General features: G+C 34.6%; 2 protein-coding genes, 1 long non-coding RNA gene and 1 pseudogene across 4 annotated transcripts; 1 reads left to right on the top strand and 3 right to left on the bottom strand.

The window, feature by feature from the left end:
• Positions 1-33,594: 33,594 nt before the first annotated feature.
• Positions 33,595-45,405, bottom strand: LOC120165300. 2 transcript variants are annotated; one of them, XR_005519798.1, is made up of 5 exons: positions 45,326-45,405; positions 45,168-45,238; positions 44,993-45,088; positions 34,048-34,055; positions 33,596-33,608 (listed from the first exon to the last, which is right to left on the bottom strand). It is a non-coding gene; the product is annotated as an uncharacterized LOC120165300 (long non-coding RNA). The 2 variants fall into 2 exon arrangements; XR_005519797.1 differs by having other exon boundaries at positions 33,595-33,608; positions 44,993-45,238.
• Positions 45,406-46,275: 870 nt separating this feature from the next.
• LOC120165399 lies at positions 46,276-47,194 on the bottom strand. The gene is made up of 3 exons (XM_039174929.1): positions 47,077-47,194; positions 46,907-46,962; positions 46,276-46,590 (listed from the first exon to the last, which is right to left on the bottom strand). Exons 1-3 carry the CDS (start codon positions 47,192-47,194, stop codon positions 46,438-46,440), a joined length of 327 nt encoding a protein of 108 aa, XP_039030860.1. The 3' UTR covers positions 46,276-46,437.
• A 965-nt stretch (positions 47,195-48,159) lies between these two features.
• LOC120165398 lies at positions 48,160-55,759 on the top strand (annotated as a pseudogene).
• Positions 55,760-58,254: 2,495 nt separating this feature from the next.
• LOC120165329 (probable galacturonosyltransferase-like 7) lies at positions 58,255-59,425 on the bottom strand. Its single transcript, XM_039174877.1, has one exon. The coding sequence runs from the start codon at positions 59,217-59,219 to the stop codon at positions 58,257-58,259; it is 963 nt and encodes a 320-aa protein (XP_039030808.1). The 5' UTR covers positions 59,220-59,425; the 3' UTR covers positions 58,255-58,256.
• Positions 59,426-72,089: the final 12,664 nt, after the last annotated feature.

Genomic DNA, 72,089 nt, shown 5'->3' with positions numbered 1-72,089 from the left:
TATGTTGAACTATATTTTGATATAACAATTTATGGCAAAATGTTTTTGGACTTGAATTGAATTTATTCAAAGTTTTCAAAAATAATTCAAAGTCCATTTAATTTGGAATTGAGCACAAAATGTTTTTATGAATAATATCGATACTATGTGAACATTAATGAACAATATCGATGCTCAAAAACATCAAATGCAAAATGGGTATCGATACATCTATAGTGTATCGATACACTGCTACAGTAAAATCAGCCCAACGGTAAAAAATTTCAAATACTATGAAGGGGTACCGATACACCTTGATAGTGTACCGATACACCTTGTTATGGGTAGCCTATTTTTTTAGAAAAATCATCCCCAAACGGATCCAAAACATCCCCAACGGCTAGATACGACTTCAAACACTTTCCAAGCTATAAATACAAGCTGAGGACACTTGAAGAAATAAGAGAACAACTATCCAAGCAATCAAACACAAGAGAAGAGTTTTTCATTATTATTTTTCTATTCTCTTGTAAATATTTGTTATTGTGAGCTTAATTCTTGTAAACACCTACCTTAGAGAGGTTTTCTTGTTTACATTTCCTTTCATTGTAAAGGGGTTTTGGTTCTAGCTTAGCTCGTGAAAAGCTAGGGGAAAGGTTCTAGTTTAGCCCGTGAAAAACTTGGGAGTTGTAAAGGTTATCTCTTTGTCCTGTAAAAAGAAAGAACAAATTAGTGAGTTTGTTGGAAAATCCTTGGTGAGGAGCTAAGGTAGTGGATATAGACTTGGTTAAGAAGTCGAACCACTATAAATCGATGTGAAATTCTCTATCTTTCAATCTCTTTACTTCCTAAACACAAAAAATATTTCGATCCCTCTTGGCAAACCCCTTCGGTTGTCGGTTTAAGCTTCCGCAAATCCCAACATATTCACATGAAAATAATGTAATTAATGCATGATACAATTTCAAATTTTCCTTTTTCTTTCTTTCTTATCTTTTTTTTTTCTTTTTCTACTTCTCGCTTCTAACACGCCTCCATTATTTAGGCTTATCTTCAAAAATTTGATCTGAGATGCCCAATTTACTTCTAATGCAGAAAGATTACTATACCAATGAACATCTTGTACTTGATGTCTTTGGGGTTTTATTGTGGAGAAAGAAAATTGACTTTATGACTAAAAAGATGATGGTGTGACTTTATTGCCTTATAAAGAGGTAATGTCAAGATTTGATTTTTATTATTGACCATGAATGATTTTGGGTAAAGAATTGAGTGATTTTATTTTGGCTTCAGATAGGATACAAAAGGTCTAATCTTGTCACATGTCAAATGTCTATAACCTCGATCCTCAAAAGAGCTTTTAATCTATTTGATATTCAAAGAATTACAAGATTCAAACTTGCTTTATTTGCTCATAACCTTAAAAGGTAGCATTTCATTTACAAGTTTAAACATCAAATGATTTACAAATATTTAAGAAAATAAGAATAAAAAACAAGTTCAAACAAAACATATCTTTCTATGCAAGTGCAATAAGTCTCTATGATGGATGAACGACAATCTCCTTCAGATTTGCCCCATCAATCTTCGAATGATAAAGTACCCGACTCAATCAAATTTTGGACCTTACGCTTCAATGCCCCACAATTCTCAGTAGTATGCCTTGAGTTTCCTATATGATAACTACAAACTACATTAGCATTATAACCTTTAGGATATGGGGTTTTTTTGGGCTTTGACTAAACTGGAATCACAAGGTTATTTTCAATAATTCTTGGAAGCAATTTCTCATATGTCATTGGAATTGAATCGATTGATGCCTTTTTCGAATCAATCTTTGAAACTTGGTTTGATGACCAGTTGAACGAGATCCCACCATATCAATTCTAACATTATTCTTAGTGTTCGTGCTTTTAGTGGCCCCTGTCTTGTCATATTTGATAGCCTTTTCAATCATTTTCCCAGACATTACTAGATTAGCAAAGCTTTTGAAAGCATTCCTTATTAGATACCCTATGAAATGAGCTTTTAGGGTATTAAGAAAAAAATATTGTTATCTATTCTTTAGTAATGGGAGGTGAATCTGCATCACCATATCTCTCCATATTTGAGTATATTTTCTAAAGCTTTCATTGCACTTCTTTTATATTCCTTGCAACATGGATCGAGTGGGTCTTGTATGCTTCACGTGTTTATATTTCTCTAGGAAACACTTGGCTAAATCTTTCCATGTTTTGATGTAGGTATAACTTAACTGATTGTACCATTTGGAAGTAGATTAAATCAGACTATCTTAAAAGCAGTGAATCAACATTTTATCATTGTTAGTATACCCAGACATCCTTTGACAAATCATCGTGCAATGATCGATAGGACAATTGGTTCCACTTTATTTTTCAAAATCATGCATTTTGAACTTAGGTTGGAGCACCAGGTCAAGGACCAAACTTTGCTCTCTTGCATCTACACCAAGGAAATTATCAACTCCTTTCAACATTTGAACCATTTCTTCAATCTCTTTTAACTATTTTTATTCGGTCATTTCAACTCTAGTTGCTCTGTCAAAGTGAGAGGTATTATTGACATGATCTAATCTTATAGGGGTATGAGTAGAGGCCCTAGCCTGATGAATATGTACTTTTGAGCAAGTCGGAGTGGCTGCAGATAAGCAGACAAGATTCTTAGCCACAGGATTGACAACAGGGTCAACATATTTTGCACTCAATAATTGAGTAAATTTTCCCACCATCTCATTATGGGACTTCATGAACGAACCTATCATTTCTTTTTGAGACATAGCCAACTACTCTAGTAAATCTTTCTGATCTTGCTCAATCTTAGCTAATCTTTTGTCCATGGTTTTCGTCATTCTCGATGTATGATAGGATATCTGCTATAGAAACCTCCACGGATCATTCTCATGTTTTCATGATTGAATGCATATAAAAATGCTTAAATAAGTTAATGTAATACAAAATGCAAAAAGATGTTAATTGCCACTATTAGAAAGGTCTTCATCAGAACACAAGTTCCTTTTATACCATTTAGTTAAATTTTACACGCCTTAATTGCTTCATGTTTATAAGCTAGGTCATTTTCACAAGTTGATGTCGTCTTCAAGGTCATTGTTGGATTGATCGAGATGTTGAATCACTTCTCCCATTTGTTGATGTTCACAATCTTCTTTTCAAATCAACAATTATGATTGTCGTGCCTTTATAACTTCATTTTTATGAGATTTTCCAGGGAGAATGGTCTTCATATCTCGTAGAGGTCTTATTGTTCTTGATCCAGCTAGCATCCAGTTCTTTGATATCATCTCAATCTTTATTCATTCGACGAGATTCTTCGATCAACTTTGAACTTGCCTTTCGGCGATTAACTCCTCATCTAGATCATTGACCATCCGGATTTTACTACCTAATTATGGAGCCCTTGTATCGATATGAAAATCTTCTACTTTCGGTAACCACCTTTGTGAACCAACACCTCTATGTCATAATGATGCAAATACAAGAAAGAAAAAGAAAAAAAGAAAACCAAAACTGGAAATAAGTTAGTATCAATGAAATAATCAATAAAATAGTAAGAACTATTTTTAACGAATAAAATCTACCCTCACATGTTGTCTACCCAAACATGATTTAATAGGTTTTACCCATACATAATTTCTATCCACATGCTTTGGTTTGACAAATAAGTCCTAGTCGCATACTTTTCTAGTTCTCATGCTTTTTACAAAAGGTAAATCTAAGTAAAATTTAGAGCATGTTTTCCCTTTGTAACTTTTTGAATAACCACGGACAAAGTTCTAGCAAAAACTGGCACAGTTTTGATACTACTAAAAGGGTCATCGAATTATACTTTATTGGTACCCCTTGGTCCTACCAGACCCTCGATCCTCACCCATTATAGGCTTAAACGAACCAAGTTCAATTCGACAGGATGCATTTCCCTATGTCCATGCAAGGAAACTCAATGTTTCACTCGTAAATGTAAGGCATATGAACCCCAGAGATTACTTACTAAAGGTCATGCAGAGAAAAATAATTTTTCTCACGTAAGCGTAGCGTTTACCCCTTCCTAAAGGGACAGAGCACAGTTAGAAGGCTCTAGATATCATGACGTATGTGAGGGGAAACTCAGAATCCTTTGCTTCGATCCCAAAACAAACAAATTTGAAATAAGGTCAAAAATCTGAAACAAGTTGAAATCACACACTAGTACAACTATTTATTAATAATGATAAAAAATGATGTATAACATGATGAAATGGAAAACAAAATTAAAAGGATCAAAATTTAACTATCACTTGAATTTACTATTTTCTAATTTAAAGATGATGTATAGTATATTATTGACTAACTCTCTAAATTCTCCAACGGAGTCGCCAAGTTGTCAGAATGGTTCTTAAGCTTTTTTAGGGGCTAGGCAGGGAGCGATCCAACTTAATTTTGAAAAGGATCAAGGTTTGAAGAGACAAATAAATTTGGAGTCGTATAAACCTGGGTTATGTAAGTCGAACACCTAAAAATATCTTTTAAAAGAATTTTAAGAAAAAAATTAAAAGATAAAAATAACCTGCGTTTAATAGAAATTCATTTTGAATAGTGTTTGGGAGTCGATTACACGTAGGGAATAGTGAGAACTCTCACATCACCGAAAATTGGTATCTAAGCGATTATATGTCTTTTGAGTAATGAAAAATACAAATTCGAACATGCATTTAAATTATGATCCTTTTTTAAAAAGAAAGAAAAATTTAAATGGGTATACTTTCATATGAACAATCCTCGAAAACACTCCTAGTTAGTTAAAGACATTTTCATGGATTGCCTACGAAATAATAATACTTTAATTTTTTAATATAAAATACATACATTTTACAAAACTCAAATACAAAGAGAATTATTTTTTATTAACAATCCTCGAAAACACATTCCATATCAATCGAGGCATGTTTCTATGGATTACCCTTACAAAATAACATCACTTTAATAAATAATTATATATACATAATAGACAATTATAGAAATCAAATAAAAATATTGATAAATTAATAATACATGCACAAATAAATTATAATGGTCTATAATGAAAATGTAAAAAATATGGCAAGCCAAAATACAATTAACTAAGACTAAACCTACTTAGTAAATAAGAGACTAAATAATAAAAATGAAAACTTTAGTAGTACAACAATCGACAAAACAAAATTTATGGAATCAAACAGAAATATCATACAATTCAGGCACAGGAAATGCAATTAATCCCTGAATACTATAGAGGACTAAAATGAAATTATTTAAAATAAAGCATCAAGTTTAAAAATATATAAAACAAAAGAAAATCAACATCAGTGAATAAAATGTAAAGAGGGAAAACAAAAGGACAAACATAAAATAGAGCAGAAAGTAAGATGCAAAAATTAAATGACGGAAATGCAATTGCTGGAAAGTAAATGCTTAAATTAAAAGGACAAAAATTTAAAAGGAAAAAATGTAAAAGCATAAATGTAAAATTGAATAGAATTAAAGTTAGCGTTTAAAATTTTACCTAGACTATAAATAACGAGAGTCACTGCCCAGGACGGGTGGTTGCAAGGTCTTAAATTGATTCAAATATAGTTTTGAGAGTTAGTAATTAGAAGTAAGTTAGTAAATAAAAAATGTTAGAATTTTATACAAGCCATAATAATACAGATGGTATCCCAAGACGGATCACCGCAAGGTAGTATTAAATACTTAATGGTAATAAATTAATAATACTGACTGAAATATAACAAAATAAAAATGACAGAGACAATTCGAAATAAATAAAATAACATGAAAGTGACCAAATTAAAATAAAATAAAATAAGGAGTCAGAATTAGAAATATATAAAATGAGTCACCCAGTGACTAAAATAGAAAAAAAACGGCAAACTTGTGGAGACTTAAATGGTGATTTACCCAAAATTCTAACTATAAAGCTCATCCTTTTTTATTTTTGATTCACTTTTAACTCTAACACTTAAAAAAAACTCCTCTCATCTCAAGTTCATGGCCGAAGCTCAAAGCACCAAAGCCCCAATGCTGGTACCGGCCACCGTAAATCAATGCCCACCTTCACTCCGACCGCCACCTACTCTGACCAAGGGAAGCTCAACCGACCCCTAAATGAACCAAGATGCATATTCTTCTTCTCCTAACCACTCTCCTCCCAAACCAAATTAAAGAAAACCATAGAAACGACCCTAAACGGCTAAAAGACCTTCGACGCCCCCTTCCCGACCACGATGGTGACTTCGATGAGGACTCACCTAAGGTAAACAACCGAAACCTTCTTCACTTCTTCCTCTATTTCACGAAAGAACAGGAAAAAAGAAAGAGGCTGCCCCCAAAATGCAAATTAAAAAAATACCTTTTAAAAAGTTTCGATTTTTTGGTATTGCTTGCTCAATATTCAGATTGCTAACCCCCAAAAGGCTGAAGGTTTTGGGGTTTTTATAACCCATTTACAGATTTTACAAAATGAAAAATAGAAATCTCATTTTTTTGCTTTCGTTTCTATGTGCACGATGGATGCTGATGGAGTGAGGAGGGGCTCGAGTTGCTGACAGCTGTCGTGGAGCGGGGAACCACTGGTCAGGGCTGTTGCTGCTGACGTGGAGGACTCCACCACTGGTAATGCTTCTGGCGGCGGCAGCAATGGAGAAAACCCTAGGGTTTCTCCAATTAATTTAGAATGTGGGCTTAGTTGGGTTGTTGGCTAAACGAGCTTGGGGTTGAATACAAATGAAATTGGGTTTTGGAGTGTAATGGGTATGGAGTTTAGTTTGGTTATGTAAAAATCAGTATGTATTTATTTAATGGATGATTGTAAGCAGACATTGTAAAGGTGGGCATTTGGTTTTTATATATATATATATATATATATATATATATATATATATATATATTGGGTTTTAATTATAAAAAGGATATAATTTAATTTGGTCTTTAAAATTTAAAATGAGCACATATGGTCACCAAATCTCAATAAGTAAATGTTCGAAATTTCACAAAGGCCCGAACTATTTTCCATCTATGCCACCGAAGTCACTTGAAGCAAATTGATTACCAACCCACGATCAACTCACTCGGACAAAATTAGGGTATTGCAGGCCCTTCATCAAATTATAAATACAATTTAGGTATCTACACTTTAATTTAATGACACATTAATACTTATGACACATGTAATATAATTGATCACTTAATTTGTTTTCATACTTTATAATAACATTATACGTTATAGATATGTGACAACAATTATATATTTCATATTATGACAAATATTGAAGAGGCAACAACAACCATAGGGTCAATTGCTACAACTCGGAGTGGGTCTCAAATAAGGAAATTACCTTTAAAGGTTACATTAACATTATAACCACCTGGGAGGTCTATTTTATACGTAGTATCATTGATCCTCTTAATCACTTGAAAATGACAATCTCTTCGAGGCATCAATTTTGACTTGCGTTGAGCCGAGAATCTTTTTTTCCCATGTGCAGTCAAACCCAATCGCTCATATCAAAGGTGACTCATTTGCGAACCTTATTAGCTTGATGCTTGTGTTATCTTGTTTTTCTTTCAATATTCTCCCGCACTTGTTGATGAAGTTTCTTAAAAAATTCAGCTTTTTTGTGTCCATCTTTGTTCATGATTTGATCAGCGGGCAACAGTAATAAATCCAATGGTGTCAAGCGATTAAATCCATATACTACTTCAAAGGGTGAACATTTTGTGGTAATATGTATGGATTAGTTGTAAGCAAATTCGATATGGGGTATACTTTTCTCCCATGTCCTTAGATTCTTCCGAATAATTGTCCACAACAACATGGATAAATTCTATTCACCACTTCAAATTGACCATCCATTTGTGGATGACAAGTAGTCAAAAATAGTAGCTGTAATACTCCAAATAGTAGGTCAGTGACTAATTTGAAAGGAATTAAAGTTTGGAGGATTAATTGAGTAATTGGTAAAGAATAAGAAATGACTTAAGTAAGACCAAATTGTAAGAGATAGTTTATTGAAAGGGCATTTTGGTCTTTTAGGTGAAATGAAATTAAAACCCATTTAAATTAGGGATTTAAGAAAAAGAGGAAAATGAAAAACACTTATTTCTCTTATTCTTCTTCTTTATGTGGTTTTCTCTCCTCCATAGCTCCACAAGGTAAACTTCAATTAATCAGTTTTTCCTTTCAATTTTGGGTTGTTATTGCAACCTTAGGTGATATGTAAGCTTAAGGAAAAGTTATATGAGATTAAAACTATAAAATGGAGGAAATATTAGAGATTTAAGAAAATAGGTTTTTACATGATATGTTGATATTTGAGTGTTTATTGATGTTTATTGATAGAATTGACTTGTCAAAGTAGTAAATAAGAGATTAGAAGCATTAGATGAGTTTGAAAACAAGTTAGAAAATGTGATGTGATTTTTAGAATCAAATGATATTTAAGGATGCTATAAGTTTTAAGTAGCTAAATGAAGGAAAATTAGTATGGATATTTAATGAAGAGTTTAATAGTATTGTATGAGGTAAAAATAACAAGAATTGACTACATTGGAATAAAAATCGAGTTGAAAATTGGAAATTCTGGCAAGGATATCGGTACTGCTAAGAACAATACCGATACTATAGGCTAAAATTTGATAAATTAGATGAGTAGTACCGACATTGATTCAATCAGTATCGATACCATTGAGGTAGTATCGATACCATGATAAGGGTATCAATACCAAGAAACATCGAATCTATTTTTGGTATAGATACCGGTAAGGGGTATCGATACCCTAATAGGGTAGTATCGATACCATAGTAAGGGTATCGATACTAGGCAACATCGAACTTATTTTTGGCATCGATACCCGAAAAGGGTATCGATACCATAATATATAAATATTGGTACTATAGTAGTAGTATCGATACTATGGAGCCATAAATGTTAAAATAGGCTGATATTGGTATAGAAAGTTATTGATATGTTCTTTTGAGTATTGTTTAAGTATAATGGTTAGAAAGTATTCTAACATTTAGTATGGAACATGTTTTATGGATGCTTGAGTGGATCGGAACCAAGCTCCCGAAACAAGCAAAACTAAGGGCAAAGGCAAAGTACCAAAGTAATCAGCCTTATATTTGGGATACATAGCGAGGAAAGTCAGGTGAGTGAATTTAATTATGTACGTACATGCTACAATAGTTATAGTTATAGAAATTATTAATTTAAGCATGGTGATTACCAAATGGCACTTCGTGTGAAAAATGTTAAGGAATTCATACTAATTGTATGAATTTCCGTAAAGGATACTTCGTGTGCTAACATGATAAGAAATTCATTCTAAGTGTATGAATTTTTGCATTGGGCACCTTGTGTGCTAAAGGATAAGGAATTCATACTAAGTGTATGAATTTCCGTATGGGTATAAATATAAGAACTACATAATAAGGACATGAGTATTTATATTAGTATTGAGTAGGCAAACCACACAGATTTTAGAAATGGTTGATAAATGATGGTATCAGCATTAAGGATGTAAATCATGGAATACGAATTGAATTGAAAGATTCCATGAGAAATGAAATTGTCAGAAGTTCATAATAGAAGGTGAATTATCGTAATTGTATTGGATGAATAATCCATGTAAATTATAGTAAAATTGAGGTATTAGTGCACTGGCAGTATGAGAATAAATCATAGAATGTATAATGATGGAAAGGGTTAATTGATATGATGAATGATTATTATAGTAAAGACTGCTCTAAAATAAAAGATCAAGAGGCCTAACTGTGCATATGACAGAAATGTGTCATTTATGCCAGTTAGATGAAAGACTAAGTGTCTTTGAGGCCTAACTGTGCATATGACAGAAAGGTGTCATTTATGCCAGTTAGATGAAAGACTAAGTGTCTTTGAGGCCTAACTGTGCATTTGACAGAAAGGTGTCATTTATGCCAGTTAGATGAAAGACTAAGTGTCTTTGAGGCCTAACTGTGTAATTGGTAGAAAGGTACCAATTATGCCAGTTAGATGAACATTTTAATACCGTTGACAAAGAGAATAATGGCCTAACTGTGCAATTGGTAGAAATGTACCAATTATGCCAGTTAGATGAATGGTTTAATACCATTAGTAAAGGAATAATGGCCTAACTATGCAATTGGTAGAAATGTATCAATTATGCCAGTTAGATGAACGATTTAATACTGTTGAGTAAAAGAATAATATCCTAACTGTGCAATTGGTAGAAAGGTACCAATTATGCTAGTTAGATTAACAGTTTAATACTGTTGAGTAAAGGAATAATGGCCTAACTGTGCAATTGGTAGAAAGGTACCAATTATGCCAGTTAGATGAACTGTTTAATACCGTTGAGTAAAGGAATAATGGCCTAACTGTGCAATTGGTAGAAAGGTGCCAATTATGCTAGTTAGATGAATGGTTAAACACTGTTGAATAAAAGCGACTGGTTAAACACTGTTGAATGAAAGAATGATGGATTAGCTATGTATTTGACAGAAAAGTGTCAAATATGCAAGTTAAATGTAAAGCCAAATACTTTGGGGTAGAAGAATAAAGAAATTGAAATGTGATATGAAGGACATATAAGTGATATGAAGGGATGATATATATATATAAGGTACAACAATGCATAACTAGTATGAAGGGATGTTATAAAGGAAAGCATAAATAGAACATAATGGGCATGAAAGGAAAAGTGAGATATGTATAATATGAATAATTTCCATGATGGTATGAAAGAATTATGGTTGAACTGAGAATTGCTTAACTGGTCTTTATAAATGACGAAATTAAATTCTTTATTCAACATTCATAAGAGACTGCTGTATAAGTTGTAATATTATTGCAGTATTATGTCTCACTAAAAGTAATTACTTAGCATGTGTTTATTTCACGCGTATGTAAAGGCAAGGATTAGTTGCGTTAGTTGCGTAAGGAGTATAGCAGTAGCAGCAACTTTCATCAATTAAAGGTTGACTCATCAGTAATATTATGACAATCTTATTCAATTTAAGAACTTAGTTGGCATGTAATTAAACTATGGCAAATATTTTGAAATGTAATGAAATGATAGTTTTAGTATGTTGCTTTCAGAAATATCATATTTTGTAGTTGATCAAATTGAAACAAATTTTTACGGGTTTTAAAATGAAAATGTGACCTCTCTATATAGTATACAAAAAGGTATACGTGATATGGGTGTTACAGTAGCTTCATTCCAATCTTCCTCCATAGTCCTTGGCAAGCCATGTAGTCTCATGATTTCCCTAAAAAACAAATTAGCAACATGTGAAGCATCATTAGTCTTTGTAATACCCCAAATATTAGGTCAATGATATTTTGAAAGGATTTAAAAATTTGGAGGATTAAATTGAATAAATGGTAAAGTATAAGAAATGATTTAATTAAGACCAATTAGTAAGAATAGAAGAATGAAAGGGCATTTTGGTCCTTTAGAGTGAAATAAATTTAAAATTCATTTTATTAGGGATTTAAGAAAAGGAAAAAGGGAAAAGTTGAAAACTAAGCTAAGTCATCTACTCTTCTTATTCCCCCATGTCCGTGCTCTCCTCCATAGCCAAAGGTAAGGCTTCATCTAGCTAGTTTTTCCTTTCGTTTTTGGTTTGTTCTTGAAACCTTAATTTATTTGGAAGCTTAAGGAAGGGTTATAGAGGATTAAAACTAAGAAATTGATGATTTATTTGAGATTGAAGAAAATGGGTTTTTGAATGGTATGTTGAAATATGAGTTTTTATTGAGGTTTATTAGTAGATTTGACTTGTCAAAGAAGTAAATAAGAGATTAGAAGCATCGGATGTGATTAAATACATGTTAGAAAAAGTAGTATGATTCTTAGTTTGAGATGTTCTTTGAAGAATTTATGTGTTATAAGAAGCTAAATGGAGGAAAGTTAGTTGGGTTAAGTGATGTTAAGTTTAAAGGTATTGTTTGAGGTAAAAGTAAGAGATTTAAATGAAAATTTGGTAAAAATCGAGCTGAAAAATGAAAAATCGAGCTGAAAAATGGAAAATCTGGGTAGGGGTATCATACTGGAAGAACATTACCGATACTATAGGTTTAAATTTGAAGAATTACGATGAACAATATCGATACTGATGCAATTAGTATCGATACTGATGTGGATATCGATACTAAGAGAAAGGTATTGATACCATGGATTCCAGAATACAAAAATGGTATCGATACTGAAAGGGAGTATCGATACCATTGTACAGAAGTATTGATACCATGGTAGGGGTATCAATACTATTCAGCCTGGAATTGTAAGATAGGCTGAATTTGTAATAGAAATTGAAAAGAATAGTACTTTTGAGTATGATTAAAGCATAAGTGTTAAGGAATATAATAACATTGGTATGGTATGTGTCTTTAATGGATGCTTGTGTAGATCATAACCAAGCTCCTGAGTCAAGAAAGAAAAAGGGCAAAGATAAAGTTGTCGAATAGCCGTACATCATTACAGCTTATTAGCGAGGCTTATTAGGTGAGTGTATTTATAGTACTTGTATGAAAGGAGGAAGACTCGCGATGAGTCAATCTCGAATGTTTTGTTAAATGTATATTTTACATCATTTTGTTATATTTTCATAATGTATATAGAAATGATATTATGAATAAGTTTTAGAGTATGAACTGCTCTAAAATGAATGGATGAATGCTAATGTTGTGTTATGGTTATTGATGTTACCGAAATAAATGAAAATGCATAACAGTGCATTATTGGCAGAAATGTGCCATAAATGAAAATGCATAATGGTACATTATTGGCAGAAATGTGCCATAAATGAAAATGCATAACAGTGCATTATTGGTAGAAATATGCCATAAATGAAAATGCATAATGATGAATTATTGGCAAAAAGATGCCACTCATGGTATTCATAAAAGGTGAATGACCATTTCGGCACTTCGGTGTAATGTATGTACCTTAAATTCTTATTTAACATATATTGGGAACAAAATACATAAAAATAAGTATCATGGGCATACTAAGAATGGTTTTGATGACTATATAAAAGAAACATGGGCTTAAATGAGATGATTAACTGATTTTTATGAAGTATACGATTTAATTCTTATTCCAATAACTATAATATGATTATGTATGAATTTTTAGTTCAATTACATTATTATGCCTCACTAAGTAAATACTTAACGTGTGTTGATTTCGCGCGTAGGTAAAATCAAAGACTCAGCAGAGTAAGGAGTGCAGCAAAGAACATCAATCCAAGGTTGATTAATCAGTAACTATAGGACAATCAGGTTTTCTTTGGATAATTAGATGGAATGTATATGAATCTAAGAAAAATGCTCTGTAATGTATTTAAGTTATAACTTTGTAATAGTTTACAACGAATGTTTTACCTTATATTAAAAAAGTTTTGTTTTATATTTCGAAACAAATTTTACAGGTTTATGAATAAGAAAATGTTTTTAAAAGTCATGTGACATTTGTGACTTGTGTACGAGAACTTATACGGGAAATGAGTGTTACATTTATTGGTATCAAAGCTACATGTTTAGTCGATTCTGAGCCGAAATCGGGTTTATTTGAATTTAGAAAAAGGGATTCCATGCCATTAAGATTGTTAAGGTTACTGATAGGGTGTCATTAGAGTGTGATTGATGTCACTCCTTACTAACTTTTAGTACTATTATGTATGTTCTAGAAGATGTCGAAATCTTCGAACTCGCAAAGAGCGGCTGATCGAGAAAATAAAGAAGGATTTGGAAACGAAAGCTATGAGAAGAATAATAAGCATCTGATTCCATCAGAGAATGCTAGCGCACCGATACATCAGGGTATGCCCGTGCCAGAGTTTGGAGCTTTTATGCAAGCTCTCATTGCCATATTGACCCGATTCCAACCTCCTCCGCCTCCCCCTGCTTTTCCAGTACCGAGGATATTAATTCAAAAAGAATTGAAGAGTTTAGGAGCTCCTGAGTTCCGGGGAGAAGAGGATGAAGGTCCTATAGAGGTTGACTTATGGATAAATTATGTAATGGTAATGCTTGAAAGTCTCCACTGCTTGGATTCGGAAAAGTTGGGTGGAGTTGTATATTTACTTAGGAGATCAGCTCTAGTATGGTGGTTGTTGCGTGTTGTGAGTACTATAAAATTATACGCAAATAATGTGCAAGTATACAGAATCACTCAAGTAATAAAGTGATGAGTGAGTATCGTCTCCACAGGGATTGGTTGAAATTACAAAAGTTTAACCAAAGCAAAGCACTACTCTACCTAAGTATAGTTAATGTTGATATGTACTAAATTAAAATGTCACGTTAATGGAAAGTAGATATGGGTGAATATGGATTGATATTCTGATGAGGTAGCAAATGGAAATGTAGTGGCAAAACAGATTTTAATATTGAAAATGGTTGAAATGTTGAGGTAAAGAAAAACATTAAAAACAACAAATAAATGATAAGTTGATAATCCTCACACAGCAAACTTCTACTGGATTAAATGACAGGGATTGAGTTAAGGATTCTATAACTTATTTCGCAAGCAGATTTAATCTATTTAAACTTTACTTGCTCGACAGGGTTTCCTAAAAATTCTCCCACTATCTCTAGTCAAAGGAACCTAACAAAAAGAATGCCACAACATCTCCTCTCAGTCTCAGCTATGGCAGCCTACACTATTGATAAAACTACCCTATTTAGTCGTTGAAATCCTATCTTAGTCTCTCTCAAGTACTAAGGGATTATGATATAGTATTACTAGGCCGGTTCAAAGCTTAAGAAAATACTATAGCCCATTTCTTATGTGGATCTTTCTTGTGTTTCTCTCGAATACTACAAGTATTATTAGCTAAGTTTCTCTCAAACACCTAGGCTTCATCTAAGAAATGGACACTATCATGCCTCCTACAAGCTTAGATAATGAATCATTCATAAGAAAAGCAAGTGAATATAAAAGATAAATATTAATTTACCATTAAAATAAAGTTAAACATCCATAAAACAACCCCACCAAATAAAGTTAGTTCATGGTGGGGTTCGAATCATCCATGAAACAAGCCATGAAATATTTTCATTCCAAACAACCCAATAATAAATGGAAAATAACAGCAAAGGGAAGGGAGAAGAAGCCTTTGATGTGCACAGTCGGAGTTCTCCTCAACTACCAAGACTCGCCTTAGCTCACTAGCTCCTCTCGGACGTCAAGATCGCCACTCCTTGGAGCTTATCAATGGAGGAACACCACTAGAGGAAGAAAAAAGGGACACGGTGAAGAAGGTAAGAAAATGTTGTTGAAAATCTCCTCATCTCTTTTCTCTCTCATGTGAGGTGTAATATATAATAAAAAATATCTAAGGGTAATGATGAGTTTGTTGCACTCAAAATACCCCTCATATCCTTAGAGTCACTCATTAGGCGTGAGTCTTATCCTTCCAGGTGGCAGTAATCCCCAGAAGGCGGTTATAACCATCTTTCACGTGCTGTGCCAGCTGTCTTTTTACAGAAATATCTTTTTGTCCTTTTCTGCACCAGAAATGCCAAGGTATTTCAATCTGCTTTAGCAGCGTGTGATGTCACGATATTCCTTCCCATTGTGACATTTTGCTTGTTATTTCCTGCACACCATAAGCAACAACACCTTTCTCTCATACAACATCCTTAAAAGATAAAATAACAATACCACCACAAATGCAACTATATACAACTTCATGATCCTAAAATGACTAAAATGAGCTTTTAAACAGACAATAACTTAAGTGAAAAATGGCCTTAAAATAGCCTTTTTAGGAAGTTATTACACCCCAAACTTAAGCTATTTCTTGTCCTCAATCAATAGATAGCAATTAACATAAGCAGTATGTCATGAAATTTTCAACAATAGGACAGCAGGGCAAAAATTTAATTTCAACCATCAGAAAAATTGGCTTCAACATGCTAGACATATCAAGAATTCAAGTACTTTTCCCTAGGTCAAGATTCTTTATGGTAATGTGTGTACGTGATTGTATCCAATCTATACTTAACAAATTTAGACAATTTCTAATCAAGTCCTCTAGTTTTTGCCAAGGCATTTACTCATTCATTAAGCATATTTTACTCCCTTTTTTATATATATTACTGCTATGAAGGGAGTCAACTCATCACACCTACCTTCCCACACTCTAGGTGAAAGGGAGCATACCTTCCACCCCCAAGCTAGTTAAGTAGACTCATCTCGTGACTACTTTCATTCACTCATATGCGAATGACTGCCATTTATGAAAGAGAGTTCCAGGCAATGCCACGGCAAAGCGGAGTCTCCTTCTACAGCTATGCCTAAGCATTTATTCATAGTCTCAAATATAAAAGAGTTATTTTTTATTTATCTTTCAAGCACAATACTAAATTTCAATGCCAAAACTAACTAGAGTTCCTTCATAATTTTTTTTTTAAATTTCCTAAGTATAGAGAACATACATATCGTGTAAAGATAATTCACAAAGCATCAAGCCTAGAGTCATTTATATCATTCTCAATAGTTATTTATATTCAATTTCTAGCCTAACAAGTTCATCATCATCGGGTATCATCAAGACATTTTATCTAAATATCATACCACTTACTGATGCCATGACATAATGTTACGCTAATGCTATCATGCATATGTTCTACCGAGAACACTATCTCCTCCAAACTTAAGGGAAGCATTGTCCTCAATGCTTAAAGAGAACTAAAAGAAATAAAATTATATGCCATGAAATGAAATGCAAAATGAATGCAAATGGATGCAAGTAGAGGTACCTCATGTTTTATGTGGTGGTGTTGCCTTGGAGGTGCTGACAGCTCCTCGTCTAGTGCACTTTTGTAATGGTACAGGGCTGGACTCTGAAGAACTAGAGTGGTACTGCGCTATATTGAAGCGTCCAACCAATGTTTTGGTACGTCGGCCACTACGTTATGCAGGAGAGGGGTCAGGCACAGGAATTGGACCGGGTGGTTTTTCAGCAGGAAGAACATGTGAGTCATGGGTCTCAGAACATTTAGGGTCTAGAGTTGGTTTTCCAAATAGAGGATCAGTGTCATCGTGCTTTGGATCGAGAGATGCCTCAGCATTGAATGCATATAAAATTTCATCCAGAAAGCCTAGAAAATTCTGTTGGACGTGGTGAAAGATTTCTTGAAACATCGTTTCCACCACAACATCTCTCTGTTTAACATACCAAAGAAATTTTGAATATCACCGTGTAAAGTGTGTAAATGAGTTGAGTTTGCATAACAGCTTCTTCGAGAGCAATCATCCTTGCCTCAGTATTAGATTGTGCATCCTCTTCAAACTTCTCATGAATAGGGGCCTTAGATTTTGGGTTTTCAGGACCCAATAATAATGGTAATCTAGCCCTAGTAATTCCTGAAACTCTAGATAAAATCTCATCAAAGGAATTTTCACTTACATTTTTCTTTCGACACAAAGCAGTAATCAAATTTGGAAAAACTAAAGCACTTGCCTTTTTCCCTAAACATTCATGCACTTGTAGAACAATGATCCTACCCACATAAAAAGAATGGGTTTCCATAATCGAATGTAAAAGTAGTAAATGGGGAAGATATACCGTCGTATTATGGAATGTAGGCATTAGCTTGTGCTTCAGAAAATGATTCTGCAGTTTGGCATGCGGTTGGAGATGTTCACAGTTAACCGAGTAGCGGCTTGTTTGGTGACCATTCCAGGAGGTATTTGCAAAGCATAAGTCCTCCAAAACTCCATCATAAGTGGCACTGTCAACATCATTTTCAAACTTTTCATGTTGGTCTTCAAAACCCTGCAAATGAATGTATCGATTAATATCATTTGGTGTAAACTGAATATACTACTCGTACAAAATATCATGTTGGTTCAGTTTGGAGATGTTAGCATAAAACTCTTTCACCAATGATGCATTCATTGAACCAGGGTGCCTTGTAAACTTGTGCCATTTGTTTGGAACAACTATATCCATCACATCTGGTCCAAAACCGTCATCCACTTCATCGATAAAAATGAACCCCAACTTAAAGAAAAACTTCCTATTTTTGAATTTTTGAAACCTTGCTTTGGCTTCATCATTTTTGAACTGCTGAGCAATTAGAGCTTCAGCTTCGGTGGGTCTCGTACACACCATTTTGTTCTTAGTGTTGTGTAGAAAGAAAAAAGAAAAAGGAAAAAAGCTTTGTTCACTTGAAAAACTTGAGAAATTTCGTTTATGGGGAAAAATGTGGGAAGAAGAAGAAGAAGTGAGGAAAGATAAAATGAAAAAGTAAAAAATAATAATTTAGTGATAGGACGATTGAAAAAAATGAGTGGATGGGGGGTAAATGGGTAGGTGGGAAAAGAAAAAGTAAACTGTAAAAGTAATGGTGATGGGACAAAACAGTGGAAAGAGAAAAGTTAAAATAAGAAATAAAAGAAAAGAAAAAGCAATAAATAAAAAAGAATATTTTCCCCAATTGATTGATTTTCCTTTTCTCTCTTGGTAATCGCTCCTTGCACGGCTGCAGTACTGTGGTCCCCTACAAAACAAATCAAAATTATCTACAAAATAAAATAAAAATAAAAGTAAAGGAATTTTTTTTTATTTATGCACAGTCAACGGAATTCAAAGCCGTGGCATCAAAATTTGGTTCTCAGTTGGGCACACTTCAGCATCGTACAGATACAACACTACCTTGTTGTGCAGTGGTGGAACTCCATTTTAAGCTTTCAAACGCTGGCCATTGACTTTGAAAATCATCATATCATCTATATTCTTGATGTTAATGGCTCCATGGGGATAAACGTAATGCACCTCAAATGGCCCTGACCATCGAGATTTAAGCTTCCCAGGAAAAAGTCTAAGTCTGGAATTATAAAGCAATACTTGCTGGCCAATATGAAAATGCAGTGACATCAGTTTTTGGTCATGCCACTTCTTGGTTTTTTTCCTTATATATTCTTGCATTTTCATATGTTTGTGCTCTAAACTCTTCCATTTCATTAAGCTCAAGTAATCTCTTCTCCCCAACTAATTGAACATCAAAATTCAATTGCTTAATGGCCCAGTACGCCTTATGTTCAAGTTCAACCGAGAGATGACAAGCCTTCTCATATACCAGCTTGAATGGTGACATGCCCAAAGGAGTTTTTAACGATGTTCTATACACCCAAAGTACTTCATCTAACTTTAGCGACCAATCCTTCCGCCTTGGGTTCACCACTTTTTCTAAAATCTGATTGATCTCTCGATTGGATATCTCTACTTGGCCATTTATCTGCGGATGATATGACGTGGCAATCTTATGACGAACTCCATATCTCCTTAATGCCTTGGAAGTCAACTTGTTATCGAAATGGGTTCCTTCATCACTTATGATAGCTTGAGGTACTCCAAACCGAGTGAAAATATGCTTGTACAAAAACTTGAATACAATTTTAGAGTTATTCCTTGATGTTACTATTTCTTCTACCCACTTTGATACATAATCCACAGCAAGAAAGATATATAGATCTGCTCCGAAAGATGTGAATGGTCCTATGAAATCGATGCCTCAAACATCAAACAACTCTATTTCCAAAATATTTTGCAGTGGCATTTCGTGTCGTCTGGATATGTTTCCAGTATGTTGGCATCGATTACAGGATTTATAAAATGCCTGAGCATCTCTAAACAGAGTTAGCTAGTAAAAGCCTGATTATAAGACCTTAGCAGTAGTCATTGCTCCTCCAAAATGGCCTCCACTTGGGGCTGAATGAAAATGGTATAGACTATCGCGTTGTTCTTCTTCAGGTACACATCGTCTAATGAGCTAATCGACACAATGCTTAAACAAATATGGCTCGTCCAAAAAATAACACATTGGATCGTGCTTGAACTTATTTTTACCCTTGCTATTAAAATCAAAAGCCAGTATTCCACTAACAAGAAAATTAACAAGGTCAACGTACCAAAGGATTGCCGTGGCATATAAAATTTTCTCATCAGGAAATTCCTCTTGAATGTCTATAATGTCATGGCATTCATAATTGTTCTCTAGCCTAGATAAATGATCAACAACTTAGTTTTCAGTACCTTTTCTATCTACCACCTCAAAGTTGAATTCTTGCAAAAGTAAGATTCACCTAATAAGTCTAGGCTTTGCATCTTTTTTGTTCACTAAGTATTTTTTAGCCGAATGATCAGTGTGAACAATAACTTTAGTGCCTATTAAGTATGGTTTAAATTTATCAAAAGCAAATACCACGGTAAGTAATTCTTTATCAGTGGTAGTGTAGTTCAATTGTGCTTCATTTAATGTGTGGCTAGAGTAATATATAACATGAAAAAGTTTACCTCGGAGTTTCCCCAAAACAACTCCTATGACATAATCACTTGCATCACACATCCGCTCAAATGGTGACTTCCAATCAGAAGGAAATACAATAGGTGCCGAGATCAATCATTGTTTCAGCTCAGTGAATACGCCGAGGCATAACTCATCAAACACAAAGTGTTGGTTTTGTTGAAGCAATGTTCACAAGGGCTTAGAAATCTTGGAGAAATCTTTGATAAATCTTCTATAAAATCCAGCATGTCCAAGAAAACTCCTAATACCCTTGACTGAAGTTGGCGGTAGTAATTTTTCAATTACTTCAATCTTCGCCTTATCAACCTTAATGCCCTTATGAGATATTTTGTGGCCTAACACAATGCCTTCAGTCACCGTGAAGTGACATTTTTTCCAATTCAAGACCAAATCAGTTTCCTCGCATCTTTTGAGAACTTTTGCCAAATTGTCGAGTCATCGTTCAAAATCGTCTCCAGAAACAGAAAAGTCATCCATGAAAATCTATACTGCAAATATAGCTTGCATACAATGCTAAAATGTTGTTTGTGCATTACAGAGTCCAAAAGGCATCCTTCTAAAGGAAAAAGTGCCATAGGGACAAGTAAATGTATTCTTTTCCTAGTCCTTTGGTGCGATGGCAATTTGATTATACCCTGAGTACCCATCCAAAAAGCAATAGAATACTTTGCCTACTAATCGATCCAACATTTGGTCGATGAAAGGTAAAGGAAAATGGTCATTCTTTGTAGCTTTATTGAGTTTATGATAATCCATACATATCCTCCATCCAGTAACAGTGCGAGTGGGTAATAGCTCATTATCCTCATTAGTAACCATCTTAGTGCCTCATTTCTTCGGAATACATTGTACAGGGCTCACCCATGAGCTATTTAGTATAGGGTAAATTATTCCAGCATCAAACTATTTCAGAATTTCTTTCATTCCACCTTTTTTATAACAAGATTGAGTCTTCTTTGTGGTTTTATCGAATTTACATGGCAATCTTCGAGCAAAATCTTGGGCGTGCAAATCGTAGGACTAATTCCTTTCAAGTCATCCATAGTCCAACCAAGTGCTTTCTTATACTGCATCAAAACACTTAACAAACTTTTCTCTTGTTTAGCAGTAAGGTTAGCGAAAATAATCACTGGTAAACATTTATCGCTACCCAAGTAAACATATTTAAGATGCCCTGGTAAAGTCTTTAGCTCTAGAGTAGGTGCATGCAATAATGAAGGCTTGGGAGGAATAAATTCATTAAAATTCAAAGGTTCAAAATGCATACCTGATCTAACTTATAGTAACCTAGATTGTTCGTCCAAAATTGGGAAGTTTTCGTACTCCACTGAGCTTTCATCATCCATCCAATAGTCCTTTTCTGCTAGCTGAATAAAATTGTTCTGGCAAAGCTGTTCAGTTTCTTCTTCAATTATTGAGTTCAATTTATAGATGCCTTGGTATTCTTCAGTGTCATCGATATACTTGAGAGTTTGAAATACATTGACAGTTACACACTGATCAGCCACTCTCATGGTGATTTCATCTTTTTCACAATCTATCAAAATATGACCAGTGGCTAGGAAAGGTCTTCCCAGAATAATAGGTGCCTTGGCATCAAGTTCGCAATCAAGAATTAAGAATTCGACTGGAAACACAAACTTATCCACCCTTACTATGACATCCTCGACTCTCCCTTCAGGTTTAACATGGGATATATTGGCAAGTTGTAAAAAAACGATGTGAGTATTGCATTTCCTATGCCAAGATTCAAGAATATAGATTTCGACATTAAGTTTACACTTGAACCAAGATGACATAATGTCTTTCCAATTAATTAGCTCCTATAGAACAAGGAATAATGAAGCTTCCCAGATCATTTTCCTTTGGTGGCAACTTACTCAATGAATAAAAAAATTCTGTTACCGTGGCAATTATCTCATAAGTCTCTATTTTCCTCTTCTTGGTACAAATTTCCTTAAGAAATTTGGCATATGTTGGCATCTGTTCAATAGTTTCCAAGAGAGGTACATTAATATGGAGCTGATCAAGAATGTCCACAAACTTATTGAATTGAACTTCATCATTATGTTTCTTTAATCTTTGTGGGAAGGGTGGTAGGGGTCTAGTTTCCTTAATTGCAGGAATATGAATTGCTTTTGCCTTGGCATTAGAGTTTTGTACCTTGGTAGGATCATTAGTAGAACCCTTCTCCTTGTCCTTCTCGAAAATGATATCATCATGTAATTCAGCTTCACCCATATCAGTAGCGGGAGTAGAGTCATCATGTTGTGTCCCACTAACCTTGACTTGTTGGTTGATTTGTGTGCCACTCCTAAGAGTTAACACGTTGCAATGCTCTTTTCCATGTGCTTTAGTGACTTCAGTGTCACTTGGAAAATGTCCTTACTGACGCTCTTGTAATGTCGTAACAATCAGACCAACTTAAACTTCCAAAGCTCTCAAAGACGAGCTATAGCTTTTAAGTAAGGCGCCTTGACTATGAAGTAAAGCTCCTTGATTCTTAATTGAAGTAGAATGGTCTTGTAACATTATCTTCGTAGTAGATATGAACTCTTGAATTGTATCTTCTAATGAACTTATGCTCGCTGAAGATGAAGCTTCTTTGTTGGTTTTATGCCACGACATAACATTTTGGTAACTTTGAGGTTCATTGTGATTTTTTTGCCGAGTGGGCTGACTAGTATTGTGGCCTCCTTGATTTCCCAATGAGAAATTTGGATGCTAACGCCATCCAACATTATAAGTGTAGAGTGAGGATTATTATTGCCTCGATTGAAATTACCTACAAAGTTGATGGACTCATGGTTGGTCGGGCATTCACTCTCGTGATGATTGTCTTAGCATAACAGACATGTCAAGCTAGCTGCTTTCACTTCTTTCACATCAGTGGAATGCTATAAAATTTTCAGCATATTAGTAATAGCTGAGAGTTAAGCGAAAACTGAATCCTTAGTATCTAACTCAAATGATTTAGGTACTTTCCTCTCACTCCCAAGCCTTGAAGAAGGAAATTGATAGTCATTATTAGCAATTCTATCCAAAATAACAAATACCTCAGTAGGTGATTTATCCAGCAATGTCCCATTTGCCGAGGCATCCATCATCATCCTCGTGGGTGCATTGACTCCATTATAATACATAACTACTTGAGTTCAATCGTGAAAACCATGATTTGAACACTTTCAAAGCAAACTCTTGTATCGATCCCAACACTCATACATAGATTCGTCGTCGCCCTAACGAAAGGATGCTATGTCATTCCTTAGTTGGGTATTCATGTTTGGTGGGTTATATCGTAATAAGAAACTCTTGCAAAGATCGGCCCATGATTCCATCGAACCGAATGGGACATCACTCAACCAAGCCCTTGCTCGGTCACACAATGAATATGGAAACAACTTTAATTTCAAAACATCTTCATGCACTGCTTCTTGGCAGAAAGAATCACAAACTTCCAGAAAATTTCGATTATGTTTCCTGCATCTTCAGTTGGCATGCCCCCAAACTACCCTATAGAATTCAACATGTTAAACATAACTGGTTTAAGCTCGAAATGTGCAGCTTAAATTTGGGGTGCCACAATTTCAGGATTCAGGTCATCTAGCATCAGATTTTAATGATTACGAATAACACGAGGCCTATCAGCAGGTTCATCATTTTGTAATGCCTCAGCATTCAGAATTCTATCATCCTGACCAATGCCCTGATTTCCAATTTGATACATATTTCCTCTAGCACGTTGAGCATGTCACCATTGTCTAAAGAGTCTTTCAATATCATGTTATGTCGGTTCCAATAGCTCTTCAGAATGTCTTCTAGACATATACTAAATAAACATGAAAAAAAAAATATCAAGTAAACAATACACAAATAAAAATGAGAAAATAAAATGCTATAGCAAAACTAATTAACTTCATGCTGACAATCCCCGGTAACAGCGCCAAAAACTTGTTGCATGTTGTGAGTACTATAAAATTATACACAAATAATGTGCAAGTATACACAATCGCTCAAGTAATAAAGTGACGAGTGAGTATCATCTCCACAGGGATTGCTTGACATTACAAAAGTTTAACAAAAGCAAAGCACTACTCTATCTAAGTATAGTTAGTGTTGATATGTACAAAATTAAAATGTCACGACAATGGAAAGTAGATGTGAGTGGATATGGATTTATATTCTGATGAGGTAGCAAATGGAAATGTAGTGGCAAAACAGATTTTAATATTAAAAATGGTTGAAATTTTGAGGTAATGAAAAACATTAAAAACAACAAATAAATGATAAGTTGATAATCTTCACACAAAAAACTTCCACTGGAATGAATGGTAGGGATTGAGTTAAGGATGCTATAGCTTATCTCTCAGGAAAATTTAATCTATCTAAACTTCACTTGCTCAACGGTGTTTGTTGAAAATGCTCTCGCTATCTCTAGTAAAAGGAACCTAACAGAAGAGAATGTCACGACATCTCCTCTCAGTCTCAGCTATGGCAGCCTACACTATTGATAAAAACTACCCTTTTTATTTGTTGAAATCTTATCTTAGTCTCTCTCAAGTACTAAGGGATTAGGATATAGTATTACTAGGCCGGTTCAAAGCTTAAGAAAATACTATAGCCCTTGCTTATGTGGATCTTTCTTGTGTTTCTCTCGAATACTACAAGTATTATTAGCTAAGTTTCTCTCAAACATCTAGCCTTTATCTAAGAAATGGACACTCTCATGCCTCCAACAAGATTAGATGATGAAGCATTCATAAGCAAAGCAAGCGAATATAAAAGATAAATATTAATCTACCATTAAAATAAAGTTAAACATCCATAAAACAACCCCAACAAATAAAGTTAGTTCATGGTGGGGTTTGAATCATCCATGAAACAAGCCATGAAATATTTTTGTTCCAAACAACCCAATAATAAATGGAAAAATAGAAGCAAAGGGAAGAGAGAAGAAGCCTTCGACGCTCGCAAATGGAGTTCTCCTCAACCACCAAGACTCGCCTTAGCTCACTAACTCCTATCAGACGTCTAACTCACCACTACTTGGAGCTTATCAATGGAGGAACACCACTAGAGGAAGAAGAAAGGGATACAGTGAAGAAGGTAAGAAAATGTTGTTGAAAATCTCCTCCTCTCTTTTTTTCTCTCATGTGAGGTGTAATATATAATAAAAAATATATAAGGGTAATGATAAGTTTTTTGCGCTCAAAATACCCCTCATACCCTTAGAGTCACTCATTAGGCATGAGTATTATCCTTCCAGGTCGCAGTGGTCTCCAGTAGGAGTTACATCCATTATTTACATGTTATGCCACCTATCCTTTTACAGAAATATCTTTTTGTCCTTTTCTGCATTAGAAATGCCAAATCATTTTAATCTGCTTCAGCAGTGTGTGATATCACGACATTCCTTCCCAATGCGACCTTCTGCCTGCTATTTCCTGCACACCATAAGCAACTACACCTTTCTCTCATACAACATTCTTAAAAGATAAAATAGCAATACCACCACAAATGCAACTATATGCAACTACATGATCCTAAAATGACTAAAATGAGCTTTTAAACAGACAATAACTTAAGTGAAAAAGGCATGAAAATAGCCTTTTTAGGAATTTATCAGTGGTCAAATACTATGATGTATGCACCACCGGAACAAGTGACCTGATAGTTCTTCCTGGAGGAATTTAAGAACAAGTATGTAAGTGAGCAGTTTAGACGGGCGATGCTGCTAAATTTCCTTAATTTGAAACAAGGTGATCGAGCCGTACATGAGTTCAAGGATGAGTACAATAAGCTGAGCCGTTTTGCTACTGAAGTAGTTCCCAATGAAAATGCTCGACGTGATTGGTTCATGGAAGGTTTGAAGCCAAAGTTGAAAGAGATGATGTTGGCTTTGAACTTTCCTAACTTACAATAAGTCATAAACCAAGCCAAGGCTATTGAAAGAGCTCAAGAAGAGACTCTAGCAGTTGAACAAAGTATGTAGATGGAGAAAAGAGTTAGAATGCCTTCAACTCCCCATCATGCTAAGAGAGGTAAGGGCTCGAGTTCCAGATATACTGATAGAGATGGTTTTGCTACAGCTTGATAGAAAACTAAATAATCCTAGTCTTTTCCTGCTAGATATAGTAGAGCATTTGTAGAAAACTTCATGTTAGACATGTGGTAAATTACACCGTGGAGTATGTAGACTTCTCGGTGGAGCTTGTTTCCAATATGGCAAGACTAGTCGCATTGCTTGAAACTGTCCTAAGAAATCTAGGGATAATTTGGTGTAATCTAAAAGATCTGTGGCAACCTCTAATAGAAGCATAGGAAGGGGTAGATCCAGGGGACAATCTGAAACAATGCAGTGACAATAGACTCGGGGAGTCGCCAGAATTTACAATATTAAGACCAATGAGGATCAGGATGACCCAGAGATAATAACAGTTACCAATCGAGTATTAAAATGGCCCCGTATAAAGCTTTGTAGGGAGGAAGTGTAGAACATCATTAAATTGGTTTGAACTAAAAGATCGAGACCTAGTTGGCCCAGATTTGATGAAAGAAATGGAGGAGAAAGTGAAAGTTATCTAAGATAATCTAAGATAGCCTCCGATCAAAAAAAGTCTTATGTTGATTTGAAAAGAAAAGAAATTGAATTTCAAATGGGAGATAAGGTATTTCTGAAAGTGTCGCATTGGAAGAAAGTATTACAGTTTGGACATAAAGGAAAGTTGAGTCCAAGATTCATTGGACCTTAAGAGATTTTGAAAAGGGCTAGACCAGTAGCTTATCAATTATATTTGCCTCTAGATATAGAAAAGATCCATAATGTTTTCCACGTGTTGATGCTCAGAAGGTACCGATCAGATCCATCCCATGTTATCATACGAGAGAAAATAGAGATCCGACCAGATTTAACTTACGAGGAAGAACCAGTGTGGATCTTGGCTAGAGAAAACAAGGAACTATGTAACAAGAATATTACTTTAGTTAAAGATCTCTGGCATAACCATAAGGTAGAATAAGCTACTTGGGAAAGAGAGGATGACATGAGGAAGCATTTTCCACACCTCTTCGTTTCAGGTACTTCTTTAAATTCGATGATGAATTTTCTTTAGGGGGAGAATTGTAATATCCAAAATATTAGGTAAGTGAATATTTTAAAAGGATTTAAAAATTTAGAGGATTAAATTAAATAAATGGTAAAGTATGAGAAATGATTTAATTAAGACCAGTTAGTAAGAATAGAAGAATGAAAGGGCATTTTGGTCCTTTAGAGTGAAATGAATTTAAAATTCATTTTATTAGGGATTTAAGAAAGGGAAAAATGGAAAGTTAAAAACTAAACTAAGTGATCTACTCTTCTTCTTCCCCCGTGATCGTGCTCTCCTCTATAGCCAAAGGTAAGGCTTCAGCTAACTAGTTTTTCCTTTCATTTTTGGTTTGTTCTTGAAACCTTAAGTGATGTGGAAGCTTAAGGAAGGGTTATAGAGGATTAAAACTAATAAATAGATGATTTATTTGAGATTGAAGAAAATGGATTTTTGAATGGTATGTTGAAATATGAGTTTTTATTGAGGTTTATTAGTAGATTTGACTAGTTAAATAAGTAAAAAAAAGATTAGAAGCCTTGGATGTGATTAAAAACATGTTAGAAAAGTAGTATGATTCTTAGTTTGATATGTTCTTTGGAGAATTTAGATGTTATAAGAAGCTAAATGGAGAAAGTTAGTTGGGTTAAGTGATGTTAAGTTTAAAGGTATTGTTTGAGGTAAAAGTAAGAGATTTAAACGAAAATTTGGTAAAAATCGAGCTGAAAAATGGAAAATTTGGGTAGAGGTATCGGTACTAGAAGAATAATACCAATAATATAGGTTTAAATTTAAAGAATTACGATAAACAATATCGATATTGATGCAATTAGTATCGATACTGATGTGAGTATCGATACCATGGATTCCAGAATATAGAAATGTTATTGATACTGAAAGGGAGTATCGGTACCATAGTATAGAAGTATAGATACCATGGTAGGGGGTACCGATACTATTGAGCCTGGAATTGTAAGATATGCTAAAATTGTAATAGAAATTGAAAATAATAGTACTTTTGAGTATTATTAAAGTATAAATGTTAAGGAATATACTAACATTGGTATGGTATGTGTCTTTAATGGATGCTTATGTAGATCATAACCAAGCTCCTGAGTCAACCAAGAAAAAGGCAAAGATAAAGTTGTCGAATAGTCGAACATCATTACAACTTATTAACGAGGCTTATCAGGTGAGTGCATTTATAGTACTTGTATGAAATGAGGAAGAATAGCGACGAGTCAATATCAAATGTTTTATTAAATGTATATTTTACAGCATTTTGGTATATTTTCATAATATATATAGAAATTATATTATGAATAAGTTTTAGAGTATGAACTGCTCTAAAATGAATAAATGAATGTTAATGTATTGATATGGTTATTGATGTTAGTGAAATAAATGAAAATTCATAACGGTACATTATTGGCAGTAAGGTGCCATAAATGAAAATGCATAATGGTGCATTATTGGCAAAAAGGTGCCATAAATGAAAATACATAACGGTGCATTATTGGCAAAAAGGAGCCACTCATGGTATTCATAAAAGGTGAATGACCATTTCGGCACTTCGGTGTAATGTATATACCTTAAATTCTTATTTAACATAAATTAGGCAAAATAAAGTATAATTGGAAACAAAATATAGAAAAATAAGTATGATGGGCATACTAAGAATGGTTTTGATGACTACATGAAAGAAACCTGGGTTTAATTGAGATGATTAACTAATTTTTATGAAGTATACGATTTAGTTCGTATTTCAATATCTATAATATGATTATGTAAGAATTTTTAGTTCAATTACATTATTATGCCTCACTAAGTAAATACTTAACGTGTGTTGATTTCACGCGTAGGTAAAAGTAAAGACTTAGCAGAGTAAGGAGTGTAACAGAGAACATTAATCCAAGGTTAACTAATCAGTAACTATAGGACAATCAGGTCTTCTTTGGATAATTAGATGGCATGTATATGAATCTAAGAAAAATGCTTTGTAATGTATTTAAGTTATAACTTTGTAATAGTTTACAACGAATGTTTTACCTTATATTAAAAATGTCTTGTTTTAAATTTCGATACAAAATTTTACATGTTTATGAATGATAAAATGTTTTTAAAAGTCATGTGACACTTGTGACTTGTGTACGGGAACGTATACGGGAAATGGGTGTTACAGTCTTGTTGCAAGGAATAAAATGAGCCATCTTAGAAAACATGTCCATTATTAAAAAATAGAGTTTTTATTATTGTTTATATAAGGAAGTCCTAATACAATGTTCATGGAAATGTCCAATCAAGGTATTTCTAGAATGGTTAGTGGAGCACAAAGTCCTTGTGGAATGACTTCCGACTTAGCCTTTCTGCAAGTGGTGTAGTATTCACAAATATTTCCCCAATCTTGCTTTATCTTGGTCTAATACAAGTGTTCTTGGAGTATGCCCAACGTTTTAGCTATCCCAAAGTGTCCCATCAATCCTTCCCCATGGGCTTCCTTAATGAGAAACTCTCGTATAAAACCTTGTGGACTACATAGTTTTCTTTCCTTGAATAGATGCCAATCGTCCCTAAAAAACTTATCATGTGCACCCTTCTCACATGCTTTATAAATAATCCGAAAATCAATATCAGATTCAAAGGAATCTTTGATGAAAGCAAAACCCAATAATTTAGAATCTAAGTTATTAAGAAGAATGTACCTCTATGAAAATGCATCGGCAACAATGTTCTCCTTATTTTTTTTATACATAATCATATGAGGAAAAGCTTCAGGGAACTCTACTATTTGGCATGTCTCTTGTTGAGCTTATGTTGTCCTTTAATATGTTTCAATGCCTCATGATCCGTGAGGATTTGGGCCAAATGTAATGTTGCCATGTTTTTAAATCCCAAATGAGAACATACATTTCCTTATCATAGGTTGGATAGTTAAGTGTAGCTCCACTCAAATTCTCACTAAAGTAGGCCATGGGGCATCCCTCTTGTGACAAAACTGCTCCAATTCCAAACATGATGCATCACATTCAACTTCAAATGTTTTATTAAAATCAAGTAGGGTAAGTAAAGGGGCATAAGTTAAACAATCTTTAATAGAATTAAAGGACTTCTCTTATTCTCACCTAATAAAAGTTAGAGTTATTCTTGATGATTCCAGTCAAAGGGACAATTAAAGTGTTGAAGTTTGGCACAAGTGGACGATAAAAACTGGCGAGTCCATGGAAACTCCTCACTTGACTAATACTTGTGGGTTGTGACCATTATTGAATCGCCTTGACCTTATTTTGATTCACTTCTAATCATTCACAACTCACGACAAAACCTAAGAAAACAACCTTGTTAGTACAAAATATACACTTTTGCAAATTGGGAAAAAGCTTATCTTTCCTTAAAACATTAAAAACTGACATGAGATGTTGAACATGCTCATCAATGGATTTTTTATATATAAGGATGTCATCAAAATATACCACACAAAGCTTACCCAAGAATAGTTTATGAACATGATTCATTAACCTCATAAAATGTGCTTGGTGCATTAGTTAAAGCAAAAGGCATAACCAACCACTCATAAAGTCCTTGCTTGGTTTTGAATTTTGTTTCCACCCATCACCTTCTCTAACTCATATTTGATAGTAACCACTCCTGAGATCAATCTTAGAAAAGATGTTAGATCCATTAAGTTTATCCAATATGTCATCTGATCGTGGAATAGGATGACGATACTTTACTGTGATTATGTTCACTGCGCGACAGTCCACACATATGTGCCATGTTCCATCTTTCTTTGGCACAAGTAATATCGGCACGACACAAGGACTAAGGCTTTCCCTTACATAGCCCTTTTTTTATTAATTCTAAAATTTGTCTTTGTAACTCCTTAGTCTCCTCGGGGTTACTTCGATAAGTTGCTCGGTTCGAGATGGTAGTTCTGAGAACAAAATCAATTTGATGCTCAATACCTCAAATCGATGGCCACCCACTAGGAATCTTATCTGGAAATAAATCTTCAAATTCTTACAATAGTGAAACGGAAAAAAAGGAAAATATGGATTAAGGTCATTAGTGTTTAAATAATTATCCTTGTACATAACTACAAGTAGCATATTTTCCAACAATAAACACTTTCTTATTTCCTTTTCCCTTGCAAAAATGATGATTTTCTTCCCCTCTTCTTTGTTACTCTCTTTTCTTTTCCTTCGATTTTCCCTCAATTTTAATCTCTTTCTCTTTGGCTTTTTTCAAAACTCTGTCTCAAATGGATTTGATCTTTATGCACTTGTTTCGGTGATAGTGGGGCTAAAGTAATCTTATTTTCTCCATGTGTGAAGGTATATGTTGCGTTGTGCAATGTACTATAATTTGATACGCAAACTGTACAAGTATACACGTCAAACAAGTAATAAAGTATTGAGTGAGATTGTCTCCACAGGGATTAGAGGTAAATTAAGTAAAGAAAGTGAACACAATATAAAGATAAAAAGTATAGTTTGTATGAAATGGTATCAACAAGTAAAAAATGTTGTAGCAAAAACGATACTAAAATTAGAATTGTAAGATAAGATAATGAAACATCCTCACACGTGTGAAACTCTCAATAAGGGTTAAAGTATAGGTATATTATGGATTCCTATGTCTTGTTTTCATAACTTTCTAACACTCTCTAAACCATCTCTAGCAAGAAAATAATAGTAAAAATGCTAAGGCAATACCTTTTATCGTAAACCCTAGCAAGTTACTACCCCATAAGTTATACTTCTTTTAGTCGTTGAAACTCAATCCTTATCTCTAAGGTGAATTAGGGATTTACCTCTCATTGTTCACTTCGATCTAAGCTTAAATCTCTCGACCATTAAGCATAAAATAAAGGTTAGGGGTATCTCTTGAAAACTCTTACTAACCTAAGTAATAACACGGTGAACAAAGCATGCATAACTAGATAATTCCTTGATATTCATTAAAAAACATAATCATCCAAAAATAAACCCAAGCCAAATAAGTTAGTTCATGGATGGGAAAAAATCATCCATAATCATTTATTTAATACAATAGATTTCCAGAAAATAAATTGAAGTAAAGAGCGCTAAGGAAAAAGAAAACTCCCAAGCTACCTTGGACTGTCATGAACCACCACGAGTGATGTTGCTTCTCTCAAATGTCAGCAAAGCTCGTCCCTTTTGAAGCTCCAACAATGAAGAAACCATGAAATGGAGAAAACATTTAGTGGCCACCTCCCACTTTTTTTCTCTTTTTTAGCTCGGTCGAATTTCCCCTTTTAAATATGAGTGTCCTATTTTTTATATTGTTGAGGTGCCTATGGTTTTGCGCCCTCATTTTTAGATGCTCTAAGGAAAAGATTCCTTACATGTGGGATACACCTGGTAGGTGGATTCACGTATGGGCTACAAAATATATTCCATTGTTGTCTTCTTGTGCGCCCAAAAAATACCATCCAAATGTTGCAACAAAATTCCTTCTCTCAGCAATCCTTCTCAGTTACCCTGCACATCACCATACCAAAACAAACATTTATCCCATAGCAGCACTGAAATCATAAATAAATAAATAAAATAAAGTACTTGAACACCACTACATGCAATGAAATGAACTAAATGCAGTTATATGCAATTAAATGGGCTTGAGAACGAATAATAACTTAAGTAAAAAGGGCATAAAATATGACATTTTGACAAGGTTAATGTTTTACCGGTTAATATAGCCATCATGAATCACACGCTTATCAAATTTACATAGCCTTTCAAGTAGTAGATGACCATCATGCATCGGAACAACATTAGACAACACCTCATCTTTGTATCTTTCAATGGAGAAAAAAATGAGAACATGATTGGTGACCTTGAGTTCCCTTCCAACATTAAGCCATTGTAGCTTGTATGGATGTGGATGCTTTTTTGTTGCTAGGCCAAGTTTATCTACCATCAAAGTACTAGAAATATTAGTACAAATGCCTCCATAAATTATGACAAAACATACATTTCCATCAACGTTGTAGTAAGTATGAAAGATATTCTCGTGTTGTTTATCCACTTTAGTGGCTTGCACACTAAGAATGTTTTTAACTATAAATGTCTCTCCTTCAACAACATGATCTAACTCCTCTTCTTCTTCTTGGATGGGAATGTTATCTTCTTCATCTTCCTCTTGGTCTATTTTAATTTCCCCATCATCTCGTAGGAGCATTGTATTGCATTTTGGATATTGACTAGTAATGTGTCCTCTCCCCAAGCACTTAAAGCATTGTACATATGGGGAACGAACAAGAATAAATGTACTCTTTCCTTTATTGGTTTTGGTAATATGCTTGCTATGTTTGGGTGTTCCACCTCTTTCATTGGTTAGAAATGGATAACTCATTTTGTAAGAGCTTTGACCCCACTTTGTTGTATAACTTCTATAGGTGCGTGAAGTCTCCTTTCTTTTGAGTTGCTTTTACACCTTCATGGCCATATGCACCATGTCATCGATCTCCGCATAATGTTGTAACTCCACAACATTGGTAATATTAGGATCAAGGCCCGCTAGGAACATTGCCATCATGGCTTCTCGATCCTTGTCTATGTTGGCACGAATCATGGCCACCTTCATCTCTTTGTAACAGTCTTCCACGCTATGATTTTCTTGCAAGATTTTGAAGCCTATTAAACAACTCTTGATGGTAGTGGGTTAGAATGAATCGTCTCTACATCACTGCTTTCATTTCATTCCTAGTAGAGATAGGACATTCACCATTTCTCCTTATGCTAGAAGTCATTTGATCCCACTATATTAGTGCATAATCCATAAATTCAATGGCGACTAGTTTTACCTTCTTAAGCTCAATTTAGTTGTGGCAATAAAAGATGTGTTGTACTTTCTTTTCCCATGCAAGGTAAGCGTCAGGATTCATCTTACCTTTAAATGGTGGAATGGAGATCTTGATGTTGCTAAGATTGTCATCGATTCGTGGACGAAACCTCTAATGTCTCACGCCTTGATTTTTCGAGTCATGTTATGAGACGTGATCATCTCCTTGCCTAACTTCTTCCCCTTCTTCAAATTCTTCTTGGTAGGCTTTATCTCCTTGATCTTGCCTTTGCCTTATTTAAATTAGATCATCTGGAATGCGGTTTATTCATTCATAGATTGGTTCCAATTCTTCCCTAAACATCATTGCCAACTCACTAACCATTGCTTGAATTTGCAAGTTTGGTGCACCACCTTCATTTGGGTTGTCACCTTCTCATGAAATATGAGAATTGTCTCTACAATTATGAAACATGATTAGTAATAAAAAAAATTAAATCTTACCAACACAAAATCTCACCAATTTCACTCCAAAGGAAAGCCACTCCATTCGTGTTTCACTCGGGATAGCTTTTACCCTTGATGTACTCTCTTGTCTTTTATTACTCTTGCTTGTTTTTTCAAGCCTTGTAGAACTTCCTTAAGGCTTAAAGGAATTCTTGTGGAATTCGGCTGAAACAAATGTTTAAGAATATATATAGATGTGTAGGAAATAAGGTGGCTATAAGAAATAAAGGAAATTGTGAGAATGAGTAATATTAAATGAAAATGATGAAAGAAATGGAGAATCAAATTCAAGCTTCCTTTTGTGTGTGTTAAATATGAAATAATGTTTCCCTCTCTCTTTAAGATATTTTTATATTTTTTTAAATTTTTACTACACTAGGAGAGACAAAACTAAAACTTACTGATCAACTGTAGCTCTGATACCAAATGATATGAATCCAGTTGTGATATTACCGAATCATATGTGATGTGTGCCCGATCATGATTCTAGTAAGTATTAGGAATTGTTTGCTTTGAATCCTGTAATGAAACTTGTAATGATAATGAGATAGAATTAAAAATGGTGTTATGATTGAAATAAAATTGATGTTGTAGGATTGATGAAAGGATGATGATAAAGTTGTAGTTTAAAGGAAATTAAATATGTTGAAGGTTATGGTGATATTGGCGTAAAACATGTATGAATAAAGGAAGATGGATTATGACCCTATAGTTATAAGGAACTAGAAACCAACAACATAATAAGATGGATTAAAGGGGTAGGGGATGGAACGTGACCCTCTAGCTATATGGAGCTAGGAACTAGCGCTATAAAACATTGAAATGGATGAATACCACAAGAACAAACTTGAAGCCGATAAAGTTCTCAATAGAACTATAAAAAAATAACTCACGAAGAGGTTTATAATTCAAAGGTTGTGTGATTACAATGAAAGGAAAAGTGCTTATTTATAGTATTCATAGGCTTAATATGAAAAGTCTTAAAAAAAGAGATAATTGCTTCATCTTAATGATAATGAAAGCTCATGAATGCATTGTTCTTTTCTTCTCTCAAGTGGAAGAAAGTTCCAAGAGTCTAGGATGAATTTGGACATTCTCTAGGCTGAATCTAAACTCATGCATCCAATGGAGAAGACTATTGCACTTCCATGGCTTGCTCTCTCATGTAGAATGCCTGAAGACAACTTAGGATGTATGTGGACATCCTATACGTCCAAAGGGGAGGTGTTTCTTGACATTTCATGCTCATCTTCATGTAATTATCCTTCTTGAATGCCTTTATGATGAGAATAAAATAGGCGTTCAATGCATGTCCCTTTGTAGAATTCGAATGGTCTCTTGCAAAGATGATAAAGAATATGATTAAGGATGAATTGAAGGCTTGTCTCCCTTGTAGAATTTGAAAGGTCTCTCTTTAGTTCAAACATATCCATAGCCGGCCATGTACCTAGACACAATCATTCAAGCTTTAAAACAAATTAAGAAAAACATGTCATGCAAACATTTAAAGAGCTAGTTTAATTTATGAACTAGTTTAAATTAATGAACTAGTTTAATTAATGAACTTGCTTTATTGAATGAAACAACATACTTAAATGAAGTAGCTTTCATAAAGACCTACATGATTTAATGAATTCAAGCTTAAATGAAGTAACATGCTTATTTATTTATTCAAATTAATGTCATGCAAATTATGCACAAGTAAAAGATGGAAGTCCTCCCTCAAACTTGTTATCTCCTTCTTCATGTCCCAATCTTAACAAAACAAGTTTTCCATGGCTTCTTGGAATTACCTTGCCCTAGCACGTGTCATTAGTCCACTAGGGAATACTTTCGGGTCCTTGTCAACGGTGACCAGTAGGTATGTTTAATGAGATGGCATCGAGAGATTCATTTCTCTATATAGTTTTTTGAGATCATTGGTTTTGTGGATTTTGTATTTCCAAGTCTTTAGTTGTTGTGAGTAATAAATTAGGTACTGAAATCCTGTTATCTTTTGATTTCCATTTACTTATTTGTTCGTTACATAGAATTTATCTCGATTTATTGATTTTACTATTGCAAAGGCAGATCCGGTATAATACTTTTATTCTCTGTGTGATACGATACTTGATACACATATGTATATATACTTTATTATTTTAGCACAATAATGTATGCTTTCACTTTTGTCGATACATTTCCATCACATCATTAATCCAAGAGAGTCATTCAGATTTTAGAAGATATACTCCAGTGTTGCATCATTGATTTTGAGGGTAGTTGGGAAGATAATCTTTCACATATGAAGTTTGCCTACCATAATAACTATCAGTCAAGCATCTAGATAGTCCTGTTCAAGGTGTTGTATGGACGCAAATGAAGGACTTTTTTTTTGTTGGACTGAACTTAGTGAGGTTAAGCTTTTTGGATTGCCTTGATCAGTGAAAACGAGGAGACAATTCATTTTATTCAAGATAGACTCAAGGAAACTTTTGATAGTCAAATGACTTACACGAATTTGAAACATGAGGATATTAAGTTCTCTATGAGAGATAAAGTCTTCCTAAAGGTGTCACCTTGAAAAAATGTTGTGTTTCAGGCGCAAGAGAAAGTTAAGTCCGAGGTTTATTGGGCTGTATGAGATTCTTAAGAGAGTTGGACTCGTAGCTTATCAGTTGAGACTAATACTATCATTAATTCCTAGAGTTAAAGCCCCCGCATTATATGCCATCAATTTTCCAATGAAAACCCCCCAATTGTTTGACCATCTGTTCTAAAATAAATTCTATCAACAATTCATTGACTAAGACCTAAAAATCAATTGTATGTAGCACCACCAACATTGGATCTTCTCCCTCCTCTAAACAGTGTATAACCAATAAATGTGAGCGGATATACCATGGTGCATCTATTTCAATTCGATTTGTGTCGATCTCATGATACAACCTAAAAAGGAAACGACCCTATCGTAATTCTGATATCGCTATGCCACCGCAGGATGCTATACGTTTGCAAGTGAAGTACACATTGTTTGGACAATAACGCTTGACATTAGGAAACTCCCTACAAATTAGTTCGTAAAAGTTATAATGGGACCACTCGCAACCTGATCAATTAACAACGCCTTCTCCTTCTCTTCCCCTAAATTCAGACCTTCCAAATCATTTTTCAGATCACCCATTGATAAAAAAAAGAAAAAAGAGGAGAATATCAGTCGGGAAACCTTCCGCTTCAAATCAAGTAAATACAATAAAAATCAACAACTTCCTACGGAACAGACAATGAAGAAAAACTAATAAACCTGAGACTATCTAGGAGACATGCCACAAAAAACAGAGATATAGTGTGCCAATCGACAAAGAAAATGCGTGCTAGACGATAGAGAAAACTCTATTTTGATTATTATATTAAAATTCAAATGCTACTGAAAATTTTTATTCTCTAAAACCCTGTCTTAAATATGTTTAACTGATACAATAATAATTTATAAAATTTTCCCATTATAAACTAATGGTTGGAATATATATCTCAATTGACCAAGATAATATTCATTTAATTATTCAAACAAAAAAATAATTTAATAGAAATAAATAGGATAGTAAACATAACGAAACTGTCATATTTAAAACTTGTCCTGCATCACAAATTTATTCCTTTTAGGAATACAATTCGTCTTCCCTTATTATGGCGTTTTTACCTACATATCACCCTCAGACCCATTAATTATCTATCATGCACCATCTCTCCTAATATTACTAATCTAGCATACTTTCTAACAAGGCGCAGATCACTATCCACGCCTTCGCGAGGTTCTATCCGAACTGGTGTCACGTAAGGGAAGGCGTGGATCGCCATCCGCATCTTTATTAAACCTCTAACATATATGGAAGGTGTGGATCATGAAACACGCCTTCCATGGGAAATGTTAACGTGGCACCACTTGAGAAGGTACGTTTCAAGGAGCATGCCTTCGAAGGTCCACATCATTCCTCAAAACATTTTAAAAGAATATGCTTTAAAAAATTAAAAAAAATAAAATATAGGGACTAATATCATAATTTAATACATATTAGTTCCATGAGTTGAAGAGCTTAATGGGGTTAGCTTATATAGGCATATTAGAGTGTCTAGGTTATGTTTCTTGAAAATGTGGGATAAAAGTTAAAATGTGCATTCTTTAACTTTTTTTATCTCTATATCTAATGAATCTACTCATACACTATTGTTAACTCTTTAAGGATCTCCCCTTTAAAATTGTTGAAGATCATATACCTAATCAATCTTTTGGTTAGTAGGAAGAAACAATCTTAATTATCATAACGTGAAAAAAATACTTTCATGTGCTTCTTACATATGTGTTAGACTCTTAAGCTCGCCAATTTCTAAAGGAAGATCATCTTGTAGCTTATTCCATCTCAAATTACTACAGCAAAAAACATATAATTAAATAAATTACATGAAAATTACCCATTATCTCATAATCTAGATTTAAAACAAAAGAACATATATTATTTTAAGGCGTTTGAGCCACCCGAATATAATTAATATTATATTCGATCTTACATAAATATATCGTTTCCCTTTTGATATATATATCAGCTTCAAAATTTAATTTAGTATAAATCTTAATAGTAAATATTAACATAATGTAATTATTTAAATATATTAACATATAAAAAATATCTAATCTTAATTAATATAAACCTTAATAATAAATATTAAACTAATGTAATTTAATAATAGTGTATAAGTAGATTCATTAGATATAAATATAAAAAAGTTAAGGAATATATCTTTTAGCTTTTATCTCATATTGTTAAAAAGCATAACCTAAACACTCCAATATGTCTATATAAACTAACTCTATTAAGCTCTTCAACTCATGGAACTAATATGTATTAAATTACGATGTTAGTATCTGTAGTTTTATTTTTTAAAAAAATTTTTAAAGTGTATTTTTTTAAAATGCTTTGAGGGAAGATGTAGATTTTGGAAGGAGTAGACTTTTGAAGGCGTGCCCCTTGAAACACGCCTTCTCACGTGGCGTCATGTCAACATTTTCCATGGAAGATGTGTTTCATGATTCGCACCTTCCGTATATTTCAGAGGTTCAACAAAGGCATGGATGACAGCTCGGACAGAACCCGTGAAGGCGCGGATGGTGATCTACGCTTTGTGACAAAAGATGCTAGATTGGTAATATTAGGAGAGAGGGTGACTGACAGGTAATTAATGGGTCTAAAGATGATATTTCGGTAAAAATGTCCCTTATAGGTAAAAATTGTTAAAAAAAATCTTAAACTCTTATTAATTATATATAGTGTAAACGTGCAGTCACTGAAAGAATATTAACACAAATAAGTAAATAAATGTTAATACTAGACTTGAATACAACTGAATACACTCTCATGTGATATCATGATCTATTTAACCATTTTCTTTTTGTTAGAGTACGCATGTAGTATCTAGACTGTTAGTTTTGATCTGTTTTAGTACCTAAACTTTAATTTTTTTCAAAACCATATCTAAAGTTTAGTTTTTGTTTCATTTTAGTACCATCTGTTAAAAACTTAACAGACGAGCTCGACGGTCGCATCGTCAACATTCTCTGAGCATCGCATCTATCGGCTGGCAAAGCCTAAACTTTTCAACCCTCACCTTTTCGATCCCCTAAATGCGATTTTGTCATATGTTTCATCGGAAAATGCCTCAATCTCCCCAAATTGATAATGGACTCTTTGATTTTTTTTCATCCTTCAATCTCCATGATCCACCGTCCAATGGGCTTGAAATTGGACTATGTTGGTCGCCTCATCATTCTCTCATGGTCCACCGTTCGGATTGGCCGTCCGTCTACTGGAGCTATGCCACATCAGCCCGTTTGTTAAGTTTTTAATGGTGGGATACTATAATGAAACAAAAACTAAACGTTAGGTATAATTTAAAAAATAATGTTTTAGGTACTAATACAGACCAAAAGTGATAGTTTAGGGACTAAATGCGATGTCTGCCCTTTCTTTTTTTTTTTCATTTTTTATGGAAACAACACATCAAACAAACTCTATAGTCTCGCTCATTTCTTCTTAATCAGTCGCTATAGAAAAATCGAGTAAATTCAAAAAAAAATTAGCTGACCCTATTCCCATATATAATGGGGTGAGGGGGAGGTAAGGTAGTAGGCTGCCCCCAACGCCAGGTTGAGAGCAGCTTCCGTGGAAGACCTCCGGCAGTCATAATTATGAACTACCTTAAAAAGAACTACTCGGTCATCCTCCACTAAGAAAGCTTCTTGTTATTAGTTACACTCGGCTTCCTCGCCCATGTAGGGCGTTGGTAAAAACAATTCCCCATACAGGGCTCTAACCAAATTATTTCTTGAACTGAGGTACTTGCTACAGTGCTCCATAGGTCGCCAAATGCTCTTTGCGACAAAACCTCCTCTGTTGCAGCAACTCTTCTCTCTTCCCTCGCTGTTGCAGCTCTTCTCTCGCATGCATGGCTCATGCACGCTAAGTAGGTCGCTGTGTGCTCCTGGAGACCTATGGAGGTCGTCGTGTTCTCCTGGAGACCTATGGAGGTCACTGTAGGTAGGTCGTTGTGTGCTCCTGGAGACCTATGGAGGTCGCCGTGTGCTCCTGGAGACCTATGGAGGTCACTGTAGCAATCACTCTACTTAAGCAAATAATTGTTCGACTGCACTATGTGTACTTTTTTTTCCATTGCTTTATTCAACCACTTTTTCCAGTTACACTCAGCTTTCTTTTTTATTTTATTAACCCTTTCACTCATGTGTTGGAGTTTGCTCATCCAATGGAGAACAATGATGAATTTCCCTCCGGTTTGAGGATTCTCATAGTTGATAATAGTATTACGTGCCTATTTGTTTTGGAAACAATGCTTCGAAAGCTCAAATATGAAGGTATTTAATCGAGTTCTACCGATCTGTTTGAATCATTCATCTCGTTCATTGCAAGTTCACTGTTATTTCTTTCTTTCTCTCCTAAACCAGAGATTATACGCTTCTGAATATTGTTTATATGAGAAATTGTAATTGTTATGTCTCGAGATGTGTTGATTTCATGGTGATTTTCAGTGACAAAGTGTCAACAAGAAAGACATGGGCTTGCTTTGCTTCGAGAAGACGAAACTAGATTCGATATTGTGCTTTGTGAAATACATGGATTGAATGCCACACTCCAAAATTCAGGTTAATATTTTACTCTTGATAAATCAAAATTTTTAATTGCTTCAATTATTTAATTTAGAGCTAAATTGAATAAATGTTAATTTTAAAGATATCGACTTATCTTGTAGTTTTACCAACTTATTTTTAGTAATCAATTTTCCTCAAATTTTTTATTTTAGAATTATGTTTAAAGTGTAATTCCTAAGTTTGTTTCATTTCAAGTTATTTTCCTTATTATCTTATAAGCATTATCTTATTATCTTAAATTGTTTATATTATATTATCTATTATATTATTTATTTCAATTCTAAAATATATTCCATAAATTATCTATTTTAGAGTTGACTTTTAAATAAGACTTCTATCTTTATCTCTATCTTTATCTTTAGTTTAGTTTAATTTGATATTATCAATTTATAATTTTTTTTATTTCTTTCTAAACTCTATATATTGCCATGAAATAAAGAGAGAAAACAAATTCATCTTTTCCCTTATTATTTCGTTTCAAATTCAGTGACTATTAATTTAGTTAGCTTTTCTAAGATCGTGTGGTCTCTCTCCACTAAACCTTCGACTCAAGATTCCGACCACAAAAGTCTTTGCTCATTAATATCTTTATCTCTATACGATTTATGGTGTGTGTCCTACCGTGCTACAATCATTTTGATTCTGTTTAATAGATTTTCTATTGAATTTAGAATAATTAAATTTTGATTGATGTTGTGGTGATGTATATAAATCTCTATGTGTCTCTGTCCGATGCTATAGGTATTTTTTTTATTGATTGATTGAAGATTGAATTGGAAGCATGGTTGTTTTTGTGAAAATTGTTTGTATTAAATGCATATTTGTTATATGTTATGCGACACATGTTGATATATCATATTCTGACTTTATTTTATGCATTCGGACTATGTGATTATGTAATTATTTTTACATTTGGATCAGATAAGATATCATATATATGTTATGTTATCATGTCATATTGGGTTGGGATTGATAGGGGATGTTCAGTGTATTCACCCGACGGGGTGAATTTCACTTCAGATTCAGTGGCCTCTACCTTTGTGATCTACCCCAATTCGGATGGTGTGTTGTAGTTAGACTGGTTCTGGGAACCTACTCTTCAGACGGGTGTGATGTATGGGTGCATTTACATCTGCATATTTATTCATACCATGAATATTATGACTCGTACTCTAATTATGTTTGTTGACTTTTCTGAATACTTTATTTATTCGTACATTTTGACCGCACTAAGCTCTATAACTCATCCTCTTTATTTCTCTCTTTTAGATATTTTAGAATTAGGATCGGATCGACATCTCGAGGATCGGAGTCTCAAATTTAAAAAAAAAAGAATATTTGGATAAAGTGATAATAATTGTATAAATTATTTGTGATTATGATTTAATATCTGATAAATTATTTTGAATTAAATTCTAGATCACTTTGGTGATCAATGTGACTTTCAAGATTCGACCGCAACGTCTTGGCCGGGTCTTGGGAGTTACATTAAAGCTGCTTTAGATCATTGGATTAGAGATGGATTTACCAGTTGTTAGTAAGTGAAAATAAATATGCATCAGATGTTAACAATACTTGTCCACTTATATATTTGATCCAATGTTTGTTTTTGTTATACAGTGATGTCTTCGGATGATCAAAAAGGAGTTGTTATGAAGTGTATAATCCATGGTGCTTGTGATTATTTGCTGAAACCAGTTCAAATGGAAGCCGTTCAACTCAATTGGCAGCATATCGTTAGCAACAGAAATCGAAAGTTTCGAGGTTTTCAGCTGCCTGTGGAAGGTAAAGGAATCTTACAAAGCTCGAAGCATACGAAAGAAAACGAAGAGGAGGACGAAGACGATAATGGCCGGGAATCATCCAAGTGATGACCCTGAAGAAACGGAGGCTTATTTGGACACAAGAGCTATATGAAATTTTTGTTGCTGCTCTTAATCAACTAGAGCATGAAAGTATGAACTATGAACAAACCCTCTATTGTCTGGTACGTTTTCTAGTCTTAACAATTCAAATTACACTCCGATGGATCGGATACGAATATGTTCGAATGTCGAACATGATACTAAAAGAAAAATGAAGAGTGTCTTAAGTAATACCCCTGTGTTTTGTCTTGATCTGCAGAGGCTCAACCTAAGAAAATCTTGGAGCGTATGCAGGCTATGAACGTTACTGGTCTTTCAAGAGAACATGTTGCCAGTCATCTTCAGGTAATGTTTTGTTTTTTAGTGTTGTATCATCTTTTGACCAAAAACAACACTGACAAATGAAGGGCTTGTAGAAATACCGTTTGAATCTTTGGAATCGAGTTTGATCCTCGGCTGATCACGAAGATGTAAATCCCGAATTCGAGCATGCTTCTCCGTCACACGGGTTCGACTTACATTTTCAATCCACGGCCGGCTGTTCATCTCATCAACTTCCAACTCAAAATCTGATCATTAGTACCCCACAACCATCTATGACTCGCACAACAGCAAAACGGGTTTTTAACGGCGTTTTTTTTGTCATATAGAGGCATTTTTATGCGCCGTTAAAAAACCCTTCTGGTGCAAAAACAAACGCCACAAAAAGCGTCGCTAAAACAAACTCCGCTAAAGGTTATGCTTTTTAGCGGCGTTTGTTACAAACGCCGTCGCAATTTATCTTTTCTTTAGTGGCGTTTGTTCTCATAAATGTTGTTAAATATTCTGACATATAGTGGCGTTTGTGATTGTAAAACACCGCTATTGACTACGTATAGTGGTGTTTTTCTATATAAACACCGCAAAAGATCTTGAACTTTAATGGCGTTTTGTTTTACAAACGCCGGTATTGATTATGAATTTAGTGGTGTTTTATTAAACTAACGACGCTAATTAAAATTGATTTTTTAAATGTTTTCTGCTCTTTTATCACCCAGATTTAAAATTTTAACCTGTAACATTATCCTATAAACTTGAAATCCATAACAACAAACTTGAAATCCATAATAATAAATTAAAGTTTACATTAAAGTGAAATATAATGTAGTTCAACGTTATTAACTAGAGGATTTACTCTCCTCATCTTCATCTTCATCTTCATCCTCTTCCTCCTCCTCTTCATCCTCATCGGATGTTTCATCGGGATAATCATTTCTTGGATTATCTTCAGCTGCAAACACCAAAAAGAATATACAAGTCATACCAACATCCCCAGAATTTGGTGACAGAGACTAGACTCTAAATGTTACCATTTGAATCTTCACTATCATATTCCGACTCATATGGCACATCATAGAAATCCTCATCATCCACCTGCACCCTGCAACAAGATCATGCATCACTTTCAATGTGTGTGTAAGAGAGAGGGAGAGAGATGAAATAACAGACTATGTAATGTTATACTCACAGTGGTAATGGATTTGAGGCCATATCCTCGTCTACATCAGAGTCATCCTTCACAGTGTAGTAGTCATACACATATTGTTCTGCATGTTAATTAGAAAAGGAAATAACACATCATAGCAGCTGCATAAACCAGTGAAATCAACTGCATAAAAACCAAATAATACTAAAGAGTACACAAATAATACAATTCTATAATGAAACAGCATTGCAGGAAAACCAGTGAAATCAACTGCATAAAAACCATATATGAATATGAAAGATCAAACGGTGAACTCTAAAGCCGAAAACAATAGCAGCAGAAAGGCCAGACATAGTGCAGCAAACAGTGGTTCATCATAAGAAACCAAATTTACAATTCACAAACTTTTCCAAACACATATAGGATTCAATTTCGGCAACAGCTTCGGGGATGAACTCTTTAATTAAAGGCATATAACTTGACAAAAGCTTTTGATCCTCCGAGGATCTCTCTCTGCAGTAAAAATCAAAGCAACTTAATCTGTTTCACAATAATTCTTTAATAAATAAATTTTAAGACAAACTTACTCAAATTACATGCTACAAGAATATGAAAGTAAAAGTAAATAACGAATCCTTTTTCCCTACATCACAAGATTGCTGGTTGTGTAAAATTGTACTTGATACGGACAAACTTCTGAAGATTGTTCAGATTCTCTAGATTTTGGATTAAAACACTAATATTAACAAGTTTCTACAAGGAAATGAGTAAGTCTAAGTAAACTTGGGCAGTTCGGTTCTCTTAACAAAACCAGTTAACAACTTTTTACTTTAGTCATATTCATCACGCTTTGTATTAAAGAAGTAAAACCATACGCAATACGCCTCTTGCGTATACCATGATGATGACAGATTAATGCAAGAAGTTAAGAAAGGGAAAACTTAGACAGCTAAAATCCACGAAGTATTAGAAATGAAGATATATAACGGAAATAGTCACACTAGAAGGCAATGTCCATCTTAAAGTATAACTTGATAAGCTTTCTGTGGTACAAATTCATCAAACATTGTAAAATCAAATGATCATTACACAGTGAAACTTAAGAGGATGACTCCCAGCAAACATTTCAAAACCTACTCGGTCGGTTAAAGCATTCAACTTACTGGTGTATCGGCCATAGGAACATTTAGAGCTTCCATTGTCCCACAAAGATACCCGTGTTCGAGATCACATCCTTGTATTCGGACATTAACTCTCCAAGCTTCCTCTTTTTGTAAACTAGAGACATTTTGTGTACAAGAAAATGTCTGCAAATAAAACAATATTGTCATAAAATCCACTACAGGATTTATTCATAGGTAGGAACAAGACTATGCGTAAACTATTTTCTATTTATAATTTATTTTCGCTTCCAAAAATCTTATAAATTCGCCTTCCTAAAATTTTATAAATTCTTTCCCACATAAAATGATATGCTTAAACTAACCCAAACCAACTAACATTAAAAAAAAATTATTCAGAAACTAAAATCAAAACTCCCATAATAACGAATTATCAATGGATTCAAAAGGGTTTTAAGGAATAAGATAAAAAATTCAAAGTCCCAAGGGAAAATTCATCGATCTGTCCAACGCTCAAAAGCGTATAAGCTGGGGACGAAGTATCTCCGGAATTGGTACCTTCAAAATCGAACAAAACTATCGAATATGAATCGAGAAAAAGATAGAAACTTTAAAAACCCAGATCAAATTCAAAATTCTTAATAAGGGAACTTAAAATGAATAAGGAAAAACCTGAAACTTGAGAAGGTGTGGAGCTCTCCGCGACTCTCACTGGCGTTGTTTCGGATTTTTTAGGAGTTATTAATATTCGGAAATCAAATCGAAAGAATGAAATTAAACAAAATAACATATCGAAAGAATGAAATTAGGGTTTAGAAAAAAGATGGGAATTTACCGTAAGTAAGAGCACAAACGATGGCAGAGAGTTGAGCGTTGATGGCGTGACGTTGGAGGCCTCGACAACTTCGAGCGGCGACGAGCAACAACAGTTTCGTAGCTATTTAGGTATGTCCGACGGAGATGGCAAATAGGAAAAGGGGATCGTGGGAATAGAGAAAAAGGGGAAAGGATTTCGCAAGATTAAAATTATAAAACATTACGACGTTTTCTAAAAAACTCCACTAAAGTACAAGTTTGTTGTCGTGTTTGTTTAATAACGCCACTATATATGAAATGTATTGTGGTGTTTTCTAAAAAACGCCACTAAGGTACAAGTTTGTAACGGCATTTGTTCAAAAACGCCACTATATATGTAAAACCTATTGTGGCGTTTGTGTAAAAAACATCACTAAAATACCAATTTGTTGCAGCGTTTGTTTAAAAGCGCCACAATATATGTACCCTATTATGGCGTTTGTCTAAAAATGCCACGATATATGTACTCTATTGCGGCATTTGTTTAAAAATGCCACTAAAGTACTTATTTGTAACGGCGTTTGCCAAATAAACTCCACTAAAGTATGAGTTTTAACGGTGTTTGTGAAAAACACCGTTAATGTTATTATTTAGTGGCGTTTTGGATATAAATGCCACGATATGTATAAATTTAGTGGCGTTTGCTTTGAAAACGCCGCTACAAACGCCGTTATATACCTGTTTTGTTGTAATGTCGATTGAGTCATGATCAACAATTGAGCAACAACATCTATGAATCGGTTGTTTTGGGTTCGATTCATTGTCTCCTAACTAAGTTATCTTTGCATGATCTCTCTCGAATGAACTTATTATTCGAAAACAATGTCGCCTTTTTAAATGAAGAACAGTTGTATAGAAACGTGGGGGACAATGCTGCTGTGCTTTCGTGCTCCATTTTAGATGGTGACGAGTTATTCTATCAGCCTAGCAAATTTTGTTGTTGGAGAATACGATGAATACGTGGACCATTTGCATAGGTTAGATTCTGAGATTTCGGTTGGAGAATCTGATGCCTCCAGAAAGTCGACTGGAGCACCTAATGTCATCAAGTTTTTCATCTCCGTCTTTGCTGAAGTTATCCTGGCCGGTTAAGCATCTTCATTCCTCCACCTTCCATTTTAACAACTTGAGACTTTTTTCTTTCTTTCTTGACTCGGGTAGGAAATCGTCACCCACCTTTAGCTCCCTCTCGACCAAAGACTCATTTTCTTTGATCACAATAAAAGTCAAGTGGGTAATCAAGCATCCCTTTGTTGTATGTTCAGAAGACGCCGACTGTTTCAGTTAACTTTACGAAGATGTCAAATTCTCCGACGGACTTCCCCCTACACTACTCATTTCATACTAGAAAAAAAAATTCAATACCTCATACAAGAAATTTTTTCAAACCTTCGTCCCTACAATTTTACTTTAAGATATTGTCATTCAACGCACAAGAAGATACATTAAGTTATGTAAGTTTTGGAAAGGAGCAACTGTGTACTTATTATTTTAAAAATATTATTATACTTGGGATTTATTGATTGATAAAGTAGTCAAGTATTCTCATGTTGTTTTTAGCTTATATACATTTGAATTCGGACATTTATCTTAAAAATGTGCTAAAAAGAGGATAAAAATAAAGAAATTTATAAACAAGAAAATATTAAAATGAAATTGATATTAAGAAAATAAAAAGATTATGAAGCTCACATAGCAAGAGATTGAGGCAAAAGAATTGAACCGATTGATCCATATTTTTTTAGGAGAAATCTAAGGAACGACAATTTAATTTAGGACTAAAAAACAATGATTTTTGTGTGTAACTGAAAATGTGATAAAAGAAACAACATTTTAAGTTGAACATAATCTAAAATGTTAGTAAAAAATAAAATTTTAGGTTGCTAAACATTAAATATTATGATTTTTATAATAATTTTAGTTATACATCAAAATCATATCTTTTAACCTTAAATTAGACTACCGCACAACAAAACTACCCAAATTTTATGATTTCATTCCGAGGCATGTACAAAATAAAACAATATCGACCGTTTCAGCTTTAAAAAATAGCTGTTTGTATTTTCTTCTTCTTCTTCTGGGTATTATTTATTGTTTTCTTTCCTTCAAAATTTGAGGGTTGTTTTGTATCGGAGAAGGGATATTCACAGTAAAAAGATGGTGAAATAGGCTTCTTCTCCGGTGACAATAGCGGTTTCTTCAGCCGGAAAAGAAAGTGGGAGAAGCATGGTTACGGGGCCTAAGGATGGTTATGGGGTTCGAGCTGGTGCTAATGGATTTGAGCATCCACCAGACTTTGGAGAGAGATGTAAAAGATCTTTGACTAGAAAGGTTGGAGATTCTGCTGCACTTCTCAGTCCATACAGATAATTTCAATTCTTAGATTTGATTAACTGATATTTCATGCTTTGTAGTTCATTACTTCATTAATGTGTTAATGGTGAGAGAGAAACTAATTTCAAGCGTGATAAATTTTATGTATAGTTATCTCAATTCAAGTACCAACAAATTGTATAGTTTTATGCTGCAGTAATCTATAGTCTAATCAACTTTTTGATTTTAGTTGAGCTATGAATCTGTATTTTGTTCTGAATCTTGAATTTATACATGTTTGGTTGTATGCAGATGGCTTATTATACTCCGTCTTGTTGCTCTGAGTTTCTTTCTTACATGGACGATTAGGCACCCCAACCGTGATGCAATGTGGTTATGTATACTAGATCAGCTTCCTAAACTCTGTCCTGTAAACAGAATAACTGATCTCTCGGTCCTCAAGGAGCGATTCGAGTCCCCTAATCCTCTGTAACACAAAAGAGAGGTCCAACCTTCCAGGCATCGATGTTTTTGTTTCCACGGCTGATCTTGAAAAAGAACCGCCTCTTGTCACAGCAAATACCATCCTTTTGATCCTAGTTGTTGGCTGTCCAGTAAAAAAACTTGCTTGTTATCTCTCAGATGATGGTGGATCTCTTCTGACAATCGAAGGCTAGAATTTAGGTTCCTTTCTTCCGGAAATACGACATACATCCATGGACCCTGAAGCATATTTCGGGCAGAAGCGCGACTTTTCGAAGAACAAAGTGAGGCTTGATTTCCTTAGGGAGAGGAGGAGAGTGAAGAGATATTATAATGAATTCAAACTGAGGGTTAACTTATTGCAGGATTCGATTAGGAGGAGATCAAATGCTTACAATGCTCATGAATAGCTTAGAGCAAAGAAGAAACAGATGGAAATGGGAGGCAATTTTTCATACCCTATTAAGATTCCTGTGGCTACTTGGATGTCAGATGGTTCTCACTGGCCTGGAACATGGGCCTCTGCAGAGTCAGACCATTCAAAAGGAGATCATGCAGGGATTATTCAGGTATATTATGCAAGATTAATGGTTTATTGAATTTGTTTGATTTTCAAATACTAACATTTAGCTTTCTCTGAAGGCAATGCTCGAAACACCAAATGCCCAATTGGTTTACGGTGCAGAAGCTAACTGTTAGGTATGGCTCATAAATATACCAGTAAAGAGGACAGGAGATGGAGCGGAGTGAGCGAAGCGAACATCAACTGTCCTTACAAAAAGTCTCGTTGTGGGTTACAAATTATGTGGGTTGGGGTGTGGGGCGTAGCCCCCGCGGTACGGTACAGGGTTGATTTTGTAATTATGTACCAGGGTTTTCTATTATAAATAGAGATGTAACCTAGACCTAAAACATCATTGAATAAAACTTCTAGCGCCGCCTAGGCACCGAGGACGTAAGCACATTGCCGAACCTCGTAAAATTCTCGTGTTCTTTCGTTTTCTTTACCCGTTTTCGTCAACAATTGGTATCAGATGTCAGGAGCAAAATTCGAAGTCGCGAAATTCGATGGTCAGGGTAACTTCGGATTATGGCAAACGAGGGTGAAGGATCTATTGGCGCAGCAAGGGATCTTGAAGGCTTTGCGACCTACAAAGCCGGCGTCGATGGATGAGGAAGATTAGGAAGAATTGCAGCAGCGAGCGGCAGGAACCATACGATTATGCTTGGCGGACGAGGTCATGTATCACGTCATGCATCTATCGTCTCCAGACGAAATTTGGAGGAAGTTGGAAAGTCAGTTTATGTCCAAATCCTTAACGACAAAACTGTATCTGAAGCAGCGGTTGTATGGGCTGAAGATGCAGACGATCACGATTTGGCGCAACATGTGAATGTCTTCAATCAAATCGTTTCTGATCTGGCTCGGCTTGATGTGAAAATTGAGGATGAAGACAGAGCGATGATTCTGTTGTGTTCGTTGCCTTCCTCTACGAACACATGGTGACTACTCTTACATATGGGAAAGAGACTATCAACGTTGAGGAGATTACTGCAGCCTTGTTGGCTCACAACCAGCGGAAGCAATGCAGGGAAAGCTCTCAAGCCGATAGCTATCAAGGGTAATCGAGATCGTGGACGGAAGCCAGAGAAGGTAGGGTCCGGGAAGCGGAATTCCAGATCCAAATCCAGGGATAAGAAGACGATTCACTGTTACAAGTGCAAGGAGGCGGGACATATGAAGCGAGACTGTCCGAAGTTGAAAAAGCAGACTGATGAGAAGCGTGATGGCTCATCCAAGTCTGTGAACGTGTCGAGGATGATACTTCTGATTGCAGTGAGGGTGATATGCTTTCTATTTCAACGACACAATTGACGGATGCTTGGATTCTTGATTCTGGATGTTCTTATCACATCACGCCAAATAGGGAATGGTTTTCGACATACAGGCCGGTTAATTCTGGTTCGGTTTATTTGGTGATGATCGATGTTGCAATATTGTTGGTATTGGTGATGTCAGAATTAAGATGCACGATGGCTCCGTTCGGACGTTGAGTGTTCAACATATCCCAGACTTGAAGAAGAATTTGATTTCCTTGGGCACTTTGCACAGAATGGTTTTATCCCTAAGGCTGACGAGGATAGGGAAACCATTCGGATTGTTAAAGCATTGACTGTGATGAAAGGCAAGATGACTGCAGGGAAATCTACAGATTGTTAGGAGTACCGTTGCAGGTGGAGTTCACTCTGTTGAGTCCTGTGATGATACGACAAAATTGTGGGATATGCGCCTTGCTCATCTTAGTGAACGTGGTATGGCAGAATTACACAAGAGAAACTTGTTGCATGGTGTCAAAAGCTGTAAGCTCGATTTTTGCAAGTATTGTGTTCTTGGTAAACAGACTAAAGTCCGTTTCAAGACTGCGAAGCACACAACTCAAGAGATTCTTGATGTGCATTCTGATGTATGGGGGCCTTCCACGACATCGTCTTTGGGTGGATCTAGGTACTATGTTACTTTTATTGATGATTTTTTCACGGAAAGTTTGGTGTATTTTTGAAACAGAAATCTGAAGTTTTGAGAAGTTCAAGCTGTGGAAAGCTGAGGTAGAAACCAAACAGGACGAAAAATCAAGTGTTTGCGGTCTGACAATGGTACGGAGTACACAGATTCACAGTTCCTACAATTCTGTAAGGAGCATGGGATTCAGAGGCATTTTACAGTGCGCAAGACACCACAACAGAATGGTGTTGCGGAACGAATGAACAGGTCGTTGAATGAAAGAGCCAGATGTTTGCGGTTGAATGCCGGCTTCCCAAACACTTCTGGGCTGAGGCTGTTAACATGGCGTGTTACCTTATCAACAGATCGCCAAGGCATCGCTGGCTGGGAAAGTTGCAGAAGAGTATGGACTGGTCATGATGTTAGTTTTGATAACTTACGGATTTTGGTTGTCCTGCTTATGTGCATTGCTGATGAGAGATCCAAACTTGATGCAAAATCGAAAGAGTGCATTTTTCTGGGTTACAAGAAAGGTGTCAAGGATTCAAGTTCTGGGATCCAGTTCCGAAGAAAGTTGTGATTAGTAGAGATGTCGTTTTTGATGACAGTCTAGTTGCAGCAGAAGCAAGACACGACAGTGGTAGATTTCGAGCAGTTTCCAGTTGAGAAACCAGAAACTTCTCAACCGACTTCTGGTGGTTCCACTACGATGATTTGCAGGATTATAGTCTCGCCAGAGACAGGGTGAGACGGACGAATATAAATCCTCCGAACAGATTGGGTTTGAAGACTTGGTATCTTTTGCACTTACTGTTAGCAATGATGATCCAGTTACTTTTCATGATGCCGTTACTAGTCAGGAAAACGACAAGTGGATGGCAGCCATGGTTGAGGATGGAGTCTTTGAATCACATCGCATATGGGAGTTAGTTCCCCTTCCTGAGGTAAGAACCGATTTGTTGCAAATGGGTGTATAAGAAGAAACCAGCAGTAACAGAAAAAGAGGGGAGAAGTTCAAGGCTCGTTTGGTAGCGAAGGGTTTTTCACAGCAAAAGGAGTTGATTATGATGAAATCTTTTCTCCTGTGGTCAGGCACACTTCAATCCGAGCAGTACTTGCATTGGTGGCTAGTTGGGATTTGCATTTAGAGCAGATGGATGTTAAAACTGCTTTTTTGCATGGTGATTTAGAGGAGCAGATCTACATGCGGCAACCTGAAGGTTTCACTCAACCTGAAACGAGCATTTAGTTTGCAGATTGAAGAAATCTTTGTACGGGTTAAAACAGTCTCCGAGACAGTGGTATAAACGGTTTGACTCCTATATGATCAAGATTGGCTACAACCGATGTGAGTATGATTGTTGTGTCTATGTTAAGAGCCTTGATGGTTCTTTTATTTTTCTATTACTGTATGTTGAGATATGTTGATTGCTGCGAAGAACATGGATGATGTTCGGTTTGAAAACTTTATTGATCAGGAATTTGATATGAAAGATTTAGGTGCTGCAAAGAAATTCTTGGAATGGAAATTTGCAGGGACAGAGACCAAGGAACTGCGGCTATCTCACGGGGTTATGTTGAGAAAATGATAGAAAGGTTTGCGATGAGCAGCGCGAAACCAGTTAGCACTCCATTGGCGAATCACTTTAAGCTCTCATCAGAACAGTGCCCTAAGACAGATAAGGAAGCTGAAAATATGGCAAATGTTCCGTATTCTAATGTTGTTGGCTGCTTGATGTATGCGATGGTATGTACTCGTCCTGATTTACTCATGCTGTTAGTCAAGTTTGTAAGTACAGTCTAAACCTGGTAAGCAACATTGGGATGCAGTCAAGTGGATCTTTCGGTACTTAAAGGGTACTGTGGACATGGAATTGTTTTTGGAGTCGCGGATAATCCTTTGGTTGTTATGTGGATTCAGATTATGCAGGTGACTTGGATAATAGAAGATCTACGACAGGGTATGTTTTACTCTTGGTGGAGGGCCTATTTGCTGGAAGTCTACTGTTCAATCTGTCGTGGCACTATCTACAACTGAAGCTGAATACATGGCAGCGGCTGAAGCTGCAAAAGAAGCTTATGGCTTACTGTTTAGTGAAGGAGTTGGGTGTTCAACAAGGTGGAGTTCAGTTGCTTTGTGATAATCAAGTGCTATTCACTTGGCTAAGATCAGGTGTATCGTGCTAGAACTAAACATTGATGTAAGGTTCCACAAGATCAGAGAGTTGTTGCATCTGGGAGGTTTTGTTCAGAAGTACATACTGATGAGAATGCCGCTGATATGTTCACCAAGTCTGTTACGACAGACAAGTTCAAGCATTGCTTGGACTTGTTGAATGTTTCGAGTTGTTAAAGAAGCAAGGTAACCCAACCCACATTGAAGTTTCCAAGGGGAGGATATTCGCCAAGGTGGAGATTTGTTAGGTATGGCTCATAAATATACCAGTAAGAGGACAGGAGATGGAGCGGAGTGAGCGAAGCGAACATCAACTGTCCTTACAAAGAAAGTCTCGTTGTGGGGTTACAAATTATGTGGGTTGTGGGTGCGGGGGCGTAGTCCCCGCGGTACGGTACAGGGTTGATTTTGTAATTATGTACCAGGGTTTTCTATTATAAAGAGAGTACCTAGACCTAAACATCATTGAATAAACTTCTAGCGCCGCCTAGGCACCGAGGACGTAAGCACATTGTCGAACCTCGTAAAATTCTCGTGTTCTTTCGTTTTCTTTACCCGTTTTCGTCAACACTAACGGAGAGAACCTGATTGACACAACAGAAGTTGATATAAGGTTGTCTATGCTAGTTTATGTATCCTGTGAGAAATGACTGGCTAATGATCACAATAAGAAAGCTGGGGCCATGAATGCTCTGGTTTGAACCAGTGCTATCATGTCGAATGGGCCATTCATCCTCAATCTTGACTGCGATCACCATATTTACAATTCATTGGCTCTCAGGGAAGGGATGTGATTTATGCTTGACAGGGGGTGGTGACAGGATTTGTTATGTTCAATTCCCACAAAGGTTCGAGGGAATCGACCCGAATGACCCGTATGCAAATCATAACACGATGTTCTTTGATGGAAGCATGAGAGCTCTTGATGGTTTACAGGGTCCATGTATCTAGGTACAGGTTGCATTTTTTGGAGGACCGTTCTGTATGGTTTACAGAGTCCTTCGATGGGAAACTGGTTCTGTTGATATATTCTTTTCAAGGAACACCACCTTATTCGCTAGTCGTCGAATGAAATTCTAGCAGAGGGTAGCCTATTTCAATGTGGGAATGCACCCTTTCACTTCCATTTTTCTCCTAGACTACTGCATTCTGCCTGCAGTGTCCCTATTCTCTGTACAGTTTATAGTGCAATACCTCGATGTAACTAGTGACGAAACTTGATGATAGAGTTTAGGGACAACTTAAAACTTAAAAAAAATAGAGGTTTAAATTAAAATTTTCAAAAATTCTGAAAAAATCAGTTTATATTTTTTTTAAAAAATTAGAAGCTAACTAACATTTTTTTTTTTAATTTGAGAGGCTTAATGAATTTTTAAAAATTATGGGAAGGGTTTAATTAAGAACATTAAAATATTTTAAAAGTTAATATAAATTTCTAAAAATTTTGTGGAAGTCAAATTAATTTTTAAAAATTTGAAGGGTCTAAAATTAAAATTTTCAAATTTTGAGGGCCATGGCTTCCACATGTCCCTATTTAGTTCCGCCTTTAAATGTGACCTTATGTTTTTGTTGACATCGCAATTACGTTAACTTCCAAATCCGCCACCCCATACGACGGAGACGATGAGTTTGCCGAGCTATACGTAATGAAATGGAGCTTCATGATGGTTCTTCCAATGACGATTATGATGGTAAACATGATTGCGATCGCGGTGGGGGTAGCAAGAACCATGTACAACATGTTCCCTGAATGGAGTAAGCTTGTGGAGGGGTCTCTACTTCATGGTAGCTTTATGTTCAATGTAATTTGGTTCATTCTCCTATACTTAAGTTGGAGTATTAACATAATTGATGATTCCATATGGTAGAGCTTCTAATATCAGAACAGCCATGAAAACTCACTGTCAAATATATATTAAACCTGACACATTCGAGTTATTTTTTCTCTGCTTCTGGAATCGTCTAAATCCCATTATCGGTTAATAATTTGGATAAATTTCATATTTAATCATCTAATTATTATTTTAGCTCTGTTTTGTTCACTTAATTACTATTTGTTATTCAAAATTATACCCAAAATTGGGCAAACACATTTGACCGGTTGACTAAATTGATCATCTTTATTACCTTAAATCATAGGTTCTAGACTCACTAGAAATAATCCTCTTTCTTTTCTTGGAGTACCCCTTTCCCCTCCTCTTAAGATAGGATTACTATAAGAAATTGTCAAAAAAATTTATACCTAATGTTACGTTTTAATTCAATTTTAATATTCTACAGTTAAAATATTAACAATGATATTGATGTGTCACTATAAAAAGATCATGTCAAATCATTATAAAAAAACGTAAGAGATTATTATGCCGGTAGTTCTATTTATTTTTTATAATGATAAAAAAAATTCAAAACGAATCAACAGTAAATTATCAAAATAATAATTAAGTGAGTAATTATGTAATTTACCTTCAAAATGAATTGAGCTGTTGATATGTCTAGGTCAAGTTCTAATTCAAACATTTCCCTTTTCATAGTTGAGAACGATCCAAAGCAGCCGCATGGAGGTTGATGTCACAATGCCACCAAATTTAAGACTTTTAGATCAACATGATGATCCCAAAATGGGACAAATCATGCGGTGCTGACTGACCTTAAGATGATTCCCCAAAACAACTGGCCACGTGTGATGCCAGGCAAAAGGTGTCCATCAACCCAAACTGCAATTACAATTAATTTTTGGGCAAAATACTTAAATAATCTCCCTACTATAACGTTATTAAATTTTATAATTATTAAAAATTATAAAACAATCTTTTGATTATAAGATATAAAATGATCACTCCTATATTCCAAATTCATCTTTTATGATAAAAGTTAATAATCATTTAAGTTTGACGTTAACATGTTAATTATGATATAATAAAATTATATTTTAATGATATCTACCGATATTGTTATTGATTTTAAGCACTGATTTGATGATATAATATTTCAAACATTTACTTAAAGATAAAATGTAAATAGAAAGTCGATCCACAAAATATAACGAATTAAATTTTATTATTTCTCAATTAATGTGTTAACATTTAACTCAGACGATCACAAATTATTTTACAAAAAAGGACAAATTTAAAACTTATAAATAATTAAATAATCGTTTTGTAATATTTAATAATCAGAAAACTAAAAAAGTAGTACACTATATCATTTTATAACTTTTAATAATTGAAATATTTAATAAAATAACATCCTCTAATCGAGGGATATTTTAGTACTTTATTCTTAATTTTTCTAATGTAAATGTATCACTTTATTTGGAGTATAAAAAGAAAGAGCAAATTACAGTAGGCATCATCAAATTATTGTTTTTCTAATCCAAATTCCAAAACTGATAGATTCTTCCAATGAATGCATAAGCACCGCCAAATTCACTCATTCGGTCACTTTTGGCATTTGGCTAACAACCAGCAATCACAGGGCCACCACTGGTCGGAATTTCACCGGTGACTTGTCCCTCCTTGTGTTTCAATGTGCGTGACCGTACAAGTCGTAAGGCGCCCATAATGCGTCGAGCGGGCATGGCCGTCTCGAGTCGAGCCTATCCCATGGTTTACCTTCACCGGACCAATGTAAGAGGCTAACAGGACCGGGATGCAAGTCCCGACAACTTCCCCTCACGTTGTCTCCGCCCAACCCGTGTTGGTTCCATCTATGCTCGATGGTCGCCACTCGTCCCGCAAAAACCAACAGCAACGGCGGCAACGAACCCAGCTCGTAGATCCGTTCCATTTTCTGGATTTCCATCCACCGTTCGATGCGCTTCGTGTACCCGACCCGTCTCCATTTCACCAGATCTATCACCATCACCCCCGTGTTGAAATAACACGGCTTCCTTCCCCTGAATGTCCCGGAAAACCGTTCGCCCGACCAGAACCCCGCCGTGAAATACTTCGTGAAGTTGGCGTGGCAATATTCCGGCGCGCCGATTGTTCTTGAACCAAGGCTGGTGCTCCAGAGTTTTGTGATGTCGTCAACGACGACCAGATCGGAATCTAAATAAATCACTCGCCGTACGCAGGGTTCAAGCAGATTCGCTAAGAAGTGGAAGAAGAAATTCTCCGGACACAACGAATGCTGAAGAATGGAGTGAACGGCGGCGATTGAGCCACGGAGGTACTCCACATCGAGAGTGATGGCCAGGTGGACTAAAGAAGGGTCGCAAACGCCGGTGATTTCGTGACCAGTGGAGCGACATTTCTCGGCATTGCGAAATTCCGACGCCTTTCGAAAAGAGAACAGATCATCAAGTGGGTGCGGAGACGTAGACGGCTGATATGAAGGTAACCGGAGATTGGTGTCGCGTTGAGATGACCCAATGGCTTCAGCCGTTGGAAATGACTGGAACGAAGGAGATGGAACAATCATCACCATTGCTGCTGAAAAGAATCCAGAGAATCGCATTAACCAAAACATCTTACAGAGTATCATGAAAAAGACAAATCCCCTTTTTCGCCGTGGGAACGAAGCAACCTACGACAGGAAAGAAAACCCAGAATGGAACCGTTGGAAATATAAAGCAGTACTACGGCAGCCGCCGGCGAAAAACTCTTACAGTCCCTACACTCTGCCCTCCCAGCGCCCACTCTTCTCTCCGAGAGAAGGCGACAAAAAGAAGAATAGAGAGACAGGAGGCAGAGGCAGAGGCTAGAGAGAGAGAGAAGAGGTAGATGAAAAGCTTTTTCCTTTTTATAAATTGTTTTGATTCTTAGCTTGGCGTTGTCTACCATAGAAAACTACGGAAAAACACAATAATAGATTCGGGACGAAGGGTATTATCAATATATGGTAATAGATAACAAGAGGGTGGTTAAATTTGGTAATAGAAATTTTTTGGTAAGTGTTTTAAGAAAAAGGGTAAAATATACAAATGGTCCCGGATTATAGGGTGATATTTTATTGAATCTCTCAATTATAAAAAGTTACAAAATGATCTTCCAACTATAGGGTGTTGCATTGTGGAGTCCATCGATTATTAAAAGTTATAAAATGGTCATATGACCATTTATCATATTTCAAACTCGTATTTTTCTGTTAAAAAATTACGACAGCTGAGCTGAATGTTAATATGTTGACTAAGATATGTTAAAACTGATTTTAGAATCTAAAAACATTATCATATCTCAATCAATATGTTAACATCCGACTCATATTATTGTAAATTTTTTAATATAAAAGGACAAGTTTGAAATATATTAAATAATTGGATGACTACTTTGTAACTTTTAATAGTTGAAAGATTTAACAAAACAACACACTATAGTCCATGGATCATTTTGTAATTTTAAATAAATAATGGATTTAATAAAGTATTATTCTATAATCGAAAAACTATTTATGTACTTTATCCTAAGAAAAATTAGCCAAGTTAGGATTGTCTCAGGAAAAGCGGGTTAATATACGGCATTACCTGATACATTATAATATATCTAACAAATTTGGTTTAGCGCTACTGGAAATATTAAGTAATAATAATGTAGTAGGTCTAAATCATGAAGAAATATTTAAAAATTTGGCAACCGACAAACTTAGCTTGTTGGTTTGTGTCGCCACAAATGAAAAATGTATCGCTCCATAGCAATATTACAGGTAAAAATATGACAAAACCGGCATCGAAATGACAAAATCGGTAAAACGATACCGGATATGTTAAAAGTGTCGATAATTTAATATAAGTATCGACACTTTTGGAATTTAAAAGAGAAGAAGTTATAGCGCCTATAAAGTGTCGATACTTTAAAAAAATGTATCGATCCATAACAATATAACATGTAAAAATATGACAAAAGAGGTCTCAAAAATGACAAAATCAGTAAAAAATACAGGATATGTTGAAAGTGTCGATAATTTAATATAAGTATCGAAATTTTTTTGGAATTTAAAAGAGAAGAAGTTATAGCGCCTATAAAGTGTCGATACTTAAAAAAATGTATCGATCCATAATAATATAACAGGTAAAAATATGACAAAACCGGTCCCAAAATGACAAATCCGATAAAGCGCTACCGGATATGTTAAAAGTGTCGATTATTTAATATAAGTATCGACACTTTCTGAATTTAAAAAAGAAGTTATAGCGCCTAAAAAGTGTCGATACTTTATGAAAATGTATTGATCTATAACAATATAACAGTTAAAAATATGACAAAATCGGTCTCAAAATGACAAAACTGATAAAGAACTATCGGATATGTTGAAAGTGTCGATACTTTAATATAAGTATCAACACTTTTGGAATTTAAAAGAGAAGTTATAGCGCCTATAAAGTGTCGATACTTTAAAAAATGTATCGATCCATAACAATATAATAGGTAAAAATATGACAAAACCGTTCTCAAAATGACAAAACCGGTAAAGCGTTATCAGATATGTTGAAAGTGTCGATACTTTAATAAGTACGCGTAATAAATTATCGATACTTTCAAAGAAATAGGTAAATATCCTATCGAAAGTATCGACACTTGACAGTAAAGTATCGACACTTAGGTAGTTGTATCGATTAAATATAAATAACATATCCGGTGTAAATATAAAGGCATAGCTAAATTTCCTCTGAAAATAGATAGAGTTTTTAAAATCGAAATGTAATTGTTGCTGCATTTCAGAAGGCGTTTCTACGGCGAAGTTTTGTTTGTTTGTTGTTGCAGTCGAATCGAAAGGTACGTTGTTGAAACCCTAGTTTTTTATTATTACAGTAATTGGAAATAAGGTTTTTATGTGTTGTTTTTTAGGGTTTTCAAAGTAAAGAAGTATTTGAGACCGAATACATGTAGAAAGTGATATTCTAGGTAGATGATAAATATCGATACTTTTATTTAATATTATAGGTAAAAAAATTATATTATAGGTAAAAAATGATATTATAGGTAAAAAATGATATTACATGTAGAAAGTGATATTCTAGGTAGAAAATAAATATGGATACCTGTATATAATATAATATTATAGGTAGAAAATGATATTTTAGGTTGTATAAATGTGCCGACACTTATTGTAGTGGTCATTCAAATTCTTTTGAAGACCAACCGTTTTACCACAAGAGTGATTATTGATTTTTGTATATTGAATATAAAGTGTATGTAAGCAGTATTTGATTTGATTTACACAAATTGATATATGAAGGAAAAATGAAATCAATGGGTGGATAGCAACCAAAGGGTGGATATATGTACTTTTAGTAAGTATCAATGTCTTTTTGTTATTATTGTTGAAATTTTAATTGAATTAAAGTATTTAAGAACTTTAAATTGATTACAAATTTTAAATGTTGACAGAATGGCCGAATGCAAAAGGATGAAGGAAGATGACACACACAGCGGTTCGATATGTAAAATGAAATTGACATTGAGTATTATTTAGCATTAATGTATTGATTAAGAAATGTTTATGCTTAATATTAGGTGACAAAAGTTGTGAGGTCGAAATGGAATTCAATGAGTGATGCTGAAAAGGAACCTTACATCACACAGTCAATGAATGAGAGTAAAGAATACAAAGAACGGAGGAAAGAACATGAAAAGAAGGTATTCATTAAACTTGTAAATACGTTGATACAAGATATATAAGAACAATAACATTATATATTGTTAAAAAATGTTGGAAGTGTCGACAAGGTGCAGCATAAAAAGGGTGAATTCATTAATTGAACACCTCAAAGAGAAGGATCAGTTGAATGTGCTGAGGGAAATGGGGTTTGGATTGTTGATAGGACTAGGGGATCGACCAATTCGGAGGGAATTGTATTGATCCTTGATGGAGCAATTTGATGTCAAATAATGTATTGCTAAATATGGTGATTATTCATTCCCTCTGGGGGTATCGACTGCCGCAGCCGTCTTGGGGGTACAAAACAAAGGCAAAAGTGTTGTAGAAGTCTGTAGGAGTAAGAACTGGAAAGCACTTGCCTCCAAATATGGTTTGAATCAGAAGGTGACATATGCTGAAGTTGAAGAGGATATCAAAAGTGGATCTTACGGGGGGATGACCTGAAGGCCCGAGTTCTATTGTACCTTGTCGGGATATTTCTTTGTCCAACGGGTGATACGTCAACGAACAAGGACAATATGAAGCTCATTTGCGATGAAGGCTTGAAGGGTGAATTCAATTGGCTGAATATGTCCATTCGAGATTGATTGAATTAATAATCACCTTTCAAAATGGCAGCCAGAGATACCTCAAAAGGTGCATAGCAATCTTAGAGGTAACTGAGTTGAAGAATGTTTTTGTTTTTTTTTATATAATAAAATGATAATATATTTATTATATAAAATGATAACTTTTATTATAAATGCAGGTTGCACTGCTCGATTTTTGGTCGGGCTATGATAGTTTGCCGACTTATGAAAGAAACGGAGTGGCACACATCCGTGCATGGGGGAAGGAAGAGATGGTTAGAGTGATGGTGAAGTTTAAGTTGGATAGACCGAGGAAGTTAGATATGGTAATAAATATAATTAAATAATATTAAGAATATAATCAATGTCTTAATACAAATTTAATTTTGAAGGTTATTGTCAAGGAGGTAGAGGATGCAGAGGAAGCAGATGAGGCAGTGGAGAAGGAAGAAGAGATGGTTGGAGGGGTGGATGACGGTCAGGGGGATTACGGTGAGGGAAAAAAGAGTAAATTCGACATTTTGATGTGTGAATTGGTTGATATTAAAAAATCCTTTTTGATAATCATCAAAGACAATCAAGAGTCGAAGAGACACTTGAGAGGCATAAGGGGGAAGTGGAAGGAAAGATAGATGTAATGGTGAATGAAGTTGAGGTGTTGAGGGAACTTAATCTGTTGATGGGTGGAAAAATTGATGTAGTTGTCAAGGAGGTTGTGGAATTGAGGAGTGAACTTACGGGGGCGAAGGAGATGGTTGAGAAAAACTTGGATGAAGGGTGAAATAAAAGAGATGAAGAGCTATGTAGAGCAAAATATGATGAACTGAAAAAATTTGAAGAAGAGAAGATGGAGGAAGTACAAAAGATGGGAGGAAATGGAGAGAAAGGATGTCACTAACATCTATACACCAGAGAGTGTTATAGATGCATATTTGGATTCGGAATGTCCTGCACCCCAGAAGAAGAAGCAGAAGGTAAGTTGAATAAAAGAAAACTTAATCTATTTTTTATCATGTTGTTGTGACAAAAATTTGTATGCAAAACTGTAGGTTGAAAAAACGGTTATTCCAAGCGGAATTGAACCGGTCGAAGCTGCAATTTGTGATTATTTATTGAATAGTGGGTTAGAATCGGGGTAAGTTAAATATATTGCTTTGTGAGTGATATTTAAATATTTCATGGCAATATATTAATCCTAATGATTCATACAGATATTCTGTAATCTCAATGGGAAATCAATACGTTAGTGTATCCGACGTTGCAACATTGAAGCCTAGTGAATGGGTTGGTGGTGTGGTAAGTAGAAATCGATTAAAAGTTAAAACCTATTGAATATATTCTAATTGTGTATTTAATTTTGTTAGGTTATTGATTTGCTCGCCTGGACAGTATGCTACGATTTTAAAAAGCCAGGTCGGATGATTGGCTACATTCCATACCACTTAACGGTGAGTTAAATTAATAAATGTTGAAAAGTAATGTTATAGACGCTAAATTAATAATGATTGACACGTAATTACAACAACAGGCATTGGACAACATCTGTAATGTTGATGGTATTGTGAGTTTTTGGGGTCCCATGTTGCATAACTATGTGAAATTCACCAACTGTGAGAAGGTAAGACACCATACGAATAGGCATAAATGATGTTTTGGATATATAATGTTGAATTTTGTCAAATTGGGTGTGAAATTTGTTGCAAATCATGATCACAATAAACCACAATAATTCACATTGGTATCTATTGGTGTTGGATATGGTAGACTGTGTTGCAACTATATATGATAGTCTGTTTACATCTGAAGTAGCTAAATAGAGAGTGAATGATGCTAAGAGATTGGTATGTATGAAAGGAAATTATGCAAATTATAATGCATAATTTGTTTGGATCATAACTTCATATTTTTTAATGCAGATGAAAATATTAGATAGTTACAATAAGAAACGAATTTGGGTAGAAGCATGTGGATCTCTAGGAAATTTCCCCTTGCAAAGATTCAAATTCGCGGAGCATAAGATGAACAAGCAATCGAATGGATATGACTGCGGCATTTATATGATGATGTGGATAGAATTGATCGGTTCTAGAGGGGCTACTGGTGATTTTGTAAGTAGAATTAAAAATTAGTTTGCGGTTAAATTGTTAAAAGTCGTAGATTGAATGTTGTGGTCTACAGTACTTAACGTACTGACAATTTGAATATAGGTTGTTAGAGAATGAGATCGTATGTGAATATTAAACGATCTCGTAAGCCACAATCAAAATCAACTAAGAACGAAGATGAAAAAAGTTGTCATGCTACACAAGAATAACAAAAGGAAGAGATGATGTAAATGTAGGGCTAATTTTGTATAAGATTTATAATTTTGTATATGATTTATAATTTTGTATGTGAATGTAATTATGTATGAGATGGGAAAAGTTATCCAAATGTTTTTTTGTACATGTTTCTTATACACAGTAGGAGTCATGTTGATAGTTACGATATATGGAGATCGTTGTCTGCATTATTCCAAATGTTACTAACATAATTGTCATCATGTGCGGGACTGAATGGTCATTCCATATTTAGGTATGTTCAATAACTACAAAATGCAATAACTTTAAAGTAATAAGTAAATTTACAATGTAGGTGGTAAAAATAGAATATAATAATGATAAAATTAATAAACACAAAGATTTGATTCCAACATTTTGTCCAAGTATAGTTCCCAAACTTAATAGGTAAAATATACCGGTTTAATGAGAGAATAGGCAAACTTATGTGTCGATACATTTATAACAAGTATCGATCCCAAAAACATCGAAACCCATAATTATAATGAAATAGGTAAATTAACAATGTAACCGGTCTAAATATATCGGTTTTTTAGAAAACAGGTGTACAAAAAATATCGACACAAATAAAACAAATGTCGATACTTTTGGTCCAGAATGTATTTCTAAACCAAGTGCACGAAAAAGTGTCGATATATTTATAACAAGTGTCGATCCCAAAAACATCGAAACCCATAATTATAATGTAATAAGTAAATTAACAATGTAACCAGTCTAAATATATTGGTTTTTGAGAAAACAAGTGTACAAAAAAGTATCGACACAAATAAAACAAGTGTCGATACTTTTGGTCCAGAATGTATTTCAAAACCAAGTGCACGAAAAAGTGTCGATACATTTATAACAAGTGTCGATCCCAAAAACATCAAAACCCATAGTTATAATGTAATAGGTAAATTAACAATGTAACCGATCTAAATATACCGGTTTTTGAGAAAATAGGTGTACAAAAAATATCAACACAAATAAAACAAGTGTCAATACTTTTGGTCCAGAATGTATTTCTAAACCGAGTGCACGAAAAAGTGTCGATACATTTATAAAAAGTGTCGATCCCAAAAACATCGAAACCCATAATTATAATGTAATAGGTAAATTAACAATGTAATCAGTCTAAATATACCGGTTTTTTAGAAAACATGTGTACAAAAATATCGACACAAATAAAACAAGTGTCGATACTTTTGGTCCAAATTGTATTTCTAAACCAAGTGCACGAAATAGTGTCGATACATTTATAATAAGTGTCGATCCCAAAAATATCGAAACCCATAATTATAATGTAATAGGTAAATTAACAATGTAACCAGTCTAAATATACCAGTTTTTGAGAAAACAGCTGTACAAAAAGTATCGACACAAATAAAACAAGTGTCGATACTTTTAGTCCAGGATGTATTTCTAAACCAAGTGCACGAAAAAGTGTCGATATATTTATAATAAGTGTCGATCCCAAAAATATCGAAACCCAAAATTTTAATTTAATAGGTAAATTAACAATGTAACCGGTCTAAATGTACGGTTTTTGAGAAAACAGATGTACAAAAAGTATCGACACAAATAAAACAAGTGTCGATACTTTTGGTCCAGAATGTATTTCTAAACCAAGTGTATGAATAAGTGTCGATACATTTATAACAAGTGTTGATCCCAAAAACATTGAAACCCATAATTATAATGTAGTAGGTAAATTAATAATGTAACCGGTCTAAATATACCGGTTTTTGAGAAAACAAGTGTAAAAAAATATCGATACAAATAAAACATGTATAATTATACCGGTTTAATTTGAAAACATGTCACCATAATGTATCGACACATTATTAACTTGTGTCAATACCTTTTTAAATTACTCGTTTTTTTCCATTCATTATTTATATGATACAAACTCCAAATCGAAAAACCCTAAACCTAAAGGCAGAAGAGAACTCATCGACTCCGACGAATACCAGCGTTCATAACTGTTACGATCAGATATTCAGGTAGATTTGTCGATATTTTTCCATAAATTAGTGTTTGATTTTCAGATTGGTCTTTGTTTTTCCTTAATGTGTTTTTGTTCCAATGTAACAACATCCACACCTAAAATGGCTCCAAAACGTCGACGTCAGAAGCGAGGTCTTTCTCAAAGCTCTTCTCAACCCACCTCTTCCCAACCCACCTCTTCTCAACCACAACCTCCTTCCCAAACAATCGCCCCTTCTGAGGAAATCAGGTCGTTCGAAACTGACAACTTTAGATTCGATGCAGAGAAATAAAGATGGCAAAGGAGTTTTAAAGTAAGGAATATTCATCCTGAACGTCTCATTGACTTGGGTTTCTTGTTCGATGATAAATATGATTTTAGTTTTAAATCCACGTTTACATCTTGGGGTTGGCTTGAATTCCTTGGTGTAGAACCAAAATATTACCCCAACCTAGTTAGAGTCTTCTATAATAATGCTTCCTTCGAGTATGAGCCTAATAAGAGTAATATAATAGGAATTAATACTCATGTCATGGGGAATGATATATATATATATATATCTCCGGAAACTATTGCGAAGGGTTTAGGTGTAGCGAATAAAGGGGATTCAGATGAAAATGATGTAGATTGGTCTACAATTAAATGGGTTGCTAGAAATAGCCCAATTCATCTAGATGTAGAGTCGAGAGTGTTTCACAAAATGCTGACTTGGTTTATTCGGCCTAGTGGGGGAAAATATTCAACGATTCGAGACAGCGATTATTGTGGATAGCAAAGTATAAATCCAAACCCAAAACGGCTCCAAACATTGCTAAACTGATTTTTAATACAATTGTATATATGGTCATAAAGGGAACATCAGTTTCAACTTCACTACCATATGGATTTGTCATCACCCATCTGTTAAATAAGAAAGAAGTTGATTTTTCGTTTGACTCCCCTGTTCGATTAACCCGCAAGATTGACATGTTATTTATTAAAAAAGTGGGATATAATTTTGTTGAAAAAGTCGGTTGGAAGCGTGTCAAGGATGTCGGATTAGATATAGAGAGGGAGGACAATGAAGAAGACCAACCAATGGGAGACGTAATGATGGAAGAAGTTATAGAAGCTCCAGAAGCTCATGTTGGACAGGATGTCACAATTACGACAGTGATGGAATACATGGTCAATTTTCGGGAGCATATTGATTCCCGTGTGAGTGGAATGCGAGCCGATATTTCATCATTGCACGATGAAGTCTCCATGTTGTGTGACGAATTACGGCAACGTCAACAAACGAGTTAGGTAATTAATTATTTATGTTTCTAAACATTTAAACGTTCTGAAATGTATTTTATTTTCTTTTAACAGATGTGGACAACCAAGCGGTCAATGAAGATGACGATGAAGATGAAGATGATGATGATGATGATGATGATGATCCAAACAAGTATATCGTGTCTGTAACGCCGCCTGTAAGAAAACTAGTAATTTTTTATGTCAATGGTGTCTTTGCCTACATCCCAAGACATCAAGAAGGTTTCAATTCTGTTAATTTGTATCCATTATTTTAACATATAAGCGTACAACTTTAATCTCATTTTCTTCATGTTGCAGGTGTTATCCTCAGAAATGGATTATATGAATTTATGCAATTTTGTTTACAGAATTTTATTGTTGCCATTTGGTCATCCAATATGAGGTTAGAACTATTGAGCAATTCAAATTACTATAGCCAAAATCGTTAATATACTATTAAATGTTAACATTCAAACTTGATTACAATCTCAGGCAAAACATGGATTGTGTACTTGATAAACTACGTTTGTTCTCTGACCACTTTCTATTCGTTTGGGTAAGATGATTGTCATTACACTTTACTAACTTTAATTTGTCTAAGATTCCTACATATTTATGTTCGACTGTTTGTAAACAGGATCAAAGTAAGTGCAAAACAGAAGATAAGTGTACCTACTATAAAGATCTCAATGATGTTTGGAACGAGTTTACTGATTTTAACGCCCTAAATACACTGTTGGTCGATGATTCACCGCGAAAAATGATTCATAATCCGGTAAGTTACATTCATTCCATATTTCATAGTTAAACAGTTGTTCATAGATTGATTTATTAACAATTTATGTTTTTTTATTAATAAACAATTACATATGTCCACATTCTTTCGACGCTGCTTCCCATTCGGACGACGATGCTCTAAGTATGACACAAATTTATTCCTGATTATGCTCATTTAGTTTCTTGTTAGTAAAATTACACCTGATTAGTTTGATAATTGAAATTATTTATTTATGTCCTCAGAAAAAGGTGGTAAAATACGCGAGTATTTGGAAAATTTGTTGAAGGCAGCTAATGTTCCGGACTTCGTTAGCGATAACCCTTTTCCATTGGATTAATTTCGTTGTAGGTACATTATTTGAAAATTGTTATCTATAAATTTGTTGTGTATGTATGTTTTGGTTTGATTATATTGTGTGTATATTTTCATTCAATTCAAAAAAACTAAATCATATAACACAGTAACTGTGTCTTTTAATATGAATATTACATTATAGCATGTGACTTATACAGTAAATATTACATTCAGATGGGTCTATCTATCTTTTCTATGTGACAAGTGTGACAACCCCATCAACTATGCAATTTCCATGTTCATTTTAACATGGCATTTCATTTTTATTTCATTTATAATTAGAGTTTGAATTTAAATTTCAATTTGAGTTTGAATTTAAATTTAAATTTCGGCTCCACTATAAATATTAGCCCTAAACCGAAATTCCATCCATCCAAAAAACAACTTACTCAATGGATGCATCGGGAGAAAACATCAAATTCCATTTGTAAGGTAACAACTTACCTTTTTCAAATATCAACACTAGTGATAATGTGCATAATGAATTTTTTTTATTCATTCGAGTCGATACATGTTGTTAATAATGTATTTCCAAACCAAGTGCACGCGAAAAGTGTCAATACATTTATAACAAGTATCGATCCCAAAAATATCGAAACACATAATTATAATGTAATAAGTAAATTAACAATGTAACCAGTCTAAATAAACTGGTTTTTGAGAAAATAGGTATACATAAAGTTTCGACACAAATCCAACAAGTGTCGATACTTTTTGTCCAGAATGTATTTTCCAAACCAAGTGCACGACAAAGTGTCGATACATTTATAACAAGTGTCGATACTAAAATCATCGAAACACATAGATATAATGTAATAGGTAAAATAACAATGTAACCGGCCTAAATACACTGGTTTATGAGAAAACAAGTATACATAAAGTATCGACACAAATCCAACAAGTGTCGATACTTTTTGTCCATAATGTATTTTCCAAACCAATGAACAAAAAAGTGTTGATACATTTATAACATGTGTCGATCCCAAATAAATCGAAACCTATAATTATAATGTAATAGGTCACTTTACAATGTAATCGGTTTAAATTTACCGGTTTTATGAGAAAATAGGTATACATAAAGTATCGACACAAATCCAACAAGTGTCGTTACTTTTTGTCCATAATGTATTTTCCAAACCAAGTGCACGACAAAGTGTCGGTACATTTATAACAAGTGTCGATACTAAAAACATCGAATCACATAGATATAATGTAATAGGTAAAATAACAATGTAACCAGCCTAAATACACCGGTTTATGAGAAAACAAGTATACATAAAGTATCGACACAAATTCAACAAGTGTCGATACTTTTTTTCCATAATGTATTTTCCAAACCAAGTGCACGACAAAGTGTCGATACATTTATAACAAGTGTCGATACTAAAAGCATCGAAACACATAGATATAATGTAATAGGTAAACTAACAATGTAACCGGCCTAAATACACCGGTTTATGAGAAAACAGATATACATAAAGTATCGACACAAATACAACAAGTGTCGATACTTTTTGTCCATAATGTATTTTCCAAACCAAGTGCACGACAAAGTGTCGATACATTTATAACAAGTGTCGATACTAAAAACATCGAAACACATAGATATAATGTAATAGGTAAAATAACAATGTAATCGACCTAAATACACCGGTTTATGAGAAAACAGGTATCCATAAAGTATCGACACAAATTCAACAAGTGTCGATACTTTTTGTCCATAATGTATTTTCCAAACCAAGAGCACGACAAAATGTTGATACATTTATAACAAGTGTCGATACTAAAAATATCGAATCACATAGATATAATGTAATAGGTAAAATAACAATGTAACCGGCCTAAATACACCTGTTTATGAGAAAACAGATATACATAAAGTATCGACACAAATACAACAAGTGTCGATACTTTTTGTCCATAATGTATTTTCCAAACCAAGTGTACGACAAAGTGTAGATACATTTATAACAAGTGTCGATACTAAAAACATCGAAACACATAGATATAATGTAATAGATCACTTTACAATGTAACTGGTTTAAATTTACCGGTTTTATGAGAAAATAGGTATACATAAAGTATCAACACTTTATATATGTGTGTCGATACTTTTTATCCATAATGAATTCCCAAACTATGTGCACGCATAAAGTGTCGATATATTTATTAAAAGTATCAACCCCAAATACATCGAGACCGAAAATTATAACGCAATAGGTCACTTTACAAAGTAACCGGTTTAAATTTACCGATTTTATGAGCAAATAGGTCTACATAATGTATCGATACTTTTTGCATTTGTGTCGATACTTTATGTCCATAATGAATGTCAAACGATGTCCACGCATAAAGTGTCGATACATTTATAAAAAGTATCGACCCCAAATACATCGAGACTGAAAATTATAATGTAATAGGTCAATTTACAATGTAACTGGTTGAAATTTACCGGTGCAAATAGAAAAT

The sequence above is a fragment of the Hibiscus syriacus genome, unplaced genomic scaffold (genome assembly GCF_006381635.1).
Source record: "Hibiscus syriacus cultivar Baekdansim isolate YM2019G1 unplaced genomic scaffold, ASM638163v2 tig00111582_pilon, whole genome shotgun sequence".
In the NCBI taxonomy this organism is placed as follows: Eukaryota; Viridiplantae; Streptophyta; class Magnoliopsida; order Malvales; family Malvaceae; genus Hibiscus; species Hibiscus syriacus.
The sequence above is the reverse complement of the archived record's forward strand: the minus strand, read 5'-3'. Positions and strand labels throughout refer to the sequence as shown.

Excerpts from the sequence above, each read along its gene's own strand:
- LOC120165399 (XM_039174929.1), bottom strand. The coding sequence starts at position 47,194 with ATGTTATTTTGTTTAATTTCATTCTTTCGATTTGATTTCCGAATATTA. Across the intron at positions 46,963-47,076 it reads CACACCTTCTCAAGTTTCAG|GTACCAATTCCGGAGATACT; the intron begins GTTTTTCCTTAT and ends TCGATTTTGAAG. Across the intron at positions 46,591-46,906 it reads CGCTTTTGAGCGTTGGACAG|ACATTTTCTTGTACACAAAA; the intron begins ATCGATGAATTT and ends TTTTATTTGCAG.
- LOC120165329 (XM_039174877.1), bottom strand. The coding sequence starts at position 59,219 with ATGATACTCTGTAAGATGTTTTGGTTAATGCGATTCTCTGGATTCTTT.